The sequence below is a fragment of the Arvicola amphibius genome, chromosome 13 (assembly GCF_903992535.2).
Source record: "Arvicola amphibius chromosome 13, mArvAmp1.2, whole genome shotgun sequence".
Classification (NCBI taxonomy): domain Eukaryota; kingdom Metazoa; phylum Chordata; class Mammalia; order Rodentia; family Cricetidae; genus Arvicola; species Arvicola amphibius.
In genome coordinates this window covers 70,995,326-71,067,414 of record NC_052059.1, presented here as the reverse complement: position 1 = coordinate 71,067,414, position 72,089 = coordinate 70,995,326, and the positions used below count along the sequence as shown (strand labels likewise).

The 72,089-nt window shown below is 41.7% G+C and overlaps 1 protein-coding gene across 3 annotated transcripts; it reads left to right on the top strand.

Moving 5' to 3' along the window:
- Positions 1-36,053: 36,053 nt before the first annotated feature.
- On the top strand, positions 36,054-65,963 carry Saysd1 (SAYSVFN motif domain containing 1). Of its 3 annotated transcripts, XR_005283017.1 has the most exons (5): positions 36,054-36,314; positions 40,602-40,924; positions 42,444-42,591; positions 43,310-43,469; positions 47,600-47,813. XR_005283017.1 is itself a non-coding variant. In XM_038310557.1 (3 exons), exons 1-3 carry the CDS (start codon positions 36,105-36,107, stop codon positions 65,231-65,233), a joined length of 537 nt encoding a protein of 178 aa, XP_038166485.1. In that variant the 5' UTR covers positions 36,054-36,104; the 3' UTR covers positions 65,234-65,963. The 3 variants fall into 3 exon arrangements, 1 of the variants encoding a protein (XP_038166485.1); XR_005283016.1 differs by lacking the exon at positions 47,600-47,813 and having other exon boundaries at positions 43,310-44,289; XM_038310557.1 differs by lacking the exons at positions 42,444-42,591; positions 43,310-43,469; positions 47,600-47,813 and adding an exon at positions 65,230-65,963.
- Positions 65,964-72,089: the final 6,126 nt, after the last annotated feature.

Sequence of the window (72,089 nt, the reverse complement as noted above, 5' to 3'; positions counted from 1 at the left end):
TACTCCCTTGTACACCTGGCCACACTTCTGTGTGTTTTGAGGTTCACCTGTTAGGCTCATGTTTTGGTACCACATCAAGGTGTGGCTATAGCAAAGATATCTTGACCTAGGGTGTAGTTACTTGGTGTTTTGGGTATTAAGATGGTAATCACTTTGTTTGTTCCTTATATTGTGATAAAAAGTTTTTTTTTTGCTTTCTTCCCCCTTTTTGGATTGGGGTATTTAAAGATTATAAGAAATAAATACATTCAGTACTCACTGGATTGCCCTTCCAGTACTATTCTAAGTCTCTGTATCTCTTTTGTATCCCTGTTTATTCTGCCTAGCATTTCTAATCCACATGCCCCCACCCTGGAATGTATGAACCCGTTGAGGCTGGACCCTGACAGATGTCACCCCAATGTGGGGGTCACAACAAATGGTGCCACAATGTGGGACTCATGATAGATGAACCCTGACAGATGCCCCTCAGTGTGGGGTCACTACAATGATCCAATAGAGAAATGCATCACACTGTCCCTAGTGCTGTAGATGGACCATGGGTGTGAATTGGCTAGGCTGGTGAGTATTGATTTCATAACAAGTACCAAGTTGAGGATTAAGAAAACAAGAAGAGACTGATATCTCAGGAGACACGGAGACAGATAGCATGTGAGTATGCAGGCAACAACAGCTCTTGGAAGGGAAGCACTTAACAACACTCTGGGGCATGAAGCAGTGAGAGCTGTGAGTTCAAGGCCATCCTAGGGTATATGGTGAATTAGAAGCCATTCTCAGTTACAAAACAAGACTCTGGTTCAAATAAGAATGTTGTTAATTAGAATAAAATAATATTAAAATGAGAACAACAATCTACACACAGTTTTGTCTTTATCAAGTGTTTATTATGTACATTTCTCATGATTTTATTTTATCTTCCTGACAAAATAGGATTATTAATCTCATATTGTGTATGAGAAAATTGAATATTAAAGAGATTAGGAAACTTTTCTAGACTCCTGTTAGGGCTTGATTCAAAGTCACAGGATGGGGGACCCAAGCCTGATCCATGAGGTTCTATGTACAGAAAGCAATTGAAATCTGTTTAGAAATAATAAGCTTTGAAGACTTAGGTTCTTCAAAGTTCACCTGAGTGTTTTCTTTGTCTTCTCTGGTACAGGACTTCCCAGAGCCTTTTCTATGAGTGCTGTTTTGTTTTATGAGCCTTCAATAATGGGAACAATTTGTTGGTGCTTTGCAAACTGGGGTTACTACACACACTTCTCCTGGAACATTTTGGGGAATCCCAACTTAGTTGGACACCAGCCAAGCTGAGAGTCTGACAGAAATGTTTGGAATATGGCTGAGTTCAGGCTACTGTCCTGAACTGTGATGGTGGAGGAGGAAATAGTCATGTTTCCCAATTTTGAGCCGCTGGCTTCTCCAGTCTAATCTCTTCAGGAATTCTGAAAGTAAGAAGAGAAGCAGGTAGTGATTATAACAAAGGACCTGGAGGACAGACAGGACAGGTCAGTTGGTAGAGTGTTGCCAAGCACTCGTAAGTCCCTAGTACTGCACATAAGATCCCCAGTACTGCACAAGCTGGATGTGGTAGCAAATGCCTGTCATTCTGGCACTTGGGAAGAGTAGATAGGGGAGGATCAAGGTCATCTTTGGCTACAGAGTAAGTTTGAGGCCAGCCTTGGCTACATGAGACCCTGTGGAGGAAAAAGGAGGAGAGGAGAAAGAGGAAGAGCAGGAAAAAGGAAGACAAGGGGGTAGAGAAGGAGGGGAACAAGAAAGAGGAACAGGAGGAAACACACAGAGGGATGGAGAGAGACCCATTGAGAGATGGCCCTGGAAGAAGGAGCTTTTGTTTTCTTGTAGTGTCTGGGACCTTTCACTTATGCAGATAAAAGGGCATGGCTACTTGTTCAAAAATCACGAGAAAATGCCACCACAGGAACAAAATCAGAAGGCTTTTTCCTTCTCAAGGAATCCTTAAGCTGTCTTTGTGTTTTTACTATTTAAAGCCCTACTGTGTAAAGAATCATATTAGTGACCAATGATTAGCTGTTCTCTGTATCCTGTGATAGCAGTTTGAAACGTGTGACACTAGTAATACACCAAGGGCAGGAACTTTCTGAGCATAGGACTCATGGAAATAGGCAGGTTTCATGTCCACTAAGCCAGTCCTGGTTGCAGGACAAAAAAACTTGAATGAATTTTACAGTCTTCAAGCAGCTGGCTTGGGCATGGAACTGTTGGGTATCTGATGTTTGCAGGTCTCCTGCAGGAGTTATATACATGCTGTTGTAGGCAGAGACTGCTTGTTTGTTCCCAGCTGCCCAGACCTGAAATAATCACACAGAAACTCTATTAATTACAACACTGCCTGGCCAATAGTTTAGGCTTCTTATTAACTAAATCTTACATTGTAAATCAGCCCATTTCTATTAATCTCTGTATCACCACAAGGTCATGGCCTACTGGCAAGATTCTGACAGGCTCTGGCAGGCGTCTTTCTCCTTCAGCAGCTACATGGCATCTCTCTGACTCTGCCTACTTTCTCCCAGCATTCAGTTTAGTTTTCCTGCCTACCTCTATTCTGCCCTGCTGTAGCCCAAAGCAACTTTATTCATTAGCCAATAAAAACAACACATACACAGAAGGATTTTCCACACCATGCTGTGACCACTTCATTTTCTAGAGAGACGAGTCAGCCAGAAAAAAATGTTTCTCTTGTACTTCACTAGCTGTTGATGTCACTGCTTATGCTAAGGAAATATCCTCCAAACAGAGCTGTGAAAGATTTCTCAAGCAGGTTTGAAACCAGCCTGGTGGTTTCAGGGCTGAATGCACAGTCAGCAGACAGAAACCAAGATGTGGCTTCCTAGTGAGAGAATTAAAATGCTGCTCTTCACCCAAGATAGTGTTTTGGTTTATATCTTCAATGTCCCACAAAGGTTAGCTTGCAGAAGGATTGGTCCCTACTGGGATGTGGTAGAACCTAAGTAGTGATGATTTGGGATGGAGAAGTGGACTTGGAGTTGATAACATCATTTCCATGGAGACCATAACAGCGAGTGTACATACCTCCAGGACTGTGGGCATGCTTAGCCAGAAAAATTTCCTGGAGGAGCCTTTCTCTCTCTCTCTCTCTCTCTCTCTCTCTCTCTCTCTCTCTCTCTCTCTCTCTCTCTCTCTCTCTCTCTCTCTCTCTCTCTCTCTCTCTCTCTCTCTCTCTCTCTCTCTCTCTCTCTCTCTCTCTCTCTCTGTGTGTGTGTGTGTGTGTGAAGGTGAATCTCAGGTGTCACTCCTGAGAGGAGTGCCATTTACCTTGTGTTTTGAGAGTCAGTCAGCTTGTGACTCACTCACCCTGTGAAAGAAACTAGAGAGGTTTCTCTTGGTCTGGAGCTTGCTAAGTAGACTAAACTGGTGCCCAGCAAGCCCCAGGGATCCACTTGTCTCCACTTTCCCAGAGTAGGGATTACAAACATCCTCCACCACTCCTGGCTTTTTGATGTGGTTTCTGGGGGATCTAACACAGGTCCTCATGCTTGTGAGGCAAACACTGTACTGAGCTTTTTCCCAGCCCAAAATGGATTAGGAACCAGGATCTTGGCATTAGCAAGAAGACACCTGTCTCTAGAGATGAGCAGTTCCTTGGTTAGATTCACATGGCGACCTTCTGTTGGAGCCTTGATTGAAGCCCAAGTGCCTGACAGCCTAGCACAGCACACCTAGAACACATTGCTACCTCATTCTTTCCCATATCGCTGTCTGGCAGATGATCATCCCAACAGGAACAAAGAATTTGGTTTTTGTTTTTAGAGTTTTTCTTGTGTCAGACACCCAGCAGTGCTCTGGTGGGGAATTATCATTGCCATTCTACAGATAATAAGATCAGGATGGGTTCTGTAGAGATCGCTCAGTGGTTAGTGCACTAGTTGCTCTTGCAGAGGCTCTGTTCCCAGCGGCCACATGATAGCACACAGCCATCAATAACTCTAATTCCGGGGGATCTGGTGCCCTCTTCTGTATAACATACTTATACATGTACATATACTTAGAAAAATGAAACATCTCAGGACTTGAACACAGTTCTGCTAACATCCAGATCCCTTGTGTATAAGAATACCAGACCTTGCCTCCTTTTGTTCCAGCTTCTTCTCTTCCTTCCCCTCGAGTCCCCCAGGAGCCAAGCATATCCATTCCCAGCACAGGGCACATTACATGGAAACCCACTTTCCCTCCACCTAGTCACTTCCCCTCTTTTTGTGTTTATCAACACAAATAGCTTGTCCTCCTGCCATATTTGTTTTCTTGGAGGTCTACCTTAACCCAAGCCCCCGAGAGCCTTGCCTCCATCCTGGACAGCTTCCTCAACTTCCCCTCCACACAACCCCCAGCAGAATCCATCTATAAATGCGTCACTCACTGTTTACTGGCTTTTCCTGCCTGGGCCAGGGTTCCGCTGCTGTTTCTTCCCTGAGAGGTTCTCCTGAGGTGAGCTTTGATCTCCAGAGGGGAAGGGTGATGCTAAGAGTCAGTCAGCCTATGAGTCACCCTGTGAAAGAAACCAGAGAGGATGCATGTGATCGTTGCATCCTTCCTTTCCTAGGGTCAGAAGTGTGACAGAAACGGAAACTACACAAGGCAGAGGTGACTGTCCCTAGGATGTTCACAGGGTTAGGAGAATGAGACACTGCACAAAAATCCAGAGTTAAATCTTAAAGTGTTTTGAGTTGCATAGTTTTCTTGGGACAAGGCTGTTTGTGGTGACACTTGATTGTATATTGTGATTGAAAAAAGGTCAGAGAAGTTTCCGGAACTTTGTGCAAAATACCAAACCATGAGGAAGACAGTTCTTTGGGGCTTCTGGTGACATTTTGGTCCTCAGAACTCATAAGATTGTATGAAAAACCACTCCAGGCAGAGACGCGCGTGCACAATGGCAGCCAGGGTCCTGATGAGGAGCATGAGGTGCACTTAAAAGGCTTTCATAAAAGACGACTTGTAAGTGGGAGGGAGCCGGTAAAAGAACCTCCTTGGTGGCCCTGGACTGTAATCCTACTTACACAGGAGGCCAAGGCAGAGGGATCTCAAGTTCAAAGTCTGTCTGGGTTATAGTGTGAGCTCAAGGCCAGCCTCAAAAATGTAGTATGTCTCAAAAATGAGAACTATGGCCAAGGAGATAGCTTGGCCCTAGTCTAGTCCTTAATGCCCACAGGAAGTCTGGCATGGTGGCATGAACTTGCCATCCTGGTGCTGGGGAGGTAGAAACATGTACATCCCCGAGTCTCACTAACTGACCAGCCTTTCCCGGTCAGGGACTGCTACGTCCTGATGAGATATCTCTAAAAAAAGTGTGTTATACTTAAGGCTAAGGTCCGGTCTCCATACATAAGTGTATAAACTCATATGTAAGAGAGAGAGAGACACGCAGGGAGACAGAGACAGAGAGATAGGCTGGAAGCAGGGAGAAAACACCTCCTAAACCCTCAGCACTGGCCGACTGGCTGGTGCTCTATTGAAATTCTGTTGCCTCCTGACTATGTCACTGAAAGACAGAGAATTCTTGTGTCCTTTCCCCTTATTTTTTCCTTTTCCGCATGAATATATATGTATGCATGTTGATGTGTATGTGGGCGCAAATGAGATGAATGTATGTGCATGCATGTTGACATGTATGTGGGTAGCCATGAGTTAACAAGTGCATATGAAGACCTAACGTTGATTTAGGAATCATACTTTATTGATCTTTTACTTCGTTGAGACTGGCAATCAAACCAGGAACTGATCAAAATGGCTGGCTAGTCTCTCTAGCCAACTTGCTCTGGGGATCCTCTGTGTCCAACCTTTCAAGGCTGGAATTCCAGGTGGGATGTCACACTCACCTGTTACGTCCATAGATTCTGGGGCTCTCTGGCTCTCATGCTTGTGTTGCGAGCAAGCACTAGCTCCGTAGACCTGTGCCCAGTTTCTTATTCCCTCTGCTCAGAGTTCAGTTGGTTCACATGGACACATGATCTCATTACTGCTTAAGGTGGCCTTGCTTTAGTGCCAGTTTGTTGCATACATTTTGTTAATTGTTTTGTATAGATTGTTAATTGCTCTAGACTATTTGAAACATTTACAGCTGGAGATAAAGCCCATTTGATCCCTATATACTTCCTACAGGTTGAGGACCAGAACAAAGGGAACCTCTCTGAATGCCTTCTAATTCAAACTTCCAGCTGGCTCCCAGACATAAGCAGCATCTTGATGTTTGTGTTAATCCATAAACAACTGTAGTCTTACCTCCTAGGCGTATGTTCCCAAAACAGTGTGTGTTGAATAGAAGCACAAATACAGCTAAGTATACAGAGATAATGTTTCAATAAAAGTGCTCAGAAGTGTATGTGTGTGTGTGTATGAGAGAGAGAAAGAGAGAGAGAGAGAGAGAGAGAGAGAGAGAGAGAGAGAGAGAGAGAGAGAGAGAGAGAGAGAGGAGGGAGGGAGGGGATAGGGGAGGGGAGGGGTCGAGGGAGCTCGAGTTCTCCTCTCTCTCTCTTGGGCCTCGCTATGAGAGAGAGAGAGAGAGAGAGACTGAACAGAACCTCTAGGTAAACTGATTTCAGCTTTCTTATGGATTTATAAGGACACCTTCTGGGGTAGCTTATGAATATGGTAACAAGCAGGTCAATGTTATTGAGCATCTGGTAGGACTGTAGTGTGGGTCAGGAACTGAGAGTCTAGGGAAAAGTATACACCCCAAAGCATGGCTCCATCTGTTCCTGACTTCTTTAAGATTTATTTTTAAATTATGTGCATGCTTGTATGTATGAATGTGGGCTTTCACATGAATATGCAGTGTCTACAGAGGCCAGAAGAGGGTACCAGATTCCCTGGAACTGGAGCTACCGAGGTTGTATATTGCCCAGCATGGGTGCTGGCAACTTGAACTCAGGTTTTTTGCAAGAGCAATGGCCATCTCTCCAGTCTCATCTCAAACTTCATGCTTCATTCAACCTACTGTAAACTTCTAGAGTGGAGCAAAGCAAAGCACTTCTGTAGGCTGAAATGAGATCCTCGGATGAGACAGAAATTGAGAAAAGTGGCATGCTCATCAGATAGACAGTGACAAATCAAACTTTCAGCCAGACTCACCCAGGAATCCTGACCTCAGATCTGAGAAAAACAGAACAAAACAAAACAAAACAGGGTCCCGGTGGTGACAGTCCAAGTATCTGCTTCTGTCATCCTGACAAGGGCAGTAGGGTCCTGGTGGTGACAGCCCAAGTATCTGCTTCTGTAATCCTGACGGCTTGGTCTTTATGGGCTGGACAGCTGCTCTCACCATTACCATCCCCTTCGGAATTTCTTTCAGCCCTTCTGTGAGTGGAACTTGTGTATTCTGACTGTCTAGTCCTTGAGTTATCATCTGTTTGTTGTGAACCACAACCTCCAGTCATTTCCTGAGGAAGGGTGTGTGAGAAAATTAACCTCCTAAAACTCTAGCAATCCAGAGCTGTCTTTATTCTGTGGTACTTGTCTAAGCCCGGGCTGAGTCTGATGGAGCTGTTCTGTGGGGTTTGAAGGCATTTCCCCATTTGCTTCTTGTTCTGGGGATTACCTTCTAAAGCTATTCTGATTCTAGACATTTGATATTCTACCCTATCATGTGTAAAACTGCTTTGCTTCCTCCAATCTGAAATTATACAACACTGCATGCACCTTCTAAATTTTCTTCTGTGTTTTATTAACCTGAATATTTAGTGAGTTCTATTCTGGGGAATGTCATGCATTATTTCTATGATATTTTTTCCTTCCTCCTCTTCCTACCCCTCCTTTCCTTTCTCTCTCCCTATCTCTCAAAGAAGATCTCATTATGCATTTCTGGTTGTCCTGGAACTCACTGTAGACCAGGCTGGCCTTGAACTCACAGAGATCTGCAAGTTTCTGCCTCTTGAGTGCTGGGATCAAAGGTGTGCTACCACACCCGATTCTTCTCTCTCTCTCTCTCTCTCTCTCTCTCTCTCTCTCTCTCTCTCTCTCTCTCTCTCCCCCACCATTTTAGTATTTGTCCTTCATGATTTGTCTTGCATTCAAATTTGTTTCTTCTTAGCTTCTTTCTAGGTATTTTTGTCTTTATGTGGGGTGGCAGTGGGTGGTGGTGAAAAGGAGGTGAGATTTCTCAAGGCCTTGCCTTCTCAGTTAGAGATTTTCATTTCTCCTCTCATGTTCAAGAGTTTTGAGCAGTCCTTGAATGCTCTGTTAAGATATATCATGGTTGATTTATGGAGAGATAACACAGTGGCTTAGAGCGATAGTTACTCTTGTAGAGGACTTGATTTTTGTTCCTAGCACCCATGTTAGGTGATTTGCAACCACCTATAACTCTGCCTCCAGGAGGAATGGGCACCCTCTTCAAGCAGCTGTGTTCACACACACTCCACACACAATTTAAAATAAAGATAAACCAGGTGTGGTGGTGCACACCTTTATTCCCAGCACTCTGAAGGCAGGAAGATCTCTGTGAGTTTGAGATCAGCTTGGTCTATATGATGAGTTCCCCAAAAACCAAAACTATGTAAAGAGAACCTGTATCAAAAACAAAACAAAACAACCAAAACACCCTAAAATAAAGAAATAAAATAAAAATAAATCTTAAGATATATTATCTTGCTGAATGTGATGGAGCATGCCTTTAATCCCAACACCTGGGAGGCAGAGGCACAGATCTCTGAGTTCTAGGCCAGCCTGGTCTATAGAGCTAGTTTAAGGACAGCCAGGGCTACACAAAGAATCCTGTCTCAAAAAATGAAACAAAAGATATATTATCTTGTTCTTGTTAGATGGATTTTCTTCATTCTCTTAAGAATAGTAATATGAATTATAGGATTTTGTTTGGTAAAATTTTGCTTCCTTATATAGCTTTTGCTTTTGCCAAGTTCCTGTCTTCTATTTGATGTTTAGTTTCATGCTCCCATGTTAGAGCCCTTCCTCAGATACAAAACTTGGCTATATGCTCCTGACAATGAATGGGAAACTTAAAAACAGAACTGAAAGTCCTGATCAGATAAGTGAGACCTATCAGCTTTGAGTGTCAAAGCAGGATCACCTTGCTGGGCCTCATGTTGGAAGGAGCACCGAATTATCTATTGGTGTTATTATCCAGGTGGTCAGAATATCCAGTGCATGACTTTCCTGTGTCTTGCCATGTGGGTAAGGGGCTAAGGTGCTTGTGGGGGGGCAGAGAGGAAATGGCATATAAATGAAGGATGTCTTCAATTTTATTTCATACACTGTTTCTATGAGGACCACAGGAATGGGAGGTGGGAAGGGAGCTGTTAGTCCATGCCTACAAGATGTGTTGCCATGTTAGACAGTAGGTTTTCCTTCAAGCAGTTGGAGGCCAAGTTCATTGTGGCGGTATAGGAGTTGTTGCATGCTTCCATTTCTTACCAACATAGCACTGTAGGCTTTGTCTTAGCTCATTTACCATTCTCAAGATGCCAGCATGCTAAGTACTGGGGAGTTATTGGAGCTAGATCCAACTTTTAGTTTATCAGTTAAGTAAATGATATACAGAGACATTAACTTAACTGATTGAAGTCTGACAGTTGTCAAGTGGCATAGTTGGGGTTCAGATTCTATTTGGTTTCTAAAGCTTTACATATTTGTTTTTTAAAAAAATTCTATATGAATTATATATATATATACATTTTATCATATATTAATTATACAACATATAATATATATAGTATTAATTATATACCATTATAAATAATATGATATAATATGCAATACATACAATACAATTATAGATTTTATTATTATATAATAAATTATATATGTGTATACACACATGTATGTGTGTTTGAGACAGGGTCTTACTATGTGGCCTTGGATGGGCCTGGAATTTCATACACAGACAGGCTAACCTCAAACTCATAGAGATCCACCTTCTACTGTCTCCTAAGCTGGGACCAATGCTATATGCTACCACTTTGGGCCCCAAATGATGTATTTTTTCCTAGTAAGGATATTCATGGTTATTATATATGGAAATATATAATTTCCAGTTAAATGTTTAAAAGAACCAACCACAATGGCACAAAACTCTTGACCATGATTTACCATTCATGATAATACCATTGTCTATTTGCTTCTTCCCTCATGTTGCTTGTTGATGTTGGTTATTTTTAACTGCTACTGGAATGCTATGTCCAACTGCATAGCATCAAGCCAAGGGTGACAGGCATAGTCAGGAGAGGGTCTCAGTTAGGTGCTCTGGAAGAAAACTGCTGATTAAAAGTGTGTGTGTGTGTGTGTGTGTGTGTGTGTGTGTGTGTGTGTGTGTGCAGAAAGACCATTCAGTACCACAGAGGGTTCCTGAGACTCTCTGGTTAGGAACTCTTCCACCCTCTGAATGGCTTCCCTCTGTGTAAAACTAAGAGACCACACACAGCTGTGATTTGGAACTTGGGAGTAGTTTTTGTCTCTGGGGGATTTCCTGACTCCATTGAAAGAGCCCTGTGTGAGCAGGCGTGGTTCTCACTACTATGCCTTTTCTCATACAGCTTTTCTCATTTCCCCCTAAACTTGGAATGCCTGACTGTTTTCTATTTACCCTTTTGTAAACAGAAGCTTCTCTCTTGCCCACCAGTTCCTGAATAACCACACAGAGGCTTATATTAACTAAAAACATTTGGCCAATGGCTCAGGCTTATTACTAACTAGCTCTTGCATTTAAATTAACCTATTTTTATTATTCTATGAATTGCCATGTGGCTGTGGCGTTGCTGACGGTCTGTTGGTATTTTGCTTCTTGGGTGGCTGGCTGGTGTGTCTCTCAGACCCCACCCTTCTCCTCTATCTCTGCTTGGGTTTCCCACCTGGCTTTATCTTGCTTTGCCATTGGTTTATTTATCAACTAATGAGAACAATACGTATTCACAGTGTACAGAAAGACATCCCATGGCACCCTTTAATATATTTGATCATTAATTTCTTCTAAAAGCTTTCTGAGCTCTCTTTACCTTTACCCTCAATAGCCTCCCTCCCACAACTACTTGTCTGCATCTGTCTTGACATCATATGTGACACGTTAGAGTACAACCATCTGGTTGTTTTAAATAGCTTATCAGTTTCTTGAGTCAGGGATAATGTCTGAGTTTGGTTCTAGTAAGTACTCATCAGATAATATAAAAATTAGACAAGGTTAGGTGTGGAGAGATGACTCAGTGGTGAAGTGGCTCATTGTAGATTCCTGTGTTTGGTTCCCAGCATCCAGATCAGGCAGCTCATAACCACCTGTAACTCCAGCTCCAGGGGATCCAGTGCTCCTGACCTCTGTAGGTACCTGCATGTGTGTACTACATATAAAACTCATGCTGCCTCACACATGAATAAATAACAAATAAATCTTTAAAAGTATGCTTTAATTAAATAAGGCCTAGGAAGATGGCTTGGTGGTTGAAGTGCTGAGTTCATATCCCAAGTAACTATAACTGGATGTAGTAGTATATGCCTGTAATTCCAGCGCTGTGGGGCAGAGACAGTCAGATCCCAGGGGTTGGTGACCAGGCAGGCTGAATCAGTGAGTTCTAGGTCAAATGAGAGACTTCGTATCTAAAAATGAAGTGGAGAGGCCTGGAGAAATGACTCTGTACTTAAGAGTACATGCTGTTCTTGCAGAAGACTTGAGTTCAGAACCTATGACCAAGCTAGAAGGTTCCTAACCACCTGGAACCCCAGCTCCAGAGGCTCTGACAGAGTTTTCTGAACTCTGTGGGCAACTGTACTCACACATGCATAGACCTCCCATATATACATATAATTACAAAATAAAAATAAACCTTTCTTTGAAAACATAGAGGAGAAGTGATTGAGGAAGACAGTCTGATGTTGGTGATTGAGGAAGACAGTCTGATGTTGGTGATTGAGGAAGACAGTCTGATGTTGGTGATTGAGGAAGACAGTCTGATGTTGGTGATTGAGGAAGACAGTCTGATGTTGGTGATTGAGGAAGACAGTCTGATGTCCGTGTTTGAGGAAGACAGTCTGATGTTGGTGATTGAGGAAGACAGTCTGATGTCCGTGATTGAGGAAGACAGTCTGATGTTGGTGATTGAGGAAGACAGTGATTGAGGGAGACAGTTCAATGTCAGTGATTGACTGAGGAAGACAGAGAGTCCAGTGTCAGTGACTGAGGAAGACAGTCCGATGTCAGGTTTTGACATCCACATGCTGGAGCCCAAGCCTCCCTCCTCCAGTGCTTAAATCAGAACACATCTGGAGGTAATGGGGAACCACTGAAGGCAGTTCTCAGCTAGGAAACATTTTGTTTCCTGAGAGATATTTGTTTATGTCTGTAGATAACATTTTTTCACAATGTAGGGAACAGGTGCTTTTGGCACTTTGTAACTCTAGACCTTGGCTGTTTCTAAATATCCTGTAATATACACAACTGCTGTCATCTGCCTAAAGTGATATTCATGTCTAGACTAGGAGTCCCCAGTTGTAGAATAATTAAATGGCCGTAAATGATTTCTGCTCTAATTAGTTCAAGGGTCCTTAGAGACATCTGGGCCCAACTGATTCATTTTATCTCAGATGAGGAGACTGAGATAATAGGGTGGGTTGTAGGGTTGGGGTATGAGAATACACTGTGATGCTCTTTTCCACATACTATACTTGGATGGCATTATTAATTAGTTACCTCCTTCTCTAGAGGGTACAAGAATAGAAGTTATTTTAATGCACTTCATCCCAGGCCCATTCGTGAAGTTTGAAGGTCAAGGATGGCATTGTCCAGAGCAGTAAAAGGTGCGAGAGACACACACAAGCCTATCTTCCTCTCACCCTCCCAACAGGTTCTTTTCTAGAAAGACGTGCTGCACAGAGGGCTGAGTGAGGAGAATTCTCTCAATAGCTCCTTTTTGAATAATCCAACCTGCTCTGGAAATCTAGAAATAAGCCTGCACACGAGTAAATTGTTTTAAACAATTCTACATTAAAACCAATTAAGCCCCAGGAGTGTCCAGTGTGCCATGGGGGGAATTCACTCGAGTTGCTACAGACCTAAGGGAGCAGCGTAATTCCCCTTTAACAGCAAATAATAGCATTTGGGTTTGAGGATTAACTCAAGTTCCAAGGGAAGCTTGGGAACAAATGAAGTGGCTGTCTTCCTCTTCACAGGTGTCTCCAGTTCAGAGTGCCTCTGATTACAATGCATGCAGACTACACTGCTTATGAAATCACACCTGCCCCTTGCTGTGTCATAATCTTGAGTCCCAAAATCTCCCGTTTAACTCTGCTGAGTTAGAAAAGCTAAATGACTCAGAAACAGTATAGGGTGAATCAACACAAAGCAGAAATAGAGTGAAATGAGTTCATGTGGCATGATGAATAACAGTGCTTTCCAAAATTTAGTGGATAGTCTTCAAGGGAATTGGCTGAATGTGTTAATCATATCACAACTGTCTGACATGTATATGATTAGCCAGGAATGCTATTTGTGGGTCTACCCAGGCTCTCAAGTGATATGAGGGGAAACTGGTTTCTGCAGTGAAGTTCAACTTTGTGAAAGTTTTCCTCCAAGAATCTTTGTTTGTTCCTGTGTTGACTGCCATCTACTTGAGAAGTGAAGGGTTGTGGGGATAACAAAGGAAATTGGGTAGCAGACCCCAACAAGGAAGAGCTGTTTCTCTATTTATCCTTTACACACACACACACACACACACACACACACACACACACACACGAATATATGCATGCAAGCACCAATGCACAAGCCAGTTCAGCACTTGGAAAAAGTTTATACTCAGAATTAAAATTCAAGCAATCTATATTTGCAACCCAGTTCTCTCTTTCTCTCCTTCATTCTTTTTTCCTTTTCTCCCTTCCTTCTTTTTTCTTTCTTTTTTTATTCTTCCATTTGTATATGTGTGTATATGTTTGTGGTGGTTTGAATAAGAATGGTCCCCATAGACTCATATGTTTGAATACTTGTTCACCAGCTGGTAGAACTGTTTGGGAAAAATTAAGAGGTGTGACCTTGTTGGAGGAGATGTGTCACTGGCAGTGGGCTTTGAGGTTTTAAAAGCTCAAGCCATTCCCAGTTAGTGCACTTTTTCTCTTACTCATGCTTATGTAAGGCTGTGCAATCTTGTGTAAGCTCTCAGCTACTCCTCCAGTGCCATGCCTGCCTGCCTGTGGCTGTGGTCCCAGACACAATAGTCATGAATTCTAATCCTTTGGAACTATGAGACCCAAAGCAAATGCTTTCTTTTATAAGTTTCCTTGGCCACAGTGTTTTGTCACAGCAAAAGAAAGTAAGTAAGCCATCAAAACAGAAAAGAATATACCTTCTTTTCAGCACCTCATGGAACCATCTCAAAAATTGACCACATACTCAGTAACAAAACAAACCTCAACAAATACAAAAAAAAAAATAGAATAACCCAATGTACCTTATCAGATTACCATGGTCTAAAACTAAAAGTCAACAGCAGTATTAATTTCAGAAAACCCACAAACACATGGAAATTAAACAATGCTCACCTGAATCATCAATGGGTAAAGGAAGAACTAAAGGGGGAAATTAAAGACTTCCTAAAATTCAATGAAAGTGATCACACAACATATCCAAATTTATGGGACATAATGAAAGCAGTGTTAAGAGGCAAGCTCATAGCACTAAATGCCTACATAAAGAAGCTGGAAAAATCCCACACTAGTGAATTAACAGAACATTTGAAAACTTTAGAACAAAAAGAAGGAAACTCGCCTAAGAGAACTAGATGGCAGGAAATAGTCAAGTTGAGAGCTGAAATCAACAAAATAGAAACAAAGAAAACAATACAAAGAATCATTGAAACAAAGAGTTGGTTCTTCAAGAAAATCAACAAAATAGACAAACCTTTATCCGAACTTACCAAAACGCAGAGAGAGAATATCCAAATTAACAAAATCAGAATTGAAAAGGGGGACATAACAACAGACATGGAGGAAATACAGAGGATCATGAGGTCATATTTTGTAAACCTGTACAACACAAAATTGGAAAACTTAAGGAAATGGACAACTTTCAGGATAAATAGCACTTACCAAATTAAATCAAGACCAGATAAGCAAATTAAACAGACCTATAACTGCTGAAGAAATAGAAACAGTTATCAAAAGTCTCCAAACCAAAAAAAGCCCAGGACCAGATGGTTTCAGCTCAGAATTCTACAAGACTTTCAAAGAAGAACTAATACCAATACTCCCCAAATTATTCCACACAATAGAAACAGAGGGAACATTGCCAAACTCTTTTTATGAGGCTACAATTACTCTAATATCCAAACCACAGAAAGACATTACTAAGAAAGAGAATTACAGACCAATCTCACTCATGAACATTGATGCAAAAATACTAAATAAAATACTGGCAAATCGAATCCAAGAACACATCAGAACCATCATCCACCATACCATGTTGGCTTCATCAAACAGATACAGGGATGGTTCAACATATGAAAATCTGTCAACGTAATCCACCATATAAACAAGCTAAAAAATAAAAACCACATGATCATCTCATTAGATGCCGAAAAAGCTTTTGACAAAATACAACATCCCTTCATGATAAAGGTCTTGGAGAGAGCAGGGATACAAGGAACATACCTAAACATAATTAAGGCAATATACAGCAAGCCAACAGCCAACATCAAACTGAATGGAGAGAAACTCCCAGCGATTCCACTGAAATCAGGAACAAGACAAGGTTGTCCACTCTCTCCATATCTATTCAGTATAGTTCTTGAGGTCCTAGCTAGAGCAATAAGACACCAAAGGGAGATCAAGGGAATACAAATTGGAAAAGAATAAGTCAAACCCTCACTGTTTGCTGATGATATGATAGTTTACATAAGTGATCCCAAAAATTCTACCAAGAAACTTCTACAACTCATAAACACTTTCAGCAATGTAGCATGATACAAGATTAACTAAAAAAAATCAGTAGCCCTCCTGTACACAGATGATAAAAGGGCTGGGAAAGAAATCAGAGAATCAAGACCCTTCACAATAGCCACAAATAGCATAAAATATCGTGGAGTAACTCTAGCCAAACAAGTGGAAGACTTGTATGACAAGAACTTTAAATCTTTGAAGAAAGAAAATTGGAGAAGACACCAGAAAGTGGAAAGATCTCCTATGTTCTTGGGTAGGCAGAATTAACACAGTAAAAATGATGATCTTACCAAAAGCAATCTACAGATTCAATGCAATGCCTGTCAAAATCCCAGCAAAATTCTTCAAAGACCTCGAAAGAACTGTACTCAACTTCATATGGAAAAGCAAAAAACCCAGGAAAGCCAAAACAATCCTGTATAATAAAAGAACTTCTGGAGGCATCACAATCCCTGACTTCAAACTCTAGCTACAGTACTGAAACAGCCTGGTACTGGCATAAAAACAGACAGGAAGACCAATGGAACCAAATAGAATACTTGGATATCAATCCATACATCTTCGAACACCTGATCTTTGATAAAGAAGCAAAAGTTATCAAATGGAAAAAAGAAAGCATATTTAACAAGTGGTGCTGGCATAACTGGATATCAACATGTAGAAGAATGAAAGTAGACCCATATCTATCACCATGCACAAAATTCAAGTCCAAATGGATCAAATATCTCAACATAAAGCCAGTCACACTGAACCTTATAGAAGAGACAGTGGGAAGTACACTTGAACGCATTGGCACAGGGAACCACTTCCTAAATATAACCCCAGTAGCACAGACACTGAAACGATTAATAAGTGGGACCTTCTAAAACTGAAAAGCTTTTGTAAAGCAAAGGACATGATCAACAAGACAAAACAACAGCCTACAGAATGGGAAAAGATCTTCACTAACCCCACATCAGACAGAGGTCTGATCTCCAAAATATACAAAGAACTCAAGAAATTGGACACCAGAAGATCACATAATCCAATAAAAGAATGGAGTATAGAACTAAACAGAGAACTCTCAACAGAGGAATCTAAAATTGCTGAAAGACACTTAAGGAAATGTTCAACATCCTTAGTCATCAAAGAAATGCAAATCAAAACAACTCTGAGATTCCATCTTACACCTGTAAGAATGGCCAAGATCAAAAACACTGATGACAACTTATGCTGGAGAGGTTGTGGGGTAAAGGGAACACTTCTGCATTGCTGATGGGAATGCAAGCTGGTACAACCCCTTTGGATGTCAGTGTGGCAATTTATCAGAAAATTAGGAAACAAACTTCCTTAAGACCCATACTTTTGGGTATATATCTGTAGTGATGAGGCCAATAGGCCTGCTTTTCATCCAGCCCAGCTCCCGCACGGCAAGCTTAGCCCCAGAAATAACAACACACAAACTGTATTCATTTAAACAATGCCTGGCCCATTAGTTTCAGCCTCTTATTAGCTAATTCTCACATTTTGCTTAACCCATATTCTGTGTAGCACCATGGGGGTGGCTTACCAGGAGAGATCTTAACCTGCATCAGTCTCGGAGAGGAGAGGCATGGCGACTGCCCGAGGCATCTGCCTCACTCCCAGAATCTTGTTCTGTCTACTCCACCCACCTATGTTTTGACCTATCAGGCCAAGCAGTTTCTTTATTAATTAACCAATGAAATCATCAGATAGATAGAAGACACACCTACATCATATATCCAAAGGATGCTCAATTGTGCCAGAAGGACATGTACTCAACTATGTTCATAGCAGCTTTGTTTGTCATAGCCTGAACCTGGAAACAACCTAAATGCCCCTCTATCAAAGACTGGATAAGGAAAATGTGGTATATTTACACAATGACGTACTACTAAGCAGAAAAAAAATAATGACGGCTTGAATTTTGCAGGAAAATGGGTGGAGTTAGAAAACACTATTTTGAGTGAGGTAAATCCAATAAGTTCAGACACAGAAATGTAGTGATGAGCTGCGGGCAGGCCTGCTTTTCGTCCCGCCTGGCTCCCGGCCACCTGGCTAGCTTATGCCCCGAAATAACAACACACAAACTGTATTCATTTAAACACTGCCTGGCCCATTAGTTTCAGCCTCTTACTCACATCTTGACTAACCCATATCGAATAATCTGTGTAACACCACAAAGTGGTGTCTTACCGGGAATGATTCAGCATGTCTGACCTGGTGGCTGGCTTCATGGTGACTGTCCCAGAGAGCAGAGGCAGGGCAATTGTCTGAGCCATCTACCTCACTTCCTTCTTCCAGTTCTGTCTACTCTACCCACCTAAGGGCTGGCCTATTAAATGGGTCAAGGCAGTTTCTTTATTAATGAATGAAATCAACACAAACAGAAGACTCTCCCACATCACAGAAAGACAATTATCACATGTACTCACTCATAGGTGGTTATATATAAAGGAAAGAAAGCCAGCCTACAAACCACAATCCCAGAGAACTTAGACAACAATGTAGACACGAAGAGAGACTTATATAGATCTAATCTACATGGAATGTATAAAGTAGAAAAAGACAAGATCTCCTGAGTAAATCGGGAGCATGGGGACCTTGGGGGAGGATTAAAGTGGGGAAGAGAGAGGCAGGAAGGGGAGTAGAGAAAAAATGTAGAGCTCAATAAATATCAATAAAAATGTTTCTACTTCATGTGCTGGCTTTTTGGGACCCTAGTCTATTTGGATGCAAAGCTTCCTAGGCCTGGATGTAGGAGGGAGGGCCTTGGACTTCCCACAGGGCAGGGTTCCCTGCCTTCTCTTAAGGAGGGAGGGGAAGGGAGGAGGGTGAGTGGAGGAACAGGAGGGGAATGGGAGGAGGGAAGGAAGTATAAATTTTTGAATGGAAAAATAATAATAAAAATGTATGTAAAAAGAAAGTAACTAAGACAGTGTTCTTGCTATCACTGCTGTGGGAAGCTTAGAGGGAGTCAAGTTTTTACTTCCACCACATGGACCCCAGGGATTGAACTCTGGCCACCAGGTTTGGCAGCAAATGCCTTTACCCACAAGACCATCTCACAAGCCCCGGTTATATTTCTTTTCTGACCTTCAAATTCCTTATCTATAAACTGGAGCCGCAAATCCCCAGCTGGCCAAAGGGGTTTATAGGGAAAGATGTATGCAGAGTATATGGTCCACAAAGGCACTAAATAAACATCCTACTGTTACCATGGGGTTTAGTCCCTGCCTGGGCAACTTCTAAAAACAGAAAGCTTTGTCCAGGGAATTAGTGGACTCAGTTATGGAAGACAGATGATCAAACTGAAGAAGATCCAACCAAGGTCTAATGATTGTTTCCAGCACCCTTTTCAAGATGTACAGTGGTTGGGTTTGTACAAAGCCTCGAGGTGCTCAGCTATGTGTTTAAGCTTCAAGAGGGTGGATCTGTTACTGAGTAGCTTGGAGAAAGTTCAAAGCTTTTTGGACTTTGCAATAACCTGGAGGATTAGAATTTAGAGAGAATATCTATCAAGAATCACCCTACCTCTAGTCCAAAGAGAAAATCCTTTTACTAGGTGCAGAGGGCATGAGGTCCTTGTGCTTGCAGATAAGCAACAGGGAGACTGGAAAAGTTAAACACACAGGGTTGTCTCTTCACCTGTTTTCCACCCAGAGGGCTGGGAATGATGTTGTTAAGAGTCTGGTGACCTGTGCTGTCTGTAGGGTCAGGCCACACCTGGCTCCCACAATCTTTGATGTTTATTCCTGACTCTTCCTCCTGAGAACCTTATCTTCAGCACTGTTTCTCAGTCAGTAGAACCCAACCCTATGGGAGATGTCACGTGTACTTTACAAATGGAGCAGAGGTGGTTGGTAGCCTGGTGACCTCTGTGTTATCTATATGGCCAGGTCACATCTGGCTCCCTCTTCTCCATAGATCCTTATCTTGAGCATTGTTTCTCAGTCAATAAAATCTATCTTCATGGAAGAAGTCACAGAAACTTTTTGAAAGCAGTTTCAATGCAATTGTGATTTAGCTTTGTTGTACACATGGGACTGAGTTAATTATCCTCAGGAAATGATTTCCCCAAAATTTGCTGTGTTTAAATATGTCTAAAATAAACCTTCCAGTGTCAAGACTCTAGAAGTTTGAACCAACAATGACAACAAAATGAGTCGTGTTGAATTAGATTTCCTCCTTGCCTCATGTGGATAGTTATTCTGCTGACCCTGGGGTTTGCAGAGATCCCCAACAACTAGAAAAGCTGAGTCAATGGATCTGTAAATGAAGAATAGTAATGGGTCTCTTGAGAGAAAATGGGGTCACAGCCAGCTCTCTGTCAGAACCACCATAAGAATTTCCCACATATAGGCACTCTCTGCTTAGGGTCCTGTAAAGGCATCGGCATAGTGATCCCCTTTTCAAAAATTAAATTTTTATTTTTTGTGTGTGGTTCTTGGTGACTATACTTGGGTTTTTAGGCTCCTTTACCTGCTGAGCTATCTCATAACCATGACCCCCCCCCCATTTTAAGTTAAAGTGCCAAAGAGAAACAGCTCAATGGTAGTATACTTGCCTAGCGTTGTGTAAAGCCTATCTATATTTGTTACTTGTGGGATGCTATGACAATAGAAGCAACCTGAGGGGGGAGAGGGTTACCTGGGCTCGAAGTTTAGTATAATTTATGGTGAGGAAGGCACTGTGTGGTTGGAGAAGCACAAGATGCCAAGAGGCATTGCCCAGTATATGGCAGCTGGGGCTTGGCTATAGCTTGTCCACATCATAATAGATTAGGAAACAGAGAGCTCAAACTGGAAGCAGATATAGGAAGCATCTTCCAGGCTCACTTCTAATATTTCATTTCTGCTAGTGGTGCCGTGGGAATTCTGCCACAGCTGACCAATTATGCGGGACCGCTTGGCCCAAAGGGTAGAGTTAGAGAGGGAGATATGGGTGATCCAAATACCTGAATAAAAGCCTGGGGTGGGACAAAGGTCACTCTCCTGGACTGTGGAAGGCTTGCTGGCCTTCCTTGGACCTTCCCTATCGCCATTGGGAACAAGAGGAGCGGCAGCTGAATCAATAGCGGTGTTGCAGTCTCGTTCAGTATTGTGAGGGTACTGTATTGTTTGCACTTTCTAATAAACCTAACTTGATCCCAGAATTCCATGAGTGAGGTCATGGTCTCAGAGGACCCAACCTCCTCAAACAGCCTCACCAGCTGATAATCAAACACACGAGTTTCTGGGGCTATTCCCAGAACTGAGGTTGGGAGCAGGAAGGAGAAGGAGACAAAAAGAGATGGAGAGAGAAAAAAAAAGGGAGGGAGAGAGGAGCTAGAGGGAAGAAACAGAGATAGGAGGAGTTGTAGAGGGGGAGGGAGAGATGGGTAGAGAGTAGGAGAGGGAGAAAGAAGGAAGGGAAGTGAACCAAGACTACTGAGGTCGCCTTTATGTTTAGAGACCACTCAGCTGGTGGCTCATGCCATATTCCACCTCTCTTGGTAGAGATCTGGCCCATGTCTCTCAATTACATAAGAAGAAAGGTCTTCAGAGTCTCTTAGAGCTGATTCCTACTTCAGGGCCTGGGGAGTGTGTGTTAGAGAAATGTCACTGTTGACAGCAAAGGTCACTGTTGTCAGCAATTGTATTTTCAGCATTCAATTCCTGCACAGTGATACCCAGATTCAACTTTCCACCCCCCCCCACAACTTCCTACCAACACTCCAGCATTTCACCTAGAACTCTTCTCATTTTCTCCTCGCCTCTCTTGTAACGACAGCTTCTTTCACAGTGGTAGTATGACCAAGTGGCAAAGATGTTGTTTGGATTAAGACAGGCTGGAACTCTAGTGTGGTGTGAGCTGACTTAGTCCACACCAAAGGGACAGAAGAGCAACAAGACAGAAGGCGCCTGAGTCAACACCCAATGACACGTTCATATGATGCCTAGGTGGAGACGTAAGCTTGGATTTTGTTCCAGACACTATTATTTTTTTTGCCTTTATTCAGAAATTTGAAACTGTATCCTATCCACAATCTAACCATTAAAAAGCAGGTGACAAAGAATTATCATAGAAGAAGCACTTGATGCCGAGAGATCTTGAAGCAACAAAATTTGACTTTGGACATGGAGGCTGAGAAGCACCTAGAAAAGGAACTGTTTCAGCTTATTGTGTCGGATGAGTGGCTCTTGGCTAGGTGAGGGGGGGGATGGAAAAGTGTCCTGATAAGGGGAAAAGTGCACATAGACAAAATGCAGTGGTGCCTGAGAAATTGCCATTTAGAATTAGGATGGGGAGGAGCAGAAGAAAGCAGTGAGGCTGAGAATAGGCACGATAGTTTGTATGAGGAAAGGGAGCTGTGATAGCAAGAGGAAGGTCATAGAACCACCATCATGAGACCTCTGTCCTAGAATTTCACCATAGGACACTTACCTTCCACCGCTGAATTCCTCACAATGGAAGAAACCCTCACTGTAGAAACTGTCACCATGGAACTCCACACCATGGAACCCCTCATCATAGAACCAGAGCACTCCCCTCACATCCTTAGTAGCTCTAGAGGAGAAAAGAGACTGAAAGCCAATGTGATGGTTTCCCTCACGTCATCATAATGAACTTCTTAATGGATATCTTAAAACTATGAAGGTTTATCAATGTCTGGGAGACTGACTGGTGGAGAAGCCTACATAAAAGCAACCTTAATCACTGAATGGTAGAGATCTCCTGAGCTCACCAAGGTGGCGGAAGGAGAGGGTTACGTCATTCCCATATCCCTGCAGGGAGATGGAAGTTGGAAGAAAGCAGGTGCTGAACTAATACTTTTACATATTCTTTTATTTCCTTTTCAAAATAATTTATTTTGAATATGAATTGTGTTTTAGTTGCATGTACTACACACATTCACAAGAGGAATCATAGAGATCACAAGAGGGTATCAGATGCCCTGGAGTTACAGGTGGTTATAAACTGCTGGAAACTAAACCCAGGTCTTCTGACCTGCAAGTGCTCTTAACCACCGAGCCATCTCTCCCTCCTCTTGCTTACCTAATCTTAACTACTAGGTAAGGCCACTCAGATTCCATGCTTCACTGACTTCTGTCTGGAGAGTTTCTGCTCTGTTTCATTCATAAGACATTCATCAGTAGTTTATGGCATTATTTATCATCTCATAAGGAAGTATTTCATTTTTCTAAGAATTCTTTCCCTCTTTCCCCCTCCCTCCCTCCCTCCCTCCCTCCCTCCCTCCCTCCCTCCCTCCCTCCCTCCCTCCCTCCCTCTCTCTCTCTCTCTCTCTCTCTCTCTCTCTCTCTCTCTCTCTCTCTCTCTCTCTCTGTGTGTGTGTGTGTGTGTGTGTGTATGGTATGTGTACATGGATATGTACATGTGTGTGTACTTTTTATGGTGATCAGAGGACAGTCTGAGTAGGCGGCATTTATCTTTGCTTTTTAGAATGAGACAGGTCTCTCATTAGCCTGGTGCTCAGGTTGACTAGGTTGATCAATGAATCCAAAGGTCCACTTGTCATCACTTCCTCAAGCTGAGATTGCAAGAGCAGGCCAGCACACCCAGCTCCCACTCATGCAGCTTCCATGACACCCACTGTTCACCATATCCAGTCCTTTTTATTTGGAAATGAACTCAGACCCTTGTACCTAAGATGTAAGAACTTACTATCTTCCCAAGCCATCTGTCTGGGTTTATAAACTTTCTTTAAAGCTCAGGGATTATAACCCACCACTGGTTATCTTCTTAAACACTTGAAAGACACAGAATAGTAGGTTTGTGGACTCTGTAGTTCTTGTATTCAAATATAGCCTTGTTAGCTGCTTGCTATGTGACATCAGACTGGATAATCTCTGTGTTTATGGAGACCAGAGATTGACATCATGTGTTTTCCTTCATTGCTCCCAACCTTATACCTACTTGGCATTTACATGGGTGCTGGGAATCTGAATCCCAGGCCTTACTCTTGCATGGTAGGTACTTCACCCACTGAGACATCTTCCCAGCACCTCCCTATAAAGGCTTCTATTCTGTTTCTTGCACTAGTCGAGCCAGCATCCTGCAGCCAGAGAAAGGTCCTAGGTGCCATCAGCATGCACAGCAAGACTGCAATTTTAGTGAATATTGACAGCCGCAGCCCTTACATTTCATGGGGGTAGCATGTACTTATTGAACCCTGGAAAGGGGGAATTCCAGGTCCTTGTTATCAATCCCAGGCTTATTGATCATTTTCTGCCTATGTTCCCAAGTCTGGTAGGAAATTTTACATTCTCAGATGTCAGAGTTTTTGCAAGGGTTTCAAAGCAGACCAAGTGGCCACAAACTACCATTTGCATTCTTAAGCTTTGTGTGCTGGCTAGTCTTATGAAATTTGACACATAAGTTAGAGTTATCTGAAAGGAGGGAACTTCAGTTTATAAAATGCCTCTATAAGATCTGGCTATAAGGCATTTTCTTAGTGATTGATGGGGGAAGGCCCATCCTGTTCTGGGTGGAGCCATCCCTGGGCTGAGCAAGCCAGTAAGCAACACCCTCCATAGTCTCTGCATCAGTCCCTGTCTCCAGGTTCCAGCCCTGTTTGAATTCCTGTCCCAGTTTCCTTCAGTGATGAACTGTGGTGTGAAAGTGTAAGCCAAGCAAACTCTTTCCTCTCCAGCTTGTTTGGCCATAGCATTTCATTGCAGTGATAGAAACCCTAACTAAGACATCTGGAAATACAGACTTTGTGAACTTGTGAATTACAAGTCAGGTAGACAATGTCCTTACAGATAGGAAGCAAGAATCAGCGGTGGTGCACACCTTTAATTCCAGTACTAGGGAGCAGAGATAGGCAGATTTCTGAGTTCAAGTCCAACCTGGTCTACATAGTGAATTTCAGGACAGTCTCCAAAGTTACACAGAGAAACCTTGTCTTGAAAACCCAATAAAAGAAAAAAAAAAGGAAAAGGAAAAATCAATGGATGCTTGGGCTTTGTGGAAAGCCAGTCTTCCAGGACCCGGAAGCCTAGCTAAGATAGACGGAGTCCCATTTGTGTATGCTCCACTTCATACAGCACCCAAGTGTCCCCCCCCAAAGACTCTTCTCTGGGGTTTCTTGCCTGGGACATCTTTGGAATATAGAATTTAGGTATTGCAGGACATATCATTGCAGAACAGTCAACAGCAGAGCCAGGTTTCTTCTTCTCCCAGGACACCACGTTTTTGATATCATCTTCTAAAGATTTGCAGGAAAGAGCACATGGAGTTGAATCAGCTGGGGCCACCCTGGTACCTGCTTTCCTGGCTCTTATGTTACACATTCTTAGTGTTATTCTCAAGGCCTCCATTCTGTTCTCCCAGTTTGCTTCATTTGAATCGAAACAAAGTTCTCTAGCTGGAAGAGCTGTGGTAACCATCAAGATGAATCACCCTAAATTCTCTTCAACAACACCCAGCAAGAGGGTAGTTGGTTTCTCCTGAGATACTGTTGGTGTTGGGAAATTCATTTGTTCTGTAAGGTGGGACATTTAGATTCTGAAATAATCAGTGCCAGTAAGTCTTTTTATTTTTAAATTCCGAATTTGTGATATCATAAATTCCAATTCAGTTTTGGCATTTGGAGACCCCCTCAACATGATTCTCTTATCCCACCCACAATAACATATTCTCTCTTTTTTTAAGGACTTACTTTTCATTACGTGTATGCTTGCTTTTCTATGTTTGCGTGTGTGCAGGTAGATACCTACAGATGCCAGGACAGGGCATTGAATCCTTTGGAGCTGGAGTTACATGTGGTTGTGAGTCATTTGTGGGTTCTGAAAAGTGATCTTGGGTCCTCTGCAAGAGGAGGAAGCCCCTTTTACCCCTGAGCCACCTCTACAGCCCCAAGCAGTACAATCTTGCTGATAATGTCTAAAACCGCGTGGAATAATTTCACATTGACTCTCCACTTGCTCAGATAGCCTTTACCATTCTTACTTCTACATGGTCTTCAGCAAAATTTTCTCATCAGAGTATTTGTCACTGCCTAGAATTATGATAATCCTACAAGAAACCAGGCAGCTTCAAACAAAATAGTATCTGGCCCGTAAGATAAAAAGTCTCAGTGGTTAAGTGCACGTGTCACTTTTGCAGAGAAACAGGATTGTGTTCCCAGCACCCACATGGAGGCTCACATCCATCCATAATTTCAGTTCCAGGGTATCTTATGCTTTCTTACCTCCACAGGCACCAGGAATACACATGGTGCATATAACACATGCAGACAAAACAGTCTCACAAACAAATATATCTAAAAATAAATGTTTTCTTTCAAGTACCAAAAATGAGAAACCCTGAGATGTTATCTAGGCCATTTCCCCTAGACAGTCCCATGGCCTGTCATGGCAAGCATAATGCTCAAAATTTAGGAAGGGCCTGTAAGGATGGTACTGGAAAGACTGTGACGGCTGGGGAGATGGCTCAGTGGGTAAAGCACTTACTGAGGAAGCATAAGGACTGAAGTTCGGATCCCAAGAGCCCTCATAAAGCTGGAAGCCCCAGTGCTCCTATGATGAGATTGGAGGCTGAGATAGGAGAATCTTAGGGTGTCCCAGGTTAGTGAACATGACATATTCAGGAACAATGAAACCCTGTCCCAAACAAGGTGGAAGGCAAGGAACAACACCAGATGTGTGACATGGCACTTGTGGGCCTGAATTCACAAAACCCCCAGCTCATGCACACACATGCACACACACACAAACACACATATAGAGTGTGATGAGAGCACAGGTATAAACTCTTCTCTCTCACTGTGACAATGAAAGCAGCTAAAACATCCACTGTGCACCCTTATCCAATCCAGTCTATGGTCAGGGAAAAACTTCAAGTTGGATTGAAACAATTGTTCTTTTTTATTTTATTTTTTTAAAGAAAACAAACTATCTTTTCTCATTATACATACCAACCCAAGTTCCCACTCCCTCCCCTCCTCTCACTCCCTCCACTTACCTCCCTACCTCAGTCCCCATCCACTCCACACAGAGGGTAAGGTACATTGCTTTGGGGAAGGTCCAAGGCACTCCCCCACTATATCTAGGCTGAGCAAGGTATCCATCCAAAGAGAATAGACTCCCAAAAAGCCAGTAAAAGCAGCAGGGATAAATTCTGGTGCCACTGCCAGTGTCCCCAGCCATACAATTGTCAACCACATTCAGAGGGACTAGTTTGGACCTATGCTTGTTCCTTCCCTGTCCAGCTGAAGTTGATGAGCTCCTGTTAGCTCAGGTAGACTGTTTCAGTGGCTGTACCCATCATGGTCTTGACCTCTTTGCTCATATTCTCACTCCTCCTACTCTTCAATTGGACTTTGGGAGCTCAGTTCAGTGCTCCGATGTGGGTCTCTGTCTCTGTTTTCATCAATTGCTGAATGAAGGTTCTATGATGATATTTAAGATATTCATCAGTCTGACTACAGGGCAAGGCCACTTTGGGCATCCTCTCCTCTATTGCTTAGTGTCTTAGCTGGGGTCATCCTTGTAGATTCCTGGGAATTTCTCTAGAGCCAGGTTTCTTGCTAGCCCCATAATGGCTCCTTCAATCAAAATATCTCTTCCTTGCTCTCATCTCTGTACTTCCTCCATCTCAAATATCTCATTCCCTCAAATTCTCCTCCCACCCCACTTCTTCTCTTCCTCTCCCATCCTCCTTTCTCCCTCCACTACCATACTCACAATTTTGTCAGGCAATCTTGTCTATTTCGACATTCCGGGTGGATCTATGTATGTTTTTCTTAGGGTTTACCTTGTTACTTAGCTTTTGTCAATAGGTGTGGCTAGTTGCAAGACCTAGTGTTACTGAAATAGGGAAGTAGTTAGTTCCTACCTAAAACAAAAGTCTAAGGATCCAACTAAGTTCCAGTTCCCTTTATGGAAATAACTTGGGATTCCACTCAGGGTGTGATATGCCTACAGAATGTTTGGTCTAGGGCATGAGTCTAGGGAATGAGCAATGAAATGTAGCCCATGACTTTCAATTTGTATGTTAATGCAGTCTTTTGTTTTACTCCTACCTTTTGAGGCCAGGGGTATATTAATCAGTTGGAAATTAAACACAGGTGAATTTTCAGTACTCACTGAAATTCCCTCCCGATACTATCCTATATATTTCTGCATTTTATTATTTTCATTTGCATCTTTGTATTCTTTACTATATTTCTAAATTCCCACACTTCCACTCTGGAAGAGGGTATTTTTGTCGAGCCTGGCCCTTGACAGCGGCTATTGTGAAAGGTGATGTTTCTTTGATTTCTTTCTCAGCTCCTTTATCATTTGTATATAGGAGGGGTACCGATGTTTTTGAGTTGATTGTGTATCTTGCTGTATTACTGAAGGTGTTTATCAGCTGTAGGAGTTCCCTGGTAGAGTTTTTGTGGTCACTTCTATGTACAATATTATATTATCTGCAAATAATGAAAGTTTGACTTCTTCCTTTCCATTCTGAATCCCCTTGATAACCTTTTGTTGTCTTATTGCTGTAATGCTCTCCTCTGTCCCTTTAAGAGACAAGCCATGCCTGCTGCCTCCCTGTCTGCTGAGACAAGCTGATCTTCAGCTTCCAGCCTGAGTCCTTCCCTTTCTGTCTCTTTCTTGAAAAGGCAACTTCTGTCTCTTCCCACTTATCCCCTCCCCCTTCTGTCTCTTTTTCTCTCTCTCTCCTCTTCTCCCTTCTCCTCTTCCCTTTCATAACCCACTAAATAAATATCCAACCTATCTCTGCATGGCATGCCTATCCATCTGTCTCTCACCTGCCACATGGCTTTCTGCACAGGACCAGCTGCCTTCAGAGACCTGCAGCTGATCTCATGGAGTGCCCATCCATCTATCTCTCCTTGTGGGACTTGCTTCCCCTTGTGGCCCACTGCAGTCACTTGGGGAATTGCATTGTCCCTGCCTGGGGACTGACTACTCTCGGGACCTGCTGTCCACTGCTGCTGCTTGGGGCCCTGCAGCATTTCTGCCACTGTAGCCACTCAGGGATCCACAGCATTTTTACTTAATCCATTGCAATTTCTATAGCCAGAACTTCAAGAACTATGTTGAATAAATATGGAGAGAATGGATAGCCTTTTCTTGTTATTGATTTTAGTAGAATCACTTTGAGTTTCTCTTCATTTAATTTGATGTTGACTGTTAGTTTGCTTTATATTTCTTTTATTATGTTTAGATATGTTCTTTATATTCCTGATGTCTCCAAGATCTTTATTATGAAGAGGTTTTGGATTTTGTCAAATGTGTTCTCAGCATCTAGTGAGATAATCATATGGCTTTTTCTTTCAGTTTATTTATATGATGGATTACATTGATAGATTTTCGCATGTTGAAGCATCCCTGCATCTCTGGGATGAAGCTGACTTGATCATGGTGAATGATTTCTTTTGATATTTTCTTGGATTCTGTTTGCCAGTATTTTATTGAGTATTTTTGCACCTATGTTCATGAGTGAGATTGGTCTGTAATTCTCTTTCTTGGTTGAGTCTTTGTGTGGTTTCAGTATCAGGGTAACTGTAGCCTCTTAAAAAGAGTTTGGCAATGTCCCTTCTGTTTCTATCATGTGGAACACTTTGAGGAGTATAGCTATTAGCTCTTCTTGAGAGTTTTGGTAGAATTCTGCACTGAAGTCATCCGGCCCTGGGCTTTTTTTGATTTGAAGGCTTTTGATGACTACTTCTATTTCCTTGCAGTTTATAGGTTTATTTAAATTGTTCATTTGGTCTCTATTTAATTTTGGTATATGGCATCTATCCAGAAAATTGTCCATTTCTTTTATATTTTTTAACTTTGTGGAGTACAAGTTTTTGTAGTTTGACTTAATTATTCTCTGGATTTCCTCAGTGTCATTATGTCCCCCTTTTCATTTCTGATTTGTTAATTTGGATGTTATTTGCCTTTTGATTAGTTTGGACAAGGATTTGTCTATCTTGTAGATTTTCTCAAAGAACCAGCTCTTGGTTTCATCAATTCTTTGTATTGTTTTCTGTGTTTCTATTTTGTTGATTTCAGCCCTCAATTTGATTATTTCCTGTCTACTGCTCCTCCTGGGTGAGTCTGCTTCTTTTTGTTCTAGAGCTTTCAGGCATGCTGTTAGGTTATTGATGGGAGCTTTTCCCATTTTCCTTATGTGGGCACTTAGTGCTATGAACTTTCCTTGTAGCACTGCTTTTATAGTGTCCCATAGGTTTGGGTACATTGTGCCTTTATTTTCGTTGAATTCAAGGAAGACTTTAATTTCTTTTTTTATTCATTCCTTGACCCAGGGGTGGTTCAATAGTCCACTGTTCAATTTCCATGAGTTTGTAGGTTTTCTGCAAGTAGTGTTATTGTTAAATTTTAACTTTAAACCATGGTGATCTGATAAGATACAGGGACTTCAATTTTTTTGTTTGTTGAGGTTTGCTTTGTTACTGTGTATGTGGTCAATTTTAGAGAAGGTGCTATGAGGTGCTGAGAAGAAGGTATATTCTTTTATGTTTGGGTGGAAAGTTCTGTAGATGTCTGTTAAGTCCATTTGAGTCATGACATCTGTTAGTGTTCTTATTTCTCTGTTAAATTTCTGTCTGGTTGACCTGTTCATTGGTGAGAGTGGAGTGTTGAAGTGTCCAGCTATTAGTGTGTTTGATGTACAATTTAAGCTTTAGTAATGTTTCTTTTACATATGTTGATGTTCTTATATTAGGGGCATAGATGTTCAGGATTGAGATATCTTCTTGATGGATTTTCCCTCTTATGCGTATAGAGTGTTCTTCTCCATCTCTTCTGGTTGATTTTAGTTTGAAGTCTATTTTGTTAGATATAGGGATAGCTACAACCACTTGTTTCTTGGGTTCATTTGATTGGAAAATCTTTTCCTAATCCTTTACTCTGAGATAATGTCTGTCTTTGAGGTTGAGGTGTGTTTCTTGTATGCAGCAGAAGGCTGGATCCTGTTTTCATATCCATTCTCTTAGCCTATATCTTTTTATAGGTGAATTGACTCCACTGATAATAAGAGATATTAATGACCATTGATTTTTAATTCTTGCTACTTTTTGGTGGTAGTGTTTGTGTGTTTCCATTCTTTGGGGTTTGCTGGTATGAGGTTATCTGTTGCCTGTGTTCTTTGGGTACATTTACTTTCCTTGGGTTGGAGTTTTCCTTCTGGTACTTTCTGTAGGACTGAATTTGTGGATAGGTATTGTTTAAATCTGGTTGTTTCTTGGAGTATCTTGTTTTCTCCATTGATGGTGATTGAAAGCTTTGCTGGTTATAGTGGTCTGAGCTTGCATCTGTGGTCTCCTAGTGTTTGCAGTATATCTGTTCCAGACCTTCTGTCTTTCACGGTTTCTATTGAGATGTCAAGTGTAATTCTGATAAGCTTGCTTTTATATGTTACATGACCTTTTTCCTTTATATTTTTGTGGGAGCCCACATGTGATTCAGTTTCCATATGGAGTCATTTCTGACTTATAGAAGTAATTTGAGTTTAAGCTTGCCTGCTCTACTTTTTCCTATAACCTTGAGGGTTATGAAAGACTTCTGATTTAGCCCATGAGAAAAGAACACTCTATGTAGTAGACAGCATACTGCTGATGACAAACCTCAGGAACTTCAAGATAAAAAGTAAGACTGCTTCTGAGTAGCAAGCATATGTTGGAGAGGAAGTTGCTCACTCAAGGACAGGAGTGGTCTTGTGGTTAGATACCAACTGACTATCTGTGCTGTGCTTTGTTCTGTTTCTGTATATAAGCAAGTTCTGAAATAAATTCTTGGCTGTTTGGCTGCTCTGGCATAACCAGACAAACTTCCTGATTCTATCGTGTCTTCTGTTTCTTCTGATTTTTCTTTTTGGCCACAAAGGATCCTCTATCTAGGAACCCTAACTGACTTTGTAGGAGCTGGCTCCTACACGACTCTTAATATTCATTCTTTATCCTATATGTTTTGTATTTTGATTATTATATGATGAGGGGACTTTTTTTTATACAGTCTATTTGGTGTTTTGTAAGCTTCTTGTACCTTCACAGGAATATCCTTTTTCAGGTTGGGAAAGTTTTCTTCTATGATTTTGATGACTATATTTTCTGTGCTTTTGACCTGGAGTACTTCTCCTTCTTCTATCCCTATTATTCTTAGGTTTGGTATTTTCATGGTGTCCCAGATTTCCTGGATGGTTTGTGCTATAAATTTGTTGTATTTAACATTTTATTTGACCAATGAATTGATTTCCTATATAGTATCTTCACCACCTGAGATTGTCGTCCATCTCTTGTATTCTGTTGGTTATGCTTGCCTCTGTAGTTCCTGTTTATTTACCCAGATTTCCCATATCCAGAATTCCCTTGGTTTGTGTTTTCTTTATTGCCTCTATTTCAGTCTTCAAGTATTTATCTGTTTGCTTCACTTGTTTGTTTTTTCTTTGTTTTCTTGAGTTTCTTTGAGGGATTTATTAATTTCTTCCAATTTTTTGTCTTTTCCTCCATTTCTTTAAGGGAGTTTTTTTTTTATTTCTTTAAAGGTCTCCATCATCTTCATAAAGTTATGTTTAAAATCGTTTTCTTCTGCTTCTTCTGGGTTAGGATGATCAAGTCTTCCTGTTGTATGACCACTGAGTTCAGGTGTGAGCATGTTGCTTTTTAGGTTGTTGGATGAATTCTTGCATTGGGGCCTACCCATCTCTTCCTTCAGTTGATGCTGGCAGTGTCTTTGTGTCTTGGTTCAATCCTTGCAGTGACTGTCTGTGTCTCTGGAAACTGTTCTTGGTCCGCTCTGTACTGTCAATGTTGTGTCTCAGGGAGCCACTGAGGTCTCTCTTAGTCTGCTCTCCTGGTTTGCTCTCTTGGTCCTCTCTGTGTAGTTGCAGCTTGTGTTTCGGCATTCTTCTCTTGGTCCTCTCTCTTTGTCCTGCCTGTATCATCGCAAACTGTGTTTCAGAGTCCTACTGATGTTGCAGGAGGATGGTGATTTTGGGGTTGGGGTGGGACTTGCAGCTTACAGGGTCCCATGAATGGGGGGTGGATATTGGGTCAGCCTACCTGCAGAAAACACTCTGCAGAAAACTCTCCAGCTAGCTGGCTAGATTAGCTGAGGCAGGTTGGGGAAGAGCCCAGAGTTTTGCCCCTGTATGGAGGGCCTAGAGAGTGGGGTGTCGTACCAGGTGGCTCGTCACTCCCCTCTTGGTCCTCTCTGAATTGTAGCTGACTGTGTTTCAGAGTTCCACCGAAGTTGCAGGAGGATAGACAAGTTTGGAGTCAGGGTGGGGCTTGTAGCTTTCAGGGTTCGATGGATGGTGGGGTATTGGCTCAGTCTACCTGCAGGAAACTCTCCGGCTGGCTGGCTAGAGAAGCTGAGGCAGATTGAAACAATAGCTCTTAAATCAATAATTAAGAAGCAAAAACAGCCAGGCGGTGGTGGCACATGCCTTTAATCCCATCACTCGGGAGGCAGAGGCAGGTGGATCTTTGTGAGTTCAAGGCTAGCCTGGTCTACAATAGCTACTTCCAGGACAGGCTCCAAAGCTACAGAGAAACCCAGTCTCGAACAACCCCCCCCCCAAAAAAAAACCAAAAAATTCTTAAAATGACACTGGCACAGAAACTCCACTTTGGGGGCTGGACAAATGGATCAGCAGTTAAGTGCGCTTACAGGAGTTCAGTTCCTAGAATCCACCCACACCAAGCTACTTGTAACACCCTCTTCTGGTCTCCACAAGCACCTGCACTTGCACAAACAGACAATACAAACACATAATTTAAAATCTTAAAACAAAAACAAAACAAAACCCACCATTTCCCCAATCTTACCATCTCTAATTTACTTATAACTCAGTCTTCACATGACTTACTGGTGCACAGTTGCTGTCGAGTTGAGTTCAGCCTCCGTGCTTAAATATCACACACAGCCAATTGTTCCCATTACAGGTCTTCGTTTACTACTTCTTCCTAAATCCAGTTTTTACTATCCAATAGCCTTCATCTGGATATACAACAGGCACCCCAGACCCATAGCCAAAATTTTAAGTGTTTATTCCATTATCTCTCTATTTCAGTTTCCTTCCAGAAAAGGAGAGGCCCCCAGTATCATTCATCCAGGATAGTAATGAGTAGAGATAGAAAATAAAATTGGAGGCAATTGGTTTAGACTAACCAACAGCTCCAACCAAAACAGGTAGCAGACTAAGGCACGGTCCCTCCTTCCTCCTATTATGTCATACTGGTTTTCAGGATTCTGTGAGGTCAAGCACACTAGCTGCAGTATCAGAATGGAAAACTTGACGTTTCTTCTGAGTGAAGCACTCCTGACCAGACAGCTACATGCCTCAGCCACTTGTCTCATGTAGTCTCTGCTCGAATAGCAACCTCTTTCAGAAGTTCTCCCTGATCACTGGTCACAGTTGCACCATCTCCATTTCTTTCAGAGGTCCTCCCTGATCACTGGTCACAGTTGCACCATCTCCATTTCTTTCAGAGGTCCTCCCTGATCACTGGTCATATCTGCACCATCTCCATATTTTTCCCCAGATGTCCTCCCTGATCACTGGTCATAGCTGCACCGTCTCCATTTCTTTCAGAGGTCCTCCCTGATCACTGGTCATAGCTGCACCGTCTCCATTTCTTGCTTGGCTTCACAGCATTTACCAGCACTTGACATTAAATATGAAGTGGCTTATTTGTTGCTCATCGTCCTGGTTAGCATGTAGAAAACAAACGTCTTTGATTCGTTTCTGACCCCCTGACTCCTGACCCCAATCCTCAGTGCTTGGTACAGAACTTAACACACAGCCCAGACAAACATTTGGTAAATGAATGGGACTCCATTTTCTGGCTCTTTGACTCAAACTCAGCAATATCCAAAAATATCTGAGACTCAATTCTGCAAGTGGTGCTTAGGTTATAGCTTTAAGAATCTGTAAAAACAGATCTGAAATTGTATTTTTGATGTAAATACTAATTGGGAGAAGAAGCAAGCACACCCAGAGTTCTAGAAATGATCTTTTCTGGATAATAGTTACACAAGTGCACAGCTGGGGCTACAGTTTAAAATCTGCATATTTTATTTTTTTATTAATTTTTGACAAGTTCACACACGCATACAATATATTTTGTATATATATTTGTATATATTGTATATTGTATATTTTGGTCATATTCATGCCCACTTCTCTCCCAAACTCCTCCCACATTGATCTCTTCCTACCTTGTCTCCTTTTTTTAAAATAGTCTATAGATTCCCACTCGTGTGCTACCCACTGGGAAATGGTTGACCCACCAGAGCCCACATAAATTGACTCCCCCTCCCCTAGAAGGTATCATCCTTCAGTAGCTCCTCAGTCGGGTGGGGGCTTGCAAGCCTGTCCAGGAATGTTGACTAGCTTGAGCTTGTGCAGGTAACCACAGCTGCTGGGAGTTCATTAGTGTAGTGGTCCCGTGATGGCCAGAAGACACTGTTTCAGTCCGGTCCCCTCCTACCTCTGGCCCCTACACTCTTTTGAGCCCCTCTTCTAGATTTGCTTTTTTAAAATTGAACCGCAGTAAGTTCGTTTTACATTTCTGACTTGTCATGTCAGCGCACCCCTCTAGTGTAGCAAGCAAACACACACACACACACACACACACACACACACACACACAGAGAGAGAGAGAGAGAGAGAGAGAGAGAGAGAGAGAGAGAGAGGAGAGGAGAGAGAGATTAATAAATGGAGGTGTGCACAAGCTTCAGCGAGGTTGGCATACCCCATAACAGGAAGAAGGTAGGAAGCGTCCTGCCTTCATGACACGGGGAACTTCCCAAACACCACAGGCCTCCTCCCTTGTCCTGGGATGGCTTTCTCACTGTGGTGCGGATCACTGGCTCCCCGCAGGCATACTCCATGGAACTGAGGCCAGACGGTGGGGACCAGTTTGCTGAGGTGAGGTGCAAACACGTGAGAACTGGGTTCTGCGGCCCGACCAAAAGCCAGAAACACACAACGGTTCTCGTAGTTTAGCCCGGGGAGTTGGACACGCCGTCCACGAGCGGAGGAAGAGAGAACTGCTCCAGGATACAATCAATATGACGTCACAATGTCTGGGAAAATAGCGGCCAGACGCAACCGCAACGCGCAGGCGCAACAGTGAGCCACCCGCGCAGGCGCAAGGCGGCCCAGGAAGGGCCGAGCACGCGCCAGAGAGCGGACGGGCGGACGCTATGGAACAGAGGTTAGCCGAGTTCCGGGAGGCCCGCAAACGGGCCGGGCTGGTGAGCCAACCCTCCACGGCGAGGCAGTGCGAGCTGACCTCAGCAGCGAAGGCGGAGCCAGCGGCGGCGACCCCAAAGACAGCCATGGGCTGGCTGCGACGCTTCCTGAAGCGGAAAGCAAGCCCTGCCATTATGCGGGCCCGGCCCAACCAGGCTCAGGTGAGGAGAGAGGCCAGCATCTTGAAGCCCCGCCTCCGCTCTGGGCCACGCCCACGGCTTCTGACGCTCATAGCCCTTTGCAGCCCGTGTGCTCTCTCCTCGCCAGCACAGTGGCTGAATGCCGTATTTCCCCAATGTGTGTCAGCACGTCCCAGGCACGGTCCTGTGCAGCAACTAATTGCAAAGAGAAAGCGAAGGTCTGGGGACCTCGAAGAAAGAAGCATCTCTGCACTTGAGTTGTTCACAGCCAGTTAATAGAGGTGCCACGTGGCTTTGAGAAACAGCTGCAGTCCACTGCTAGTGGAGAATAAAAGGTCTAATTGGTTGTTGATCAAAAGTGGCAGTGATTAAGGCCTCACTTTATTCACACCTTGGGTAGAGGTAGCCAGTGTCTCAGGTAGCTTGTGTTTTAGAAAGGGGATTTGGAGGTGGGAAAGGTTTGAGACTGTGGCCATACCACTCTGAATGCAACTGATTTCTGAAGCTAAGCAGGGTCAGGCCTGGGGAAAAGGGTCCGACTACAAAACATTCCGAAGTGTGGTCACTGTAACTGCCTGTGGTGGTGTACATGAACTTGCTTGTCACTGTTGGACTAGAGAAGGGTATCCCAGTTTAATCGTGGGTGATCATGGTGGAAAAAGTTGGATTAATATCCAATTGAATCTGTGTCTTCACGTAGTTCTCATCCTGGCAGGGAGACTTGCCTGTGAGGTGGGAATGTCTGGGTGGAAATATAAACCATTCCAAGGAGAAAATGTGTGTTCTAGTTTTGTTTCTGTTACTGTGATAAACACCATAACCAAAAGCCACTTGGGGAGGAAAGGACTTATTTTAATTTACAGGATATAGACTTGTCTACAGGCAGATCTCATTTCTCAGTTGAGAGTCCTTCTTCTCAGAAGACTCTAGTTTGGGTCAGCTTGACAAGAAATGAACCAGCACACTATGCTTTTTCAGCAATCACAAGGCCTTAGTTTCTTGTCAAATACATGCCAGGCGATGGTGGCGTACACCTTTAATCCCAGCACTCGGGAGGCAGAGGCAGGTGGATCTTTGTGATTTCGAGGCCAGCCTGGTTCCAGGACAGGCTCCAAAAAAAAAAAAAACCTCTGTATGGGGGGGGGGAGAGCCAAATACATACCTACAAATACATACCTGGGTCTGCCAGCTGTAGGAAGTCAGCAGAGGAAATGGAAGGATAGACTCAGTTTGGTCTCTTAACAGTGAGAACAGACTTTTATTGGTCTGAGAAGCTGACACACCCAAACCCTGCTGTTCAGTGTCTGAGAGTACAGGGAACATGCCATGGAGGGCTGGGGAGGGGAGAGCATGACTGCCAGAGCCAGAAACTGCGTTTCTGGATAAACTGCTTTTTGAGTCCTTGGAGTCAGTTTGTTTGTACAACCTCTGGACTCAGGGTGAGACCTCTGGGCCCTAGTGTGTTATGGGAGTGGGCTGCTTTCCTGAATTCCATGAGTGGCAGGTGTTTTGAAGTCTTTGGCGTGTTTTATGGTCCTGGTTTGGGAGCAGGGTAGGGGGGATTTTCTTGAAAGTGAAGACCTGTAATCCTAGCTACTTAGGAGACTAAGGCAGGGGATTGCAAGTTCAAGACTCGACTGTGACCCTTTCTCAGATTTTTATTTTTAAAGTTTAATTGTTGGAGTTGTAGCACTGTGGTACGGTGCTTCTTTTGCATGCATGAGATACTAGATTCGACTTCCAGCACTGCTGAGAGAGCTAGTGAATACATTAATAAATAAACACAGGAATAGAATCAGTAGTAGAGCACGTGACTAACATGTTCAGGGCCCTAGGGTCCATCTTCAGGACCACCCCCCAAAATAAACTGGTACAGTAGTGGGTGCATGCCTGTAATCACAGCACTCAGGAGCCTAAGGCAGGAGGATTGTGAACTTGAAGCTGGTCGGGGCTATGTAAGTGAGACACCATGTCACAAACAAAGCTGAACTCCACCCCCAATCCATATTGTACCAGAAACAACTCATCTTGCTCACATTAAAATTATTTCCTGTCTGGTGGTGGTGATACACACCTAATCCCAGCACCCAGAAGGCAGAAGCAGGCAGATTTCTGTGAGTTGGAGGCCAGCCTGGTCTACAAGAGCTAGTTCCAGGACAGGCTCCAAAGCTACAGAGAAACCCTGTCTCTAAAAACAAACCCAAGCAAACAAAAAAAGACAATGTCTAACCCACACAAAGCATTCTTGACTCATTTCTGAAGGAAAATGAAATCACTGAGTTGAGCCTAAAGAAGCTTTTTTTTTTTTTTTTTAACTCAAGAGGAAGCTTTTTTTTTATTAAAAATGTGGAAATTGATGACAGGGAATGCTGGGGTGGGACTGGGACTGGCAGTGGCACTAATCACTCTCCCTTTCTTAGGGGACTTGACTTGAGGTTCGTTTCACTATATATAACCTTTCTGTGTTTGCCATGGTATAAAAATTCTTATTACAATTTTCTAAATTGCAATATCCATGCCCTTTATCTCCCTCTGCCCAAGTGTTCCTGGAGGAAAGTAGTCCCCCCAATGATGAGGTTGTGTCCTTTATCTCCGTCTGCCCAAGTGTTCCTGGAGGAAAGTAGTCCCCCAAATGATGAGGTTGTGTCACTTTGTGGTTATCTAGAAAAGCCCCTAGTACAGAAATTCAGCCCTGGAGGTTCATTCTCCATCCTGGTCTGCAACTCCTTTGAGCTTTGGTTCAAAGGGCTCTATTGCTCCTGTGTTCTTTCTGGAGCTAAGGAGACAGCTCATGCAAGTGTGAGGACCCGAGTGCAATCCCCTGCTCCCACATAAAAGCTACACTTGGTGAATTGTAATCTTAGCACCTCTGGCCAGCCAGTCTATCCTAACTGATGACATCCAGGTTCATTGAGAGATCCTGTGGCAAAAATAAATGTGGACAGCAATAGAAGTGATACCCGGTGTCAATCTCTAGTGTGCTTCCCCAACCCAAATCTCACTTTCTATACCTTTGTTTGTCTCTGGAAAGGGCCCTCAGCTAGGAAGCAGCTTGCTACTGGAGTCATGGAAATGTGTTCTCTGAGCCATGCCTATTAGTAATGTTTGAGCACAAATGCTTTGCACATTGCTGTTGTGGAAAAGGCAGATGGGATGAGCACTAGACACAATTCTCAGTCAGAGGAATTTTCAGATGTTCTCCTGTGCTTGTCCCCTTTGGCATTTTGTTTGCCATTAAACTCTTCCTGTTTTCCCCCTCTAGAGCACCTAATTAAATAAAAAGGGCAGGAAATTTTTAGGCCCTTGTTTTTCAAGATGCAAGTAATGACCCATTCATGGATGATAAAACCAACATAGGATCTTGTTTCCTTTAAAGTTGCTGAGTAATTTGGCATGCAAGAGAGCTTTTCCAGGCAGATAGTACTGATTTTGGTTTCCATACACCTGTGTACTGGGCTATAGTATAAAACCTATTTCTTGCTATGTATCCAAAAGAAACTTGCAAAAACTTAGAAAATAGCAGACAAAGCTCCTAAAGTGACCTACATACCAGGGGCTTCCCTTAGCACCTGGCCTGGGTCTTCCCACAAGAATTTTGGATTTTAACATGCAGGCCATAGGATTGATTTTATTGCAGCTGTGTGGGTAAAGGTAGTATAGAGAACTCATTGAACATTTGTGCACAGGCTGGCCTGTGGGGAGACAAGGAGTCTAGCTAGGAGGTGCTTCCCAGGCCTTGGGATGAGCGATGGAGACATGGGTAGGACAGTGTGGTGTAGGGTGGTAATGACCCTAGTGGACAGCATGGCTTTTTTTTTTTTTTTTTTTTTTTTTTTTTAATGTGAAAGGAGTTTTTGTTTCTTGGTTTGGGTATGGTCTCCATCGTAGAACTGAGTTACTCTGGACATTTCAACCCACCTCATCAAATCAGCACAAGTGTGTTGGCTGTGACTGGGGGACAAGTTCTGCAGCTACAGCATTACCAATTATTGGTCAGGTTCTGTTGGGGGCACAAAGGTTTTGTTAGCAGCCAGCTAATCTGAAGAAATGGCTCCCATGAATAGGTCCCATCTCAATACTGGCAAGTTTTTGTCGGGATCACATCTTATTAAGTGCCAATCAGTGTGATTTGTTTGGACCAGGGTGTCTAAGCTCTCTGGCAATGATTGCTTTAGAGAGGAATGCCAGAAAATAGAAATCAGTGAGCTAGCAACTGTCCTAGAGCAGTTAAGTTTCGCCTTTTCCAATTAATTGGATCCTCTTGGCTCCGTTACCTCCCATTCTTACTTCCTTTCTTCTGTGTCCTAGGAAGAAGCTCAGCAGCCTCCACAGAGTGCAGCGGTCCCTCTGCCTTCATCTCGACACCAGTCTCTCCTGACTAACATCACCTTCTTGAAGGTTCTTCTCTGGTTGGTCCTGCTGGGTCTGTTTGTAGAACTGGAATTTGGCCTGGCTTATTTTGTCCTGTCTATGTTTTATTGGATGTATGTAGGGACTCGGGGTCCTGAGGAGAAGAAAGAGGGGGAGAAGAGTGCCTACTCTGTGTTCAACCCCGGGTGTGAAGCCATCCAGGGCACCCTGACTGCCGAGCAGCTGGAGCGCGAGTTACAGCTCAGGCCCCCGCAGGGGAGGTAGGACCTGCCTCAGCTGGTCTTTCCACATTCTCCACTTTTCCCCTCATCGGCTGCAGTTTCATTTCTGGACTCCTCTTTGATTTAGGTGAAATTTTCTAAAAGACATTCACTGTGGGACTGGTGCATTTATAAAAGCCATATAAGAAGGAAGTTGGTTTGTCTCATTACTGGAGAGTGGTCATAGTGGCATGTTACAGATGCGTTGCATGATTCTCTGGTTTACCCAGTGATTTGATGGATGAGCAGGCACATTGGGGCTCTGTATTACACCCAAGCACTCTTTTTAAGTATTTTGATATTTGCTTATAGCCATGTTCCAGGTCATCCAGGTGGACTGGTCTCATTTTTTTTTTTTAATGTGTGAGTGTTTTGCTTGAATGTGCCTGGTACCCTTAGAGGTCAAAAGAGGAGATCAGATCCTCTGAAACTTGAATTATGGATGGCTGTGAGCCACTATGTGAGTACTAGGAACTGACCTAAGTCCTCTGCAAGAACAAGAAATGCTTTTAACCACAAAGCCATCTCTCTAGCCCTTCAAAAAAATTTACAGAATTATTTTCCCAAAAGGTTTAAGTTGCAAGTTTTAGAAAGTTTTGTGTCTTGCTTCTCTTTTTGGTCATCAGTATCATTGAAATTTAAAATGTCTTCAGGATACTTTCCATAGCAGGTCCCCTATGCTGCCCATCACATCTTTCATCATGTTGCTGCCTTGTCTGTACTTGGGGAAGAAGAGACAGTCTCAGCAAGACAAAGCCATTATTAGAGACAAAAAAATTATTTGTATAAATGTTTGTCCACGTGTGTAAATTTGTACCACATGTGTGCCTGGTACCTGTGGAGGCCAAGAAGATGGTGTCCAATCCCCTGGAATTGGAGTTATGCATGATTTTGAGCTGCCTTGTGGGTTCTAGGAACTGGGTCATCTGTAAGAGCAGCTAGTGATCTTACCTTCTGAGCCATTTTTCAGCCCCAATATTGAAATTTGATAAGAGGTTATTAATGCTAAGTTTATCAGGTGAAATTCTCGATTGTGTGTGCAAAGGGGAAGGGCCAGGAAATAGGACTCTGTACTGACTTACTAATTGGGTCATATCTCATTTTCTTTTATGTATTTTTGAAAGGGTCTCCTGTGGAACTCACACTTGTGTGGTTTTGGTTTATATATATTGGTGCTTTGTACACTTTAAGTGAGCACTCTGCCTCTCCTGCTAATGTAGACTCAGCAGGTCTCTTGTCTGTGGGCTCTGGTTGGCAGCTGTGTAGACAGCAGCAGTTAGGCCTGGTTTGGGTGTGGCTTCCTCTTCCAGCACAATGCTGGAGTTTAGGTTCATTCAACTCTGGCCTTGCACCTTTCTGTGAGTCACACTGGTGAATACAGACTCCAGTTTTGTTCACACTTAAGGTTTTAAGAAATTAACTGGTTCCTTCAGTAATTTTTCCCTTTCAGAGTTAAGCTATAACTTAACTTACAAGTTACTATAAAGGTAACTTCATTTGTGTGTTCTGGTGCCCATAGAAGCCAAAGGAGGATATTGGGTCCCCCAGTTTTAGAATTACACAGGCTGTTGTGAGCCACCCAATGAGGATGCTGAGGAGAGAACTTGGATCCTCTGGAAGAGCAGCAAGCTCTCCTAACTACTGAGCCATCTCTCCAGCTCCTGAAGGTAACTGTAATACCTGTGAAATATTAAATAATAGAGGTCTTTTGTTACTTCTTTTGTTCTTCCTTATATGTTCTACTTATGAAGCAAATTTAGTTTTATCTAAACTTACCTCTTGTTATTGAGTACCTGCACCCTCCTAGCCATGATAGGAAACACACAGACCTCTTGCCAGTCATGGCCCTATTGTACATTCTTGCTTACCTCTCCTTAAAAGTTGTCTGTACTACTGGCTTTGCCTTCTAGGAAACGTGAGGTGCAAGCTGGTTACATATCTGCAGGGAGGAGAAGCAAGGATAGTTCATGTTTGCTGTTTTTTTGTCAGATCATCAAGCTTTATTTTGATGTAGTCTTAATTTTCTGGATTTAGACCTGTTGACCTCAGAATGGCCACTTGAGTCTTCACTAGTAGCCCCGGATGAGATTGCCATTAAAGGTAGCTCTGTCATCAGACAAAGAGACACAGGAAGGCACCGCAGTAGTTGCATGTGGAAGTGCTGTTTCTGTCACCTTTGGGGTCTTACAGGCATATTGCTTTTGCTCTTTCTCACAGAATCTGGCCTGGTCTGCTCATAGGCAGGGCCACATTTATCCCCAAGTAATGAGGGTTGATTTCTAGTCCAGTTTCAAGGTTCAGAGCTTCTTTAGGAATTTGTCTCCTGGGGGAAGCTTAGCTCCTCTGGCTGCCACCAAGGTTTATTCCTTCTTACTTTAACCTTAGGGCACCTGTGAGCCCCTGGACTCTGACCTGCAGGCTGGTGGGCCATCAGATTCTCTCTCCTCCCTCTCTCAGGCTATCATGGGAATGGTACTCCAGGAACAGCATTCGTCACGGCGCTGGCCCTTGCTGAGGGCTTCAGGCTGGGGATCTTTTACCAAGGGTAAGTTTATGCTGCCAGGACTATGTATCGAGCATGGCAGTCTGTCCCTGTTGCCTTTGGTTGGTTTGCACCGTCAGATTAGGCTACTGGGTCTGCTACAGAAAGGAAGTTACACAGTTATGAGAAACAGCCATCCTCATCTGGGCAGAAGCAAACAGAATGGGAACATTGTGTTAGGTTCCTGACACTTCAGCAAATATTTGGAGGTTCGCTGGTTTTGGCACACAGAGAGCCCCCTGGAAACCGTTGGTGGGAAAGAACCGAAGAATGAATACAGGGGTGGGGTAGAAGCCCGAGGATCATGTTGCCACCAGGGGCAGTAGAGAGCTGCTGCAGCCTCACCTGCATCCCTTCACCTCACACTCGATTATTTACATTAAGAGGAAACCCTCTGGAATGCTTCTTGGAACCACTTTTGCTGTTTTTGTTTTTGTTTTCCTTTTCCTTCAGGCATTTTTTTTCAAGATAGTAAAGACCTCTTCACAGGTCCCGGGAAGGCTCTGACAGCTCCCAGCAGTTATTTATTATACACATATTTTAAGATAAAACAGCAGCCCCTCTCTAGGGTTAGCAGGCAGCCTTGTAAATTCCCTGTCCACTTTTGAGCTTCAAAGGAGCTGGGGCACAATGTCTAGGAACTTACTTAGCTAACAGAAAACTTGGTCACCAAACTAGAGAGGGTAAGATTTTGAACTCAGTGCTTTGGTTTCTGTTGCACTTTTATTTTGAAACATTGAGCATTTGGGCCAAAGATTTAGATTGTTCTAAAAAAACCGAGTACACAGAGAACCATGTCATAGGGGCCAGGTATGTTGGGAGAGCTGGCTCAGAGACAGAAATCAATCTCTCTCTCTCTCTCTCTCTCTCTCTCTCTCTCTCTCTCTCTCTCTCTCTCTCTCTCTCTCCTCTCTCTCTCTCTCTCTCTCTCTCTGTGTGTGTGTGTGTGTGTGTGTGTGTGTGTGTGTGAGAGAGAGAGAGAGAGAGAGAGAGAGAGAGAGAGAGAGAGAGGTGTTTCTGTGGCTTCGGATGTACATGTGGGTGCCAGTGCACATGAATACCTATGCTTGTGGTGAAAGGCTGATATGGGATGTCAGCCTCAGTTACTCCACCATATTCCTTGAAACAAAGTCTCTCACTGAACCTTAATTCAGCTCCTAACTATCTGACTGGCCAGCTCTGGGATTCACTTGACTCTACCTCCCCAGCTCTGCGGTTACAGACACAAGCAGCCTTCTATGTGGCACTGGGGTCTGAACTCAGGTCCTCATGCTTTACCACTGAGTCATCTTCCCTGCCCCAAATCATTTCCAATTGTGAGTTTTATATATCATCCACCTCCCAAATCCACAGGAAATACATCACAATACTCCTTGAATGGAAATGATCTTAGTATAAAACTTTTTCTTATGCATATGTATCTATGATAATGTTAAATTCATAATATAGGCACTGCAGGTGATTAGGGATAGCCGATAATCCAGCAGACCAGTTATAACAATATACTGTAATGAATGTTATTTAAAACTTGTGAATTTTTCAATTTAGCATGTTTTATTCTTTGTCGACCACACAAGTAACAGAAACCACAGCAAACAAAAAGAGACACCACTGTACTGTATAAGGTGCTCTTTATTTGTTTTTGCAATGGTCTCAGATAGCCCATGCTAGCCTCAAGTTTATTGCATAGCTAAGGCTTGTCTTAAGCTTCCAGTCTTCCTTCTTTACTTCCCAAGTGCTGAGATTACAGGTGTGAGCTACCACTCCCATATTAGATGTTCTGAAAAGTGGTCTATTGGGCCCACAGCTTAGTTTGTAGGTGGCTTGCCTAGTGTATCACCTAATTTCTTGCTGCTATGATGAAATACCATGACCAAAAATAACTCAGAGAAGAGTTTATTTTGGCTTATGGTTCCAAAGGGAGAGTCCGCGATGGGAGGAGAGGCATGGTAGTGGAGAGCCAGAGCAAGAGGCAGAAAGGTCCCATGGCAGCCCCACACACAGGAAGCAGGGAGCATAGAGTAGAAACTGGGTGAAGCTACAAACTCTCAAAGCCCATCCCTAGGGACATGTCCTCTAGGAAGGCTCCCATTCTAAAAGTTCCATAGCCTCCCCAAACAATTTCAGCATCTAGAGACTAAAGTTTAAATACTTAAGCCTGTGGGGGCCATTCTCACTCAAACAGCAGACACAACAATGTTCCAGGGATGAACTTTGTTTCTAGGACATTAAATTAGACACTAGTGGTGCATGCCTGTAATCCCCAGCACTGGGGAGGTGGAGGCAGGAGGTTCCAAAGTTTAAGGACATTCTCAACTATATAGAGAGTTCGAGAGAAGCCTAGGATACATGAGGCACTGTCTGAGAGAGAGAGAGAGAGAGAGAGAGAGAGAGAGAGAGAGAGAGAGAGAGAGAGAGAAGAGAGAGAGAGAGACAGAGTGTGTCTGAGGGCCAGGAGAGGTGGCCCAGTGGATAAGCATTTGCTGTATAAGCTTGAGGATTTGAGTTTGAACCCCAGTACCCACACATAAAGCTGGACAATCCTTGTGTTGTGGGGGGCGGAGACAGGAGGGGGTACTGCCAATGTAGCTCCAAGTTCAGTGAGAAACTGTCTTAGGAATATACTGGAGAATGATAGAGGACACTTTACATTGTCTTCTGGCCTCCACATGCCTGTGTACTGACATGCACACCTATATACACGTGCATATACACCACACACACACACACACATATACACACATGCATGGACACACACATTTTAAATAAAGAAGAAAGGAATGAAGGAAAGAAAAATCGGGAGAAAAGAAAAGAAAGTTGGTCCCTTTGGAAGACTCCTTTAGTCCTGTTAAATGTGACTCTGGGGACCCCACTCACACCACAGAACACCTGCCTCCCTGACTTGAGTGCTTCAGTGTACTACAGCTCCCAACATCAATTGGAAATGTAAACTAGAAAGCAGATCTGATGAAGATTACATCTAAGCAAAGAAAGATGGGAGTGGTTTTAGAAGGGGGCACCAGGCTTATAATTTTCCAGCTATTCATTCGGAACAACACAGGCAACTTAAAACAAGGAAGCTCTCAGAAACTGTAATTAAAGGCACTTTACTTCCTAAGTTTTCATTTCAGAAAATTCTGGAAATACAAAAAGAACAAATTTGATTGTTGAATTTGTATGCCTATATATCAGAAATCAAGAGATTCCTAGGGTGCTTGTGAAGGACCTTACCTTCTTTCTTATTTAACCTCAAACATGAGAGCATCCTATTAATGTACAGTCCTGTGCTTGCTTGCTTCTGTTTTCTTTTTCTTTTCTTTTCTTTTCTTTTCTTTTCTTTTCTTTTCTTTTCTTTCTTCCTTTCTTTCGTTCTTTCTTTCTTTCTTTCTTTCTCTTCTTTTTTTTGGAATTGGGTTCTTTTTTTTTTTTTTTTTTTTTTTTTTTTTTTTTTTTTTTTTTTTTTTTTTTTGCTTATGAGGTTTTGTGTAGGGGCCTTCCTGGTTTGGAACTCTTTCAGTCTGTAGTGGGGAGTGCCTTTTGTCATCCATGCCTTTCCCATTTATCCCCTTACAGATCATGTGACCTTCTTAGGCTGGTGCTAGGTTCTGGGCTTCCCCAGTCAGCATGGAGAACCTGATCTTGTCAGCATAGAGGTCTCGTAGGCTCCTCTCAGGCAGATGGGGAAGGCAGCCCAGAGTAAGACAGCTATAGTGCAGTGTGTGATGTCTAAGGGAGGCTGAAGGAAAGGAAGGGAGGGACATCAACCACTTGCAGTCTGGAAGGAATTCTGGAGGCAGGGACACTATACTAAACTCTAAGGGGAATCAGATACTACCAGAAAAGAGTGTGGGAGCAAAGAGGTGACACTTATGTGTAAGGAAACATCTTGGAAGAGTGGTGATAATCACTGAGAGATTGATACACCCAAGAAAATGACTGGATTCTGGGAATTGTATGTTAAGAAAAACAAAGTGAAGGACTTGTTGCGAAGCAGTTTCAGGAACGTTTGATGCCTTCTGCTTATTTCCTTACTTTCTTCCCTTCTCTCTTCCCTCCTACTCCCCTCATCTCTCTATTATTCTCCCTACTCCCCTTTCCTTGCTTCTCATTTTCTTCCTGTTTTTCTTTTGTAGGCATGCTCTATCTTACATTACCCAGGCTGGCCTTGAAGTGATTACCCAGCGTCCACACAGTAGCACTCAGGCGTGTGTCACTACATCCAACTTGCTGTCTTTGTTCTTAAGCTAATAACATTTCTTAGTAATTATTTATTATCAACATGTTTTTATAGTTTTCCTGTCATAGTTTTTGGAGCCTGAGGCTATTAGCTGGAGTTCTCTATGCTTGGTGGGGACAACGGTCACTCTTTGTACCACATGAGAGAGGTGGTGAGCACCTGGGAGAGTATCCTGCCCTGTTTAGTGTGCATGTCCAGCTTAGCACTGAAGATTCCTGCAGAGTGTAGAGCAATGTGTGAGTGATCCTAGCTTGTTCCGTGAATGTTCCAGTCCATTGTCTGAGGAAACACTGTTCTATTGCTGTGAAGAAAGACCATGACTAAGACAACTCTTATAAAAGAAAGCACTTATTGGGGGCTTGCTTACTGTTTCAAAACTTAGTCCATTCCATTATGGCTGAAAGCATGGCAGCAAGTGGGCATGGTGCTGGAGAAGTAGCTGAGAGCTACATTTTGATCCATAAGAAGAGACATATTTATTCCAAGGCTAGCACCTTAATCCATCTTTTTCTTTCAAATAGTGCTAGTCCCTAGTGACTAAGCGTTCAAATATATGAGCCTGTGTGGACCATTCTTATTCAAACTACCACAACACCTAATTGTGGCAATTTTCTGTAATAAAATTTAAAATTGATAGTAAAAATAATTTAGTAAATATGCAAACTTGTTGAGATGAAACAGCTCATTACTAAATGATTTGGGCCAAGGAAGAAATCAAGAAAAAAATAAACAACATCCTGAAACTAAATGTAAATGAAAGCAACAAAATCTTTGAGGTACATGGAAATTGTTCCATAGCTTTAACAACATACATTTAAAATCAGACAAAACATGAATTAATGGAAAACTAGCTGTCTCCATGCAGAAGGATGAAACTTGACAAGTGTTTATCACCCTGGACAAAAAATAATTGCAAATGAGAAAATCAATAAGATTGACAAACCCTTATCCAAACTAATCAAAAGGTGGAGAGAGAATATCCAAATTAGCAAAATCATAAATGAAAGGGGGAACATAACAACAGACACTGAGGAAATTGAGAGAATCATTAGGTCTTACTACAAAAACCTGTACTCCATGAAATTGGAAAATATAAAAGAAATGGACAATTTTTTAGATAGATACCATATACCAAAATTAAATCAAGACCAGGCGAGCAATTTAAATAGATCTATAAGCCACGAGAAGAGAAAGTGGGAAATACACTTGAAGTCACTGGCACAGGGAACCACTTCCTAAATATAACCCCAGTAGCACAGACACTGAGAGAAACAATTAATAAATGGGACCTCCTGAAACTGAAAAGCTTCTGTAAAGCAAAGGACACAGTCAACAAGACAAAACAACAGCCTACAGAATGGGAAGAGATCTTCACTAACCCCACATCAGACAGAGATCTGATCTCCAAAATATACAAAGAACTCAAGAAATTGGACACCAGAAGATCACATAATCCAATAAAAGAATGGAGTACAGACCTAAACAGAGAACTCTCAACAGAGGAATCTAAAATTGCTGAAAGACACTTAAGGAAATGTTCAACATCCTTAGTCATCAGAGAAATGCAAATCAAAACAACTCTGAGATTCTATCTTACACCTATTAAGAATGGCCAAGATCAAAAACACTGATGACAACTTATGTTGGAGAGGTTGTGGGGTAAAGGGAACACTTCTGCATTGCTGGTGGGAATGCAAGCTGGTACAACCCCTTTGGATGTCAGTGTGGCAATTTATCAGAAAATTAGGAAACAACCTTCCTTAAGACCCAGTAATGCCACTTTTGTGTATATATCCAAAGGGTGCTCAATTGTGCCACAAGGGCATGTGCTCAACTATGTTCATAGCAGCTTTGTTTGTCATAGCCAGAACCTGGAAACAACCTAAATGCCCCTTGACCGAAGACTGGATAAGGAAAATATGGTATATTTATACAATGGAGTACTACACAGCAGAAAAAAGTAATGACATCTTGAATTTTGCAGGAAAATGGATGGAAATATTATTTTGAGTGAGGTAAACCCAGACGCAGAAAGACAATTATCACATGTACTCACTCATAGGTGGTTTTAAAACATAAAGCAAAGAAAGCCAGCTTACAAACCACAATCCCAGAGAACTTAGACAACAATGCAGACACTAAGAGAGACTTACATAGATCTAATCTACATGGCAAGTAAAAAGTAGAAAATGACAAGATCTCCTGAATAAATTGGGAGCATGGGGACCGTGGGGGCGGGTTGAAGGGGAGGGGAGAAGAGGGAGGGGAGCAGAGAAAATGTAGATAGAGCTCAATAAATATCAATAAAAAACAAAAAAACCAACCCCCCCCAAAGAAAATACAATTGAGTGAGGTAATCCAGACACAAAAAGACACATATCACATGTTTTCTCTTACTAGAGGCTCCTAGCTCCAAATTTTGAGATGTGAGTGTTTAGCTTGTAACTATAGAAATCAATAAAGTGAAATGGGACCACTGCCAAGATAGGGATATTGGGGAGCAAAAGAGAGGGGATTAGTAGGAACAAGTGATCTGATCAGGGAATTGGGTAAAAGTCCTCTTTAGGAAGAGGGGGAGGTAAATAAATAGAGAAGATGATAGAAGGGTAAAAGTGAATAGTAAATACAAGGGATCTGGTAGGGGGAAATGCGAAAAGGGAGATAAATAGGGAAGAAGGGAAGAGGTGGATAAAATAACTATAAGGATATCTGAAAAGCTGCAGTAGATTATGCTAATAGCGATTTAACTAAAAGAAATAATACATGCAGTTCCATGTATAAATATACACTTTTTTAAAAATAATAATTCTTTATTGATTCTTTGGAAATTTCACATCATGCACCCCAATTCTACTCACTTCTAAGTCCCTCCTTAGCTACCACTCACCCCTTCAGCATCCCCCTAAAAACGAACATCCCAAAAATTAATTAAAAACAAAACAGAAAAAACCCTACCTCACTCTTCAATCTTTCCTGTCTCTTTAACACCTCTTTATTTGTCCTAGTGGCATCGGGAGCTATGGTGTGTCATGCAGTATACCCTGTATGAGTTCTAATTGGTCTTAATAATAAAAATCCAGAGCCAGATAAAGGGGTAAATGCTGAAATATCAAAGAGACAAAGGAGCAAGCCACAGTCAACTTTGCTAACTCCTTAGCCACAAAAGGGGACAAGATGCTGTCTTCTTCTGCCTTATATTCCTCTCTCTGCCCAACCATATCACTTCCTATCTGTCTTTACAGACCTCTAGACCTTTATGGTTAAGATCTTCAGGATCTATTTCCGATCTTCAGGAAAGCTTTATTTGTTACAGCAAAACAAGTATCACCATATTCCCCCTTTTTTTTGTCTAAAAAAGGTTATAACTAAAATAGTTTTTTAAAAGAAAAACTATAGATAATAAGTACAGTAATTATATACAAAATATGCAGGCAATAAATGTATTAACAATGTCTAGTTCATTAGCAAGTAATTGATAAATTCAGAGAAAATGCTCCATATATATCCTCATCTTGATGAGTTCAAAAGTTAGTACCTAATTCACTTTCTATTGTAACTTGCATTACCAAAACTATCTTTTAATGTCTCTCAACCTTATACATTTTACACATCTTTAGTGAATTTCTTTTCAGAATCTAGTAACAAGAAAACTATAAAGTCTTCAACTCAGAGACCCAAGAAGGAAATAACTGAGTAATCAGGAAGTGCAAGCAAGTGACTTTCAAAAATTGTGAGGCATGTCAGAAACAGCTGGTCACCTAGTCACCCAGAGTTCCTCTGCATCATTGGGGCATCCATCTTGAGCATACAGGCATAGCATATCTGACAAACTTTTCTATGAAGCAACGTATTCTGCATGACTCTCCTACATTATGTTGGCAAAGTTTGGTAGTCCTTTCTTCTGTGTCCTGCTTGTCCTGTTTGGACAGCATACTATCAGCAGTTGAAGCAAGAGCACTTTCTTGCCCAGTGACTTATTTTTGTCACAAAGAAAGTAAACTCCACATTGATTGTCTTTGATGCCTGTCATCTTCTCTGAAGTAGATTAGTGCTGCCAGGAGCAGGCATGTCAAATTGTCATAAAAAAAGAAAAGAATCTATGTTATTAAAGCATCTTAAATGTCATATTCTGTAGATCTCTGAAGTGTTTGAAGGTGACCTGTCTATCCAAAATATAACTGTTTGACCTTGAAAGCATACCTAATATGACTACAAGTTAGATTGTAATAATTGACTAACTTGCATTTCCTTACTATTTTAAATAGTTAGTAATATTGCTTTCAGGACTAGAAATTTGCATTGCTTTGCTAAATGAACTACATAGGTATAATACCTTGAACAAGAATAGAAATGTATGTATAATATGTTCTAACAAAAATAATCTTAAACTTGTATTAATATACAAAAATCCATATCAGTGTAAAATATTTAAAACTAGTAGTTGTTATTTTGGTTTAAAAGTAGGTTCAATAATCTACCTTTTTATCCTATTTCTATATCTCCCCAACCCTAACTTTGAGGAGGTTTCCTTTTGACAAGTTATATCTGATCCAATGAGACACATCTGTTAGTCATATAAGTTAGTTTAGATTGAATAATCATATTGGTTGATGGACTATCACCTCTTCTAATTAAGAGGTCTCTCTTATTCTAATCAAATCTTTATTAGTTTTGATGGTATCCATAGCTTTTCTTCTTTTGTGGAAACAAAAGCAAAACCCCTTCCCCAACGTAATACATATCTTGGGTTCAATTCTGAAGTCAACATATCTTTAAAGTATACAGGCTGATTTAATTCTATAGTTTTCTCTATTATCCAATTTCTCTCCACAGCTGTTGTTCCTTTCTCATTAGCATTTAGAAAATTCAAAGTTAATATAGCATTATGCACTCTATTTCTGGGGATCTTTATTGCCCCTTTCTGTTTATTTAACATATCCTTTAGAGTTCAATTTGGTCTTTCTATAACTACTTGCCCTGTAGGATTATGTGGTATACCTGTAATATACTTTATATTGTAATAAGCAAAAGTGGTTTTATTTTACTAGAGATATATGCTGGAGCACTGTCAGTCTTAATTTGTACAGGCATACCCCTGATGGCCTAACTTTTAGCAAATGTGTTATTACTGAATCAGCCTTTTCTGAACTCAATGCAGTTGCCCATTGAAAACCCGAATAGATATCAATGGTATGGTAGAGATATTTTAATTTTCCAAATTCTACAAAATGTAACACATCATCTGTGAGACATCATTCCTTTGAGTACCCTTCGGGTTACTTTCTGCAGGTAATGGGGTGTGGTTGTATAAAGAACAAGTATGACATTTCCTTATAATTTCCTTGGTTTGTTACCAAATGATAGAAAAATCTTTTTTCAAACCTTTGTTATTGATATGATTTTTTAAATGAAATTCTGATGCCTCCAGCACATTTCCTACCAGTAGTTGATCAGTTTCTTTATTACCTTGTGCTAAAGGGTCTGGCAAAACTGTATGGATGTGTTATATATATGGGATGACTTCTATTCCTAATTATTTCTTGTAACTGAATAGATAATAAAGTCAATTCTATGTCATCTAGTATAAACTCAGCAGTTTCAATATGCAAAACAATTCTTTCTGCATATTGTGAATCAGTGACTATGTTAAGAGGTTCTATAAAGTCTATTAATTCCATGAGAATAGGATAAAATTCTGACTTTTGAACAAAATCATAAAGGCCTTGAACCACTCTACTTAAATTTTCTGATTTGTAACCTGCGTTTCCTTATTTATTTGTATCAGTATAGAAGGTAGAGGCTCCAGATATTGGTGTTCCCTTTATAAAGTGAGGAAGAATTCAGTTAGTTCTCTTTATAAATTGAATTCTCTTGTTTTGGGGATATTTATTGTTAATCTCTGCTAAGAAATTACTGCAAGCTCTTTTGCCAACGTTCACTTTCTGCCCATAATTTGCCTATTCCATCATTAGTAAAAGGTACTACAATTTCTGCTGGGTATATTCCTACTAATTGACAAGTCTCAATTTTTCCTTTTAGAATGAACTCAAAGACCTTTTCCACATAATTTTTTAAAATTTTTACTGTTTTATGTAGTTAAAAGATTCATTCTAAGGCAGTATCTTCTCTCTGCATTAATATTACTGTAGAAGAATACTTAGAGGGTAAAGTAACCAAAATGCATTCAAACTTTGGATCCAAATGATTCACATGTGCATCCTGTAATTTTCCACAAAAGCCATTTCTCTCTCAATTTCAGCAGATAATGCTCTTGAACTATTTAAGTCCTTGTCATCATCTAAGGTTTTGAATAAATTCCGCAGTTCATCAATTTTTACTCCAATAATTGGCTGTAGATAGGAAATGTCTCCTAGCAATAATTGAAAGTTATTACGAGTCTGCAATAGATCTCTTAATTTGTACATTATGGGCTCTAATTTTTGTTGACCTATTTTGTAGATCTATTTTATCCTAAATAATTAATTGGATTTCTTCTTTGTATCTTTTTTTAAGGAAAAATTTGTAATCCCCAACAAGGCAAAATTTTCTTTATTTCTTCAAACATTCTAAAGTATCTACATTTGAGGCAGCTAGTAAAATATCATGCATATAATGGTAAACTATAGATTGAGGAAATTGCTTGCGTATCAATTCTGAAAGCTGTTGTGCAAAATATTGGCACAGGGTGGGGCTATTTAACATTCCCTGTGGGGAAATCTTCCACTGATATCGCTTAAGAGACTGAAAATTATCATAAGTAGGCACTGTGAAGACATAGTTTTCTCTGTTTTTTCTTGTAAAGGTATAGTGAAGAAACAGTTTTTTAAATCAATAACTAAGCCGGGCGGTGGTGGTGCACGCCTTTAATCCCAGCACTCGGGAGGCAGAGGCAGGCGGATCTCTGAGTTCGAGGCCAGCCTGGTCTACAAGAGCTAGTTCCAGGACAGGCTCTAGAAACTACAGGAAACCCTGTCTCGAAAAACCAAAAAAAAAAAAAAAACTTTAAATCAATAACTATAAGAGATTATCCTTTAGGCAATAGAGAAAGCAAAGAAATTACAGACTGTAGAGAGACCATTGGCTGAATCACCTTATTAACAGCTCTTAGATCTGTTACCATTCTCCCTTTTCCAGATTTTTTTTAATAAAAAATACAGATGAATTCCAAGGCCTGGTTGATTCTTCAGTATGCTGAGCATTTAGCTGCTCCTGTATTAGCTGTTCTAATGCCAGCAGTTTCTCTGTTGTTAAAGGCCATTGCTCAACCCATACAGGTTTGTCTATCAACCATTTTAAAGCTAGGGTTGTTGGTTGCCTTTGAAAGATTAGTAGCCATTGTACCCTGTTTTTGTACAACAGCCATTGTACCCTGTTCTTGTACAACCTGAATGGTCGGTGGCTGTTCTTTATAATACCTTCTCATATTTTTCCCATAAGCATACATTAATTTATGGTTTGTTTCTGAGATTGGAGGAATGTTAATCTGAGTATTCCATTACTATAACAAATTATGGACATAATTTCATTGCTCTGTTAGCCACATACAGTTTTAATTTTCCTCTATGTCTTTTTGGCCCTATACATTTGACCCATCTCATGCTTTGTTTTACCTGAGACAATGTTCCAGTCCCTAAAATATGAACCTTTACCTCCTGAAGAGGCCAATTTGGACACCAAGACCCTGATAAAATTATTGTTACATTTGCATCTGTGTCTACCAGACCTTCAATAACAACATTAATAATTTGTATTTTTAATTTTGGTCTTTGTTCATTTGAAGTCAATCTTTGTAAGAAATCCATGAAGGTTTTCTTTGGGCCCTGCCTAATTTCAGTAAATGACTCAATTTTCTTTCCTACTTCTTCTATTCTGTCCCAAACACTCAAAGCTGCTGTATGGCATACATACAAGATGTGGTCATCATATAGAGATTGACTTTGTACATTAGCATAATCTTCATCTCCAAGAAGTTGGTCTTGGGAGATTTCCATACCTCTAGCCCTATTTCATTGTTCAATGGTCTTAGCCTCATCTTTCCACTAGGTCCTCCATTGTAATTGAGGACCAGCCTCCAAGACTGATGTAATCAACTCTCTCTAGTTTCAAGGGATAATTCTATCATAAGTTGACCATGAGTTTAACATCTGCTTCACAAAAGGTGAATGCATGCCATATGAAACTATCACTTCCTTTAATCTCCTTAAATCTAGCATTTCCATAGGAGTCCATTCAGCTCTCACACAGCCTTGGGGATACCTATCATTTGGCAGTTGTTCCTTTCAGGGTATTGGATAAATTAATGTAGGCTGTTTGAAAACCTTAGGCTGTTCCTCTCTAACCTTAGAGTGCAATGCTGAGATTGGTTCTCCTTTGTCTGGTTCTGAATATCTTTGTGATCTGTTTCAATGTGTTTTTCTGAAATCTATAATTTAGCACTCAGATTAACTGTTTTATTAATAAAACAAAAATGATAAAACAATGTTTACAGATGACATTATATAAATCACATCTAGATTAGTTATCCTCTCATTTGAATTGTTCCATTTTCAAACTATTAAGCATATTAACATACAGAGACTTAACTCCTTCCATTGTAATAGTATTTCCCATTTTTTTTAATGTGGGAAAGAACTCTCTTTTTAAACTAATTCCTCCCTTTAAGGATTCCCAATTGTTGCTGGGTGGTGGTGGTACAAATCTTTAATCCCAGCACTCAAGAGACAGAGACAGGAGGATCTCTGTGAATTCAAGGCCAGCCTGGTCCACAAGAGCTAGGTCCAGGACAGCTAGAACTGTTACACAGAGAAACCCTGTCTTGAAAAACCAGCCCCACCCCCAAATTCTCAATTGTCTTACCAAACTGCTGAGAATGGCAGTGAAATGTAAGGTGTAGCATGTTTGAGTGGAGAACATAGGTGGTGCAGCCTGGCTGAGAACAGCTGCAGCTCTAGCATGTAGCTATGAAGTGAGAGCGGCAATCCAAGGAGAAGGTGTCTGGGGAAGTCTGAAACCCATAGGGGAGAGAGAGTCAGTTGTCTGAAAAAATGCACACAGGATTGTGCAGAAGTACATGTGGTGGGAGCTGCCTGAAGGCAGAGCAAGCAAGTGGGTAAGTCCTGTGGTGTTTGGAGCCCAGGTGCTTCTGGAGTTAGGGTGGCAGCTGGAGACTGCTGTAGCGAGGCTGCAATAAGAAAATCCTGAACTCACTCAGAAGCTTGAGGATAAAAAAAAAAAACAACCCTAGCTGGTGTGGCAGTGACTTTGGTGGGAGCCTTCATGTGCAGTTCTGGTGTGTGCCAGTTGCTGCAAAACCTCAGGTAAGCAGCTTTTTCATGAATTCGTGCCCTAAAGTTGGGTGCTGATTGTTGCATGAGTTCTAATTGGTCTTAATAATAAAAACCTGGAGCCAGATATCAGGGTAAATGCTGAAATATCAGAGAGACAAAAGAGCAAGCCACAGCCAACTTTTAACTTGCTAACTCCTCAGCTAAAAAAGGGGGCTAAGCTCCTGTCCCCTCCTGCCTCATATTCCTTTTTCTACCCAGCCATATTACTTCCTGTCTGTCTGTACAGACCTCCAGACCTCTCTGGTTAACTAGTGGCTAGCTCTGTAGGCAAGCCTTATTTGTTAGAGTACAAACAAAATGTCACCACAATACCCTTTTGTCTAATCTATACCATCATTACTGAGCCCTCACCAAAACTTCTCTTGGAGATCCTGCTGTTGCCCCAGTCATGGAGATCACGTGGCTATCATTCTACAGGACCAATCCCTTCATACTCCAGCAGGTCATAGATGAGGTAGATATTAGGGTGGGCCAACCCAAGGACCAGGATGTGGGTCTGGGTGGTAGCTGAGCTGGTTAGTCTGGTCCACTGAGACTGCTCCTTCAGGTGAAGGACAGAACCATCTCTCTCGAGTCTGGGTGAGTGAGTGCTTTTCCATGAGGGGCAGGACCAGCTCTCCTGCTGTAGTGTCCAGTGAGGGGCAGGGCCAGATATCCCAGGGCCAGTGAAGTGCCAGCTGGCTTAGCATGGCTCTTGGATTTCAATATGCATGGTTCCCTTGTGGCAACACAGCTGTGGACTTCAACACAGACCTCAGCTGCAGAGTACCAAAGATCCAGACATGGCCCTTGGCATCAGCTTGGGCCCAGATGTCACCATGGCCTGGTGGGCAGCATAGGTCATCCAGAGAAGTATGCCCATAGCTGCAACATGTTACTCAGATACCAACATGCTCTCAGTTGGATGATCAGACCTTGGGCATCTACATGGCCCTTGGTGATAACAGGTGCCATGGACACCAACTCAGACCCTTGGCTGCTGTAGGATCAAGGACCCAGACATGGCCCTTGGCAACAGCCCAGGCCCAGATGTCGTCATGGCTCCCAGGTGGTACACAGGCCACTCAGATCAGCATGGCTCCATTAGTGGCACAGTCCTTGGACACCATTATGGCCACAAGTGGCTGCCCATACCCCAGGCATCCTTGTGGCCTTTGGTAGTAACATGGGTCATGGATATCAACACAGACTTTAGCTGTGGGAGGGACATGGACCCAGACATGGCCCTTGGCAGCAGCCTGGGGTGGAATATTACCTTGGCTTTGGGTGTCAAGCAGTCTGTCCTTATCAGCCTTCTTTCTCCAAGTTCACTTCTTTAGTTCTGCCTTCTTCCACAACAATGAATAATTCTGCCTTTCTTTCTCTCCCATCTTTTTACCATATATTTGTTCATCCTAATGACACCTACCCTCCTGATGCCACAAGTATACAGGCAGGCCTGTGGATGCCTTCAGCCAGCATGGACTGTGAGGACCCAGATTGGCCCATAGGTGTCTTACACACCTGAGCCAAGTGGCACAAGGCGGGCCTGTGAACACCTTCAGCCAGCCCAGACTGTGAGCTACATTTATAGCTTTAATGAAGTTTTCTCATCTGGGCTGATGGCTAAAGACCACCTAACAAGAACATTAATACCATATGTAAGAAGTCCTCTTCTGAGTTGTTGGCCAGTATTGTTCAAGAAACTCCTAAAACTTAGTCTATTGCTGTTGCCTTTGGTTATCTCTCTGAAATGGAAGGTAAGTCCCTATTGCTGAAGACACTATGAATTTCAGAAACAGGGCCTAGAGACCCCTGAACTGAAACTGACTGGAATGCCTCTATGAGGATTAACTTTTATGGGACCTGACAGCACCATCCTAGTTTACAGAGGAGGGAGGTCACCACTAGTCCTATCCAGACAGGATGCCTATGAACTACATCAATGTCTACTGGGCACAATGACCCTATGGGTGTAGCAGTGGTATGCATACATTGTTGGTAACCAACCGTTCTCTGGACATAAGACCCATTCAACAAGAGGCAAGTCATGTCTGGTACTGGAAACCTAATTAATGTCTTAGTGCTAGTAAAGTTTCAGTTATTGGAGGAGAATATACAACCTCAGCTTACTAAACTAGTACAATCCCTAATGACCCTCTATAAATATTTGTCCTTATATTCACAGGTAAGTGCAGTCTTTAACCCTCACCAAAGAAACCTCTTTGCATCAGAGACCACTATGGAGAGCCACAGTAAATCAAAATGCAGTTTTAGAGCCCAGTCCCAAAGGATATATCTATAAACACTCCTAAGGCTCAGGAGCTATTGTTGAAGAAGGGTGGAAAGACTGTAGGAGCCAGAGGATCAAGGAGTCTGCTGTGAGGTTGTGTGCGCTAGTAACTCCAGAATCCACACCCATAAAGTCTCACCAACATGACTGCCCAAATGTGAGCTGAACAAGGATGACACCAGTGAGTATGCCTAACTGGATGGGGAAAAGCCCATGAGACCTCAACCCCACCCAAAGAACTATAGCCAACCGAGGAAAGCTGGGAGTGAGAGAAGTGCCCTTTCACAAGGAAAAAAAACACCCAACTGTTTGTCTAGTACCAGTCATCCCTGAAAAATATACAAGTAATATATATGGATGGAACAGGTTGTATTTAGGAATATTTACATGCTTATATACATGCAAGAACAATTATTGAAAAAGAGGTCATGAATTTGAAGGAGAATGGGAAGGATATATGAGAGAGTTTGGAGGGAAGAATTGGAAAGAAGAAATATAATTATATATATTATGTCTCAAAATTTAAAAAATTGAATGAAAATATCTAGGCTGGGCATTCTTCTAATTCTAGTACTAGGGAGGCAGAGAGAGGCCTCTCTGTAAATTTGAGGCCAGGCTGTTCCACATAATAAATTCTAGGTCAGCAAGGGATGCATAGCCAAACCATGTCCCAAACAAATTACCTAGGGCCAAGGAGTGAGATGGCTCAAAGGGAGAGGTACTTGTCAGTGAGTCTGACAACCTCAGTTGCATCCTTGAGACCCATATGTTAGAAGCAGAGAAAGGACACCTATTTGTTTTTGAACCTCTTGCACACACTGAAGAATGCCCTCCAATACCATATACATAAAATAAAGTAACTCCAGCACAGAAACGTGCTGACCACAGCCCTGTGCTATGTGTAAAGAAGTTTTCCATTCAATGGGTAGAAAACTAAAGGTGGTGTTTGGGTGACCTCTTCTGGCAAATGGGTCTTCAGACATTTGTCCTGAGGAAATGAAGAGCTTCATAGAAGGCTGATATGCCTTCTATCTACTAATGTGGGACATCCTTCTGTATATGTGTTGCTAACAGAGATAGAGAGGGAGAATAGGCAGAATCAAAGGAGATACCATGGAGCTGCCGAAGGAGTAACATGCTGCACCAGTAAGCCACAGCCTCATGGCGATACACAGATTAATAGGGTTAATTTAAGATGTAAGCGCTAGCTAGGAATATACCTAAGCCACTGGCAAAATAGTGTTGTAATTAATATAGTTTCCATGTGATTATTCAGGTTTGGACAGCTGGGAAATGAAAGTACAGTCTCTGTTTACATAATGGTGCTTAACATTTGGCAATGTACATCCACATAAAGCCTAAGCATGCTGAGAATCAAAAGCACTTCTAGACCCCCCCCAAATGGGAGTCAATTGCAGCTTTTTGATAGCTACAGCTTTTCAGATAGATTCTGTTTGCTGGCTGCAAGCAGAGGTGTAGCTTCTTTAAGAAATGGCTTCCTGGTTTGTGCTGGTGGCATGAACAGCTCTGGCTCTTTTGGGAGGTCCTGCTACAAAGCACTTAAATAGGGTTTGTGAGCAGCATGCTACTAGTTGCTTAAAGGTGACATAGACCAGCTGCATCCCTGGAGCTGGAGTGGTGAGCATAGCTCACAGAGGCGGGAAACATGCCTCTTCCATATTGGATGGGGTGGAGCCAACAGGCAAAACAACAGCATTAGTCCTAGCCATGCCTGCTTAGCATTTTAAAAAACTCTCCTGGTCAGAAAAGGATTACAGATACACAGTAAAAACAGATTCAGACAAAAAGGCCTTTAAATAGGCTACAATAAATTTGATAAGTTTGCATGGGCTTAAGACAGATAGGATAAAAGATAGAGTCATAGATTAAAAAATAATTTAATGGTATTAAACTGAGGTTCCTAAAGGAAAGATAGAGAACAAAGAATCATGGGCCATGAAAAGATGAAAAACACATAATGTCTGGATTATGTATATTATTGTGTTTTCTTTGAATTTTTTTGACTGCAGAGAGACATTTATTCTGGGGGCTGCTAGGCTAAACCAACATATATATTTTAAAAGAATCTTGAATTCAAAATATGAGTCTAAGGATATGTTACTATGGAAAAGAAGTTCTGCTTTTGTTTCCACAGAGGTTGGGAACCTGTGGTTTCCTTTCAGGCTAATGTGGTTTGATGGAACAAGACCCTCCTGAAAGGTCTTTGTGAATTCTAAAAATATTTCACCCAACAAACAGCAGGAAGCAGTTTGGAAAAAAACTATGCCTAAATTTCCAAAATTGTTTATAAATGTTTGTTTTCATTTTTAAGGGGGTTGATTATAAATGGCTAATGGTCATAGTCAATCTCTGTCTAAAGAAAGGGGATATGATATAAAAATGAATACATTGGTATAGATTTTTGTCTAGTGGATTTTGTTATTATATATGCATATATCTTTCTACTCTTGTTTAAGGTATTATGTTCATGCAGCTCATGAAAAAATTAATGTATAATTAAACATACAGATTAATAGTTATCTATAATAATCAACTTTTAGTCATGTTAGGTTTTTTTTAGATATACAGTGATAACATTTCAGTTAGATAATCTTTGACACTTCAAAGGCCTACAAAATATAGCATTTAAAATGTTTTAAGAACTTAGACTTTTCTCGACAGGGAGCCATATCTACTTCTGGCAGCACCAATTACTTCAGAGAGGTTGATGGGCATTGAAGAAACTCATTATGGAATTTGCCTTCAATGTGACAAAGCTAGCAATTTGGGCAAGAAACTGCTCTTGCCTGGACTGATTGATGATATTCTGTATAAACTGGACATGCAGGAACTTAAGAAAAGTAATGCTAAACTTTCCAAAAGATGGGATAGTTCTTCAGGGTTCCTGTTTCATAGAAGAAACTGCCAGACATTCTGTAGGACATAGAAGAAAGCAACTGATGAACTTTGCCAGTATCAGGTGGAACAAATCTTCAAATTTCTTGCTTCACTGAAAAGTCTGCCAGATATTATGGGCCTATAAGGCTAAAGATGGGTGACTTTCCAGGTATCCAAGATGCCTCTATTATTTCCAGAACTTTGGAAGTTGCTTGCAATACACTTCCTGTTTACTTAGGTAATATATTCTTCTGCGGTCTTTTGATGTTGCAGGGGGGGGGGGGGGGCAGCCGCTTGTTCGTCCTGACCACCCAGAACCAAAATAACCACACAAAAACTGTAATTAATTAAATCACTGCTTGGCCCATTAACTCTAGTTTCTTATTAGCTAAGTCTTACATCTTAATTTAATCCATTTCTATTAATCTGTGTATCGCCACATGGCAGTGGCTTACAGGCAAAGCACATCTGTCTCCAGTGGTGGATCCATGGCGTCTCTCTCTGACTCTGCTTTCTTCCTCCCAGAATTCAGTTCTCTCTTCTCTGCCTACCTAAGTTCTGCCCTATCAGGCCAATGCAGTTTCTTTATTCATTAACCAATACAAGCAACACATAGAAAGAAGAACCTCCTATACCATTTTGATAGAGTTGAAGATAGTTATAGTTTTTCTTAGTTATAATAAAAGATAGATATAAAATTTTAGACTCACAAAGACAAGATAGATGATAGAATATTTTCTTTAATTTTTGTCTAGAACATATTGTCTAAATATTGTAACTGTAATTCTTACTTGGTAAGTGTTTTGTCATACATAATTTTACTGTGTTAAAGTTAAAACCTTCCCTTTTATTTAGATAGAAAAGGGGAGGTGATGTGGTATATATGTTGCTTTTTTGTTAATGAATAAAGCTGTTTTGGCCAATGGCTTAGTAGAGTAAAGCCAGGTGGGAAATTTGAACAGAGATAGAGGGAGAGGATGGATAGAGTCAAAGGAGACCGTGACATAGCTGCTGAAGGAATAATATGCTTGCCTTGCTTTCCGCCATGATGATAATGGACTAAACCTCTGAATGTAAACCAGCCTCAATGAAATGTTTTCTAAGAGTTGCAGTGGTCATTGTTTGGAATCTCCAGCTTGGAGCCCCATTTCAGATCCCACCCTCAGCACCCAGAGCAACATCTCCTTTGGAGATGCCCTCTCCAAACCCCACCCTCAGTGTACCTAGCTGTGGCCCCTCCCCTGAAGCTGCCCTCTTCAAATTCTGCTCCTGAGAAAGCCAGCAAAAAGTTAGCCCCTCCTTGGGACCACTCAAGACCACTCCTGTAGGCTACTTAAGACCTTGTAGCCATATTTGTCATGTGATTACCCCCTGAGTGTCACCCAGGAGTGCTTTGCTCAGATTAAACTTGGCTTTTTTTTCCATTCAAATATTTACACTTCCTTCCCTTCTCTCAATCCCCTCCTGCTCCCCCACTTCCCCTTCTCCCTTCCCCTCCCTGCTTGAGAGAGGGCAGGGAGCCCTGCCCTGTGGGAAGTCCAAGGCCCACCCCCCTACATCCAGGCCTAGGAAGTTGTGCATCCATATAGACTAGGGTCCCAAAAAGCCAGAACATGCCATAAAAACAAGTCCCAGTGCCTTTATCAATGGCTTCTCAGTCAGCCCCCATTATCAGCCACAGAGAGTCCTGTTTGATCATATGCTCATTCAGACCCAGTCCGGCTGGATTTGGTGAGGTCCCATTAGAACACCCACACTGCCTCGGTGGGACCAACCCCTCTTGGCTTTACTAATTTGGTTTGATTGGCTTATTACATTCGTGGTGGCGGATTTCCAATAACCAGATATTCAAATTTAATGGTCATTGCATCTCTTCATAGCAATAGGATACTGTTTCTGTCTGAGAGAGAAATAGTTCTATGGTGAGGGCGACCCAGGTCTGTCTCACTCAGCTTTGGAAAGGACAAAAGCAACAATGGCAGTGGATGCTGCTCAACTGCACTAAATTCTTCCTTCCACAGGGTGGCACCCCATGCCTGGCATTCACGTCCTCATTTCCTAAGGAGAAAAACATGAAGATGTTTTAACATCCTTCCTTTCCCTACCTGTTGAGTGAAGACTATGTCATTCTGCTGCAGTCAGAATGAAGGAACGTGATGGTTTAAGCCCTGTCACTGCCATAAATTAGAAGATGGTGTGGGGCCTACCCTATCACACAGCTGTATATAGAAAGCTATAGTAGATACTATATATATAGTATATATATAATATATACTATATATAATAAATACTCCCTGGTATAATATAATATAAATATATACTATAATATAATAGTAATAATATAATTATACAATACTATATAATATAGCATTATATAATATATTAATATGTTATATTAATATGCAATACAATAGTATACTATAATATAAATATAATATAAATATATACATATATAATAAATACTCCCTGGTATAATATAATACAATTTAATATAATATAGGAAGGTTATAATTTGTAATATATATTTATACTTTATTATCTTGCAGCAGAGGTGCTGTCAACGCTGAGGCAGGCAAGGAGGGCTGCTCTGAGGCCGTGCTGGTAACAAAGCAGGGATCAGAGAGCAGTGTCCACAGGGTGCTGTCATTTGTGGAGGGAGGTGGAGCGCATGTAGTTGCAGCTCTGCCTGGGTCTGCGACATAATGGCAGGAGATCCTAGAAAGGAACCAAAGTGACCCATGGAACAGGGAAGGCAAGGGAAAGGCATAGTGATGTTTCCAGAGCATAGATTTTCTGTGGTTTAGAATTTAGAGTTAGGGAGCTGGAGAGATGGCTCAGTGATTTAAGAGTACTTGCTGCTTTTGCAGAGGACTGAGGTTCAGGTCCCAGGAAACACATGGTGGCTCACTGCCACCTGTAACTCCAGTTCCAGGGGACCTGACTCAAAAATAAGATTAAATAATATTTTTTAAAATTAAAATTTAGTCTCTTTTTTTCTCCTACTTGCAGGTAAAATGTGAGCTCTCTGCTGTTTCTGCTGCCACACCTGCTGCCATGATGAACTCTATCCTTCAGAAACCATAAGCCTAATTAAATATTTTCTTTTATATAAAAATAGGATTTAGAATTAGACACCAAAATAAAACACCAAACTCCATGTTACATGTAACACTGTCATCCTGAAGCAACCATCTGGAGGTAGAATGGCTCAATGTATGCTCCATGCCAAAGCCACTGGGGACACTGCCTGGAAAGGCTAGAGTTCTGTGTGAAACAAATAGGCTGATACTTGCATACACTTGCATCCATGCACGTGCACATGGGAGTGTGTGTGCGCATGCACACACAGAGTAATAGTTGTTCAGTTGGAACCTCAGCTCTCCTGCAAGATATGGAAAGTCCCAATCCTGTCTCTCTCTCCAACTTTGCCTGCTCAGAGAGTCTCCAATAAAGAAAAGGTACCAAAAAGTCCAGTTCTGCATTCTTAATGACTGTTGGAACTGCCTCCCCTGCTGGGGCCAGTTGCTTAAATCCCTGCCTGAGTGGTCAGCTTTTGACCATACTTGGGCACAAACCCAGCTTGTGGCAGACACATCATCACCTCTTAACTACAACTTATAAACGTCTCCCTGCTTTAGTTTGGGGGGTACAGCTTCTCTGACTTCTGTCTCTGGGACTGGAGAACCTGCTCAGAAGTTGCTTTGCTCAAATAAACCTGTTGTTATACTTTTCAATTTGGCTTACTGCGCTGGTGGAAAAACTTATGATAAGGGGTGGAAGAAAGCCAATTAGTAGTAAGAATAAAAATAAAAATACATGCTATCATACCAGCTGCAGACAAAATAATTAACTTTATTATAAGTATGTATTATGGAATATTTATACTTTGTTATATTATTATATTCCCCTTGGACCCTTCCCTACTCTTTCTAGGATCTCCTGCTGATGGAGGAGAGTTATCTGTCTATGTTACTTTCATTGGTTAATTAATAAAGAAAACTGCCTTGGCCCTTTAAGAGACAAAAAATTAGGTAGGTGGAGTAGACAGAACAGAATTCTGGGAAAGAGGGGAGACGCTTCAGGCAGCCGCCATAGTGAGTCTCCATGCTTCTCCTCTCCAAGATGGATGCAGGTTAAGATCTCTCCTGGTAAGCCACACCTCGTGGTGCTACACAGATTACTAAATATGGGTTAAAGGAAGATGTGAGAATTAGCCAATAAGAGGCTGAAACTATGGGCCAGGCAGTGTTTTAAAAGAATACAGTTTCCGTGTAATTATTTCGGATGTAAAGCTAGCCTGCGGCTGGGTGGCGGGACGCAGCCCCGCCGCTTCCTTCTACATCCTGCCATTATGTCGCAGACCCAGGCAGAGCTGCAACTACATGCGCCCCACCTCTCTCCACAAATGACAGCACCCTGTGGACACTGCTCTCTGATCCCTGCTTTGTTACCAGCACGGCCTCTGAGCAGCCCTCCTTGCCTGCCTCAGCTTTGACAGCACCTTTGCTGCCAGAGAGTAAAGAAGACTCACTTTCAGAGGAGGGAGTTCTTCCAGGTTCAGTGAGCCTGATGACACTGGATATGGATAATGTTTCCTAGCCCAGAAGTACTTACTAAGGAAGATAAAGCCTGGGCCAAGAAACTTGTTCCTGGACTCACAGGTATAACCCCACAAAAATCTTGGCATAGACAGCATGGAAACAGAGAAGAATGCATCTAGGAATAGGCCACACATATGTCAATCTGGGAAAGAGATTCTGTTGAGCACCTTGTTCAGAGCCAGTGGATACTGCAAGTTTTGCAGGGGGATAGGCTAAGGCCTCAGCTATCTAGCAGGTGTTGCAAGACACCCTTGAGCAAACTACACAGATGTAAAGAGGTTATGCTTTTCTCACAGTTGTTTGCCTGCCCTACCATTAGCATCCTTTCAGGTAGGCCCTCCTGGGTCTCACCTCATTGGAAGCAGGACTATTCTAAACCTAACTCTAACCATATCCCTAAACCTATCTTTAGCGCTAATGGTAATCCTGGTCCTAGTCCTACTCTCAGCCCTTCCCCTAACCATAACCACACCACTAGAAGTATCCTTAGCCCTAGCAATGACCTTCAAACTAGCCCAAGTCTTAACCCTAACCACAGTCTTCACCTTAATGCTAACTTAGCACTATTTTAAAGTCTAATCATAGCTTGAACCATAAAACTGGACAGATATAGCCCCAACTCCATTTCTAGCTCTAAACATAACCACAACTCTTCACTTAACCATAACATGAACCCCAACTATCCTCTGCAGTAATCCTAACTCTAGCCACAAACATAAAACTAAATGAAACACTAGTCTTAGATCAAACATTAACCACATTCCTAAACCTAATATTAAGCCATGCCACAAATCTTAGCTAGATCCAGACTTCAACCTAACTTTATAGCTAATCCTATGAAAACATTAGACATAATCCAAAATTTTACCTTAGCCCAACCAACAGAAAAAAATCAGCCTTAGTAATAACCCTAAATCTAGTAATAAACAAAATCATACCCTTAATACTAAACATGAATATTAATAGTAGACAAGTGTTATGGGTAACTATATAAAACAAAACCCTTACAAGTAATTATAAACCTAACAATCTAAAGTATTAACTAAGTACTAAAATAAACCCTATGCCAATCATAACCTAACCTTACACCTAACCCTGATTTAACACTAACCATAGCCTAAGCCCCATTATTATATGCATTCTTAACCTCAACCTGAACTCTAGGACCAAATCTAATCCTAAAACTATGTCTACTCCTAACCCCAAACCTATACCTAACATTAGCTAAAGCACTAAATCTAAACCTAAATTTAGGCCTGATCCTAACTTGAACCTAGGCTAGCCTATGCCTGATATTAATTCTAAAACTAACCCTGACTCTAACACTAACCCTAACCCTGCACCCAAATCTAGCCCTAACCCTAGCATAACTCAATAGCCTAAACATAAACTGAGGCCTAACTCTACCCTGAACCTAGATTAGCTCTATCCCAGTGCTAAACGTAGACTTATGTAGCCCATACCATAACTATAAACCTATCTCTATCCTTAACCATAAAGTTAATATTGACACCAGTGCCAGATACAACCCCAGCCTAACATCAGCCCTAACCAAACACTATTTTTTTTTTAAAAAAAACAAACCATGCCATATCAGAGCACCACTTAATCAGGGCTTTCTTCTCTTCATACAGGCATTGACTATAACATTAATATAAAACATGACCAAATATAAAACCATGGAAACACAATGAACACATACCCTAGACACAGTCATAAAACTATCAGAGCCAAAGCTCTAACACTAACAATAGCTATAATATGGTACCTAACTCCAAATTTAAACATATCCCTGGACCTCATAATATCCAGATTTAACTAAACCAGAGCCTAAGAACTCAATCTGTCCTTAGGTATCATCCAAACAATAACTGTAACTCTAGACATGTTCAAAGGCCTGAGAAAAGCAATAACACGAGTCCTAAATCTAAAAATTGCAACTACCTAAATGTTCTTAAACCTTAAACCTAACATTACCCAAGTTCTGGCTTTTCTTAAACAAGAACTCAAGATGTAAAATTAACAAAATAACAACACAATCCCTAAACTTAACCTTAGCACTAATTCTAGCCCTAACCTTATCCCAAGAACTAAAATTAAGTCAAACCTAAACCTATCGCTAGCTTAAACCTAATCAAAACCATAGCTCCAATCCTAATCCTAGCATTAACTGTTAACCTAACCATAGCCCCAGCCCTAACCCTAGCATTAACCTAAACCTAACTATACCATAGCCTGTTATAACCCTAACCCTATTACTGACTCAAAGCCTAACCCTAGCAAAACCTAAACATAGCCTTAACTATAATACCACCAAAAACCCTGGCACTACCTACACATAACCAGAGCCCTGCCCCATTCCCAGCACAGGGCCTAACCCTAACTAGAACTAACAACAGTACCAAAATATCTGGAGCCATAACTAATCATAATCATATCCTAATTCTAGCCCTAGATCATCATGGACCCTAAAGTTAGCTCTAACCATTACCCTAACTCTAGTTTTAAACCTAATCCTAACCCTAATCTAACCATAACCACAGCTCTAGAACTAAATATAGCCCTGAAACTAATCTTAACCTTAGAACCCTAAGCCTTGCCCCACTCCTAATGCTAGCCCCAGCAGCAACACTAACTGTAGACCTTAACTTTAGCCCTGTTTCTAAACTTAGCACCAACCCTAACCTCACTCTAGAGCAAACTCAAACCCTAACTCTAGTTATATCCTAACACCGACTCAAGGTCCAACCCTAAACACAGTACCAGTTCTAGCCTTATTCCTAACCATGACCCTAGCCCCAGTCCTAAAGTAAACTTAACCCTAATACAAAAAAATATGTTTTGCCCCACAACTAAATCATACCCTAGTCTTAACCCTATACCACACATTAACCCTTCACGCTAGTCCTAATCCTAGTGCTAGTGCTACCTCATTCCTTGTTTTGTTTTTTGTTTTTTTAGACAGGGTTTCTTTGTAAAGCTATGGCTGTCCTGAAACTTGCTCGGCAGACCAGGCTACGTTTGAAATCACAGAGTTCTGCCTGTCTCTGCCTCCCAAGTGCTGAGATTAAAGGCATGTGCCACCACAGACTGGCTACCCTCATTCTTCATACTAACATCAGCCCTAATTCTAATCAGAGTCATAAGTCTAGCCTGAACCCTAAACCTAACCCTAGACCTAACTAACCCCCTTTACCTAGCCCCAGCCTTACACCTAACCTCACTCCTAAACCTACCCTATTCCTAACCCTAGCCCTAAAACTAGCCCTAAGCTCAAACCTAACACTAACATGTCATGGACATATTTATTCATATTTTAACTCTGAGACTGTCAATAAATAATCTTGAATCATGGGGCTGAGTTAGCGATTAGTTGATCTGAATTAGTCATAGAGGTATTGAGAGACACAGAAAGTAGTAGGGAGAGGAGGTCACTGTCACTTCTTCATTTCTTCTCTGATCAATCAGATTTTTACCCCATATCTGACTTCTGAGTTTTATTTAATAATAGAACAATATAAGCAAATATCTTTCAACCTTGAGGGCAGGATGTGACCTTGAGAACAGACTCCCACATTAGAGAAGTGTTGACTGGGTGTGGATCGGCACCAGATGGTGCCTTTGCTAATTTCTTTTTCTTTATTAATTATTTTATTTTATTATTTTGTGTGTATGGGTGTTTTGTCTGTATGTATGTTTGTGCACCCCATTTGTACAGTGACCCTGGAAGAAAGAACGGAATGTTGGATCCCTTGGAAATGAAGTTGCAGATGGTTTTGACCTGCCATGTAGGTACAGGCTTGAACCCAGGTCCTCTGGAAGAACAGCCAGTGCTCTTAACCACTGAACCATCCCTCCAGATCCTTTACTAATGTTTTTAAAAATAAAATGTCTCATTTCACCCCGTGATAGAAAACAAAACAATACATTTTATATACATTCCTCATAATTTCTCCCTCTTTGACAGTTATACTTTTATATTTTTCTTTGAATTTTCTTAATTTTGGCTGACTTTCCTTGTTGTAAGAAGCCGCTTGTTTGTTTTCCCAGCCATCCAGATTCCAGAAATAATCACACAGAAACTATATTATTTAAACCACTTAAATATATTGCTAGCTAGCTCTTTACATCTAGTATTAACCCATTTCCAGTATTTTATATTTTACCATGAGGTTCATGGCCTACCAGCAAGTTTCCACTGTCTGTGTCTCTGGTGGGGCTACAAGGCTTCTCCTTGACTCTACCTCCTTTTTCCCAACATTCAGTTTAGTTTTCCCGGCCTAGTTCTGCTCTACCCTATCACAGGCCCAAAACAGCTTCTTTATTAACCAATGGTATTCACAGTATACAGAGGGAAATCCCACATCATTTCCTGTTCCAATATACTTATTAATAACATATTATGATAAGATTTCAAAATTTTGCCAGTTACTGCTCTTTTTCTATTTCTTCTTCCTCTTCTCCTCCTCCTCTTTTTCCTTTCCTCTTCTTCCTCCTCCTTTTTCTTCTTGAAAACAGCCCATTTTTATTAGTCCTTTGACTAATGGTTTGGTCGTATTCAGTCTTAATATTCAATCCTCTTCTCAGTTATGGATCCTTAAAAAAAGTCCTTCAAGACCAATTTGTGCTTCCCAAATGTGTGGTCTTCCACTTCAGCATGGTTGACTTACTAGGGATTACATTCTTAGAAAAAAAAAAAGCCTGACTCTCCTTTTCCCAGTAGCTAACAAGTGTCCATAGCTCCCGGTTAGAGATTGGATTATGTCCCAGTTCTCCTCTTCATGCTGGTACTCATTCTGGCTTGTGATTGCTGTTGTAACTGCTGTGAGTCCATGATCTGCCCTCTCCAGATAATGTTTCCTTGTAGCCAACCATCACCTCTGGCAGTTATCCTCTTTGAACTCTTTCTTCCACTTTCATCCTTAAGCTTTAGGGCCTGATACAGTAAGTTTGATTCTTAAGATTTGAGAGCTGGCACAATATGTAGTTCCCTTTAGAACAGAGCATTCTTATACCCAACACTGTGACCAGTTGTGAGTCTGTGTTAAATCCTCAACTATATCAAGTAGAAGCTTCTCCAATAAGGGTTGAGAGATGCATTGATCTATGGTTGTAATAATAAGTCATAGGAATCAGTTTCATATAATATATATTGAACACCAGTATTAGTAGGTTCTCCCTTAGGGCCTATGAGATATCTGGACATATATTCTTGGTCTGATAATGGTGCTAAATGCAGGTTTTATTTTGTGCAGTGGGTCATAAATT

Bases quoted from the DNA above. Each gene is read 5' to 3' on its own strand.
- Saysd1 (XM_038310557.1), top strand. From the start codon at position 36,105: ATGGAACAGAGGTTAGCCGAGTTCCGGGAGGCCCGCAAACGGGCCGGG. The intron at 36,315-40,601 runs GTGAGGAGAGAG...TCTGTGTCCTAG, and splicing joins CCCGGCCCAACCAGGCTCAG to GAAGAAGCTCAGCAGCCTCC.